This window comes from Podarcis vaucheri (genome assembly GCF_965113315.1).
Source record: "Podarcis vaucheri genome assembly, chromosome: 2".
NCBI classification, from domain to species: domain Eukaryota; kingdom Metazoa; phylum Chordata; class Lepidosauria; order Squamata; family Lacertidae; genus Podarcis; species Podarcis vaucheri.
Genome location: NC_138760.1, coordinates 36,154,512 through 36,217,762, shown reverse-complemented (window position 1 = coordinate 36,217,762; position 63,251 = coordinate 36,154,512). Strand labels below are relative to the sequence as shown.

The following is a 63,251-nucleotide window of genomic DNA, read 5'->3' as shown; positions in this document are numbered from 1 at the left end:
CCTGGATTGGTGGTACATTGAGAATCCAGATGGATACAGGTGGCAAATCTCGCCAGGCAAATAAAATATGGATCATTTTAATAATAAAATAGTATGCATTGATACTGAGAGGCCATGGGATCTACCCATTTAAATCATGACCTCTTTGCTCTCACATCGTGTTACCATGAAGCTGGGTTCCATAGAATATCCCAAGTCACAAGAATGGAAAGGAAACTATTATCACTGGGAAATCAGTTTTCCCAATCTAACATATAAAATAACACTTCTTATTCTAATATACCACTTGGAAGCCTCTTTTGGCACCAAGAAGTATATAAATAAATACATGATTATTATGTTTATTTTGGGGAATAAGCATGACCAAAAAAATGATAAATATGAGAGAAAATAAATAATGTTGCCCTGGAAATTGCTGTTTTCCTTCTTTTGGGAAATGACTCTACACCACATGAAAGAAACTAAACAGGATTACCGTATTTTTCGCCCCATAAGACGCACCGGCCCATAAGACGCACCTAGTTTTTTTGGGGGGGAAATAAAGGAAAACAATTTTATTTCCCCCCCAGGTGCGCTGCGCTAATCCGGAAGCTTGGGGCGTGCGGAGCTCAGCGCGCCCCAAGCTTCTGCGTGCCGGCAAGGTCTCCGCTAGCGTGGGAGAGCCGGGCGCCTCTCCCAGGGCTAGCGGACCCCTGCGCTACACCAGAAGCTTGGGGCGTGCTGAGCTCCGCAAACCCCAAGCTTCGGGGTGCAGGCAAGCTCTCCGCTAGCCCTGGGAGAGCTGGGTCTCCCACAGCTAGCGGATAGCTTCCTGAAGCCTGGAGAGCGAGAGGGGTCGGTGCGTACCGACCCCCCTCGCTCTCCAGGCTTCAGTGAAAGCCTGCATTCGCCCCATAAGACGCACCCACATTTCCCCTTCATTTTTGGAGGGGGAAAAGTGCGTCTTATAGGGCGAAAAATACGGTACTTTATAGAGCTCATGGGAAGCAGACATGATACTCCCCTCCCCAATTTATCCTGACAAGCCTGTGAAGTAGTTTAGGCTGTGAGACAACTAGGCAAGCTGCCCAATGAGATTCATGGCTGAGTGGGAAGTTCTGTGTGGTTCTCCTCAGTTCTGGTCCAAAACCATGCCACGCTGTTTTGAAATACTGTACAGCTTGGGGCAAGCAAGGATATAATTCACAAAGTGACCATGCTGAATAATAAAGGGATGTTAGGCTCACCTTCCTTTTCCAAGCCTAATTTCATTTTTTTGCTTCTGTGCTTCCCACAGGCCTCTGCTTGGCCACTGTGAGAAGAGACAGCAGGCCTCTTCTTAAGAAATAAGAAGTCACTTTAAGATGAAGCATTTACAAGAAGGGTAGGTGGATGTGGGTGGCTGCTTTATTGTGTTGCATTCATTATAAGGGAGTGTTACATTTCAGAGAAGCAAGTGGGAGTGGATCAGTGCGGAGTTAAGTTCAGAGCTCCCTCCATTTCTGGGAAGGAGGCGAAGGAAAGCAGGTAGCAATAGACCTCAGCGCCAGCAGAACAAGATCATACAAGTTCTCAACCCTAAAACTGAGGCGAGAAGCCTTTCTCCCCTCCAGATCCGGAGAGGCAAAGAAAAGCTCGCGATGCCTTCCGTGCGGAGAGCATTATTTGTTCCCAAACCGTAAGGAAAGCTAGTTAACTGACGCCTGGGACTGTATACTCCCGTGTAGAGAGAACATAATCCCGGGAGCCCATTTAACAGAGCCAGAGTCTGCTTTAAAGGCTGAACTGTAGTAACCGAGGAAGCTCGCACTCTTCTGAGGTGAATGACCTGAAATAAGCCACAATTCACAGGCGCTTTCTTGCATCACCATCAGCTTCATTTCCTAAACAGAGCCATCCCCTTCAATACAGTCACCACATCACCCTATCTCCTAGCAACACCCACACAGCCGCTCAGATTGGCCAGGCAACGTACACTCCTACATCCCCCTGCCCCCTGATTGGACACCTCCAATCAATGACTTTAGGCCCCTAAAGAAAGTGTGGTTCTCTTTTGTACATTGCATTTGCCGGGTTCTGTCGGGAGGGGACGGGGAAAGAACTCGGTCAGAGTGTAACGAGGCAAGCAGCGCGCCGCGATCAGCTCCCAGGGACACCAGTTGCTTCCTTTTTCCCCTGTAGGCCGCGCGCTCGGCAAAGCCAGGGAGAGATCAGCCTAATTAATTCTTCCCCTTTCGCAGCAATAGCGGGGGGGGGGGGAATGCTACGAGGTTACACCAATAACAACAATAACAAGGCGGGGGTGGGGGAATTAATTGCACTTCTCTCCCAGAAAGCCAAATCTCCTTCACGTCGAGTATTTTCAGCAGTGCGCACCAAGCACCTCGGCCCATCTGCTCCCCCGAGAGAGGCGGGCAGATTTGTTTCAATTTACTTCCCAGACGCTGAAAAAAGAGGCAGCGCCGCAAGGTTGGAGGCGCCGGCTTCCCCTAGCGGGCTGGCCGAGCAGAGGAAGCGCATCCTCTGGGGCAGAAGTGCCTGTGGGGTGGCGCTGCAGAGCCCACCATGAAGCAGGGACACGCGCAGGGCCCTTCACACATCCCAGGCCCAGACTAATTAACTCCCCCCCCCCCGCCCTCGACGGGGTGGGTGGGTGTGTTGATAAATCGGGGTGCCTAGGAATGGCTCCCACACAATCGCAGAGGGTCCTAAGGATCATCTAGTGCAACCCTCTGCAACACAGCTTGAACCTGCTGCAACCTGCGCGTTATCAGCACCGCCAGGCTCTAAGCGACTGCGCTATCCAGGCTTGACCACCCCCGGGGGGGATTCAGTTCCGTGGGGGGATCCCTACGAAACTCGAAAATAAGGTACAGACGGGGCGATCCCGCAGCTCGCGGGCAGGCCGGGTCACGCCGGTGCGCGCGGGGAGGCTTCCCCCGGGCATGTGATGCGCCACCGCGCGGGGCAGGCCGGCCGGCCGGCTGGCCCAGTTCCTGCCAGGCACCGTTGCGCTTTTGGCCAGGCGGGCTGAGTATGGGGCAGCGCGTGCTCGGCGGGCGCTGCTCTTTGGCTCGCTGCTTCCTCCTCCGCGCGGCGATGGCGAGAGGCTGCAGTGAGCCAGGGGGCTGGCATTGCCCCAGGGTCTGCGCCGGGAGGCCCAGCCCCAGCTCTCATTGGACTGCGGCGAGGAGCAAAGCTGTCAGCCCATGTGGCGTGGCCACCGGAGGTGGTGGCTGTTTAAATAGGCGCCGAGAGCTAGAGGGAGACAGTGAGAAAGGGACGCGGAGCGCAGATAGGCGGCGCGGGCAGCCTCAGTTACGCATCGGGCACCGACGAGGAGGGAGAGAGGGACTTGGCGGCCAGGGACTTGGCGGCCGGCAGCGTAGCAGCAGCAGCAGCGGGGCTTTTCAGCGCGCCTCCTTCGCCGATCACCTTCCAGCGGTGGCTGCCCGATCTCAAGGACCTGAGCAGGTAACCGGCTCGGGTTGCCGGGATGGAGGGAGAGGCAGCGCTCCTCCTCTCCGGATGGCGCTTGTATGAATGAAACGGAGCAGCCGGCTAGAGCTGCTGCGCACTTTGGGGCGCCTCTAGGGGCTGTCCTCGGCTTGATGGGGGCCCTCTGGGTGCCCTCGGTGCCTTTGCCCGCTGGGGCTGGTTTGGCCCCTTTGGAAGCAGCCATGATCTCTTCCTTCTCCTCCTCCTCTCCCGGCGTGGGGGAGGGGAACCGGCCTTGGCGGCACCAGATCTCTAAATGCGTTTTCATTTTTCCACCCTCCTTATGCAAATAGGGTTGTGTAAATCTAGGCAGACTGAAATACGTCCGTTTTGAATAGGTCGTCCGGGCCCGTCTTCGAAATCGGAGGCGACATCCATTTTCAGGTGTTGGATGAGCCTTCCCAAGTGAAATCAGCTCGGACCCGGAGGAGGCCTTGGAGGCGCAGGCGGGTGGGATCGGGTGGCTATGCGGCTTGAGCGCAACATCTTTCAGAAGTAACACCGGAGAAGCTTCCGATGCTAGCTCAGGTTTTGGTTCTCCATTTTGATAGCCAGCTCTGTGGGGAACGAACAAAAGCTGTGGCTCTGGAGATTAAAACAACAACAGTGTGTGTTTTTTAAATTTAATTTTATTATTTTTTAATTAACGACAGAATAAAATTGCAGAGGTAAATTGCTGCCTTTGAAATTTTGTGATGTAATGTGGTAGCAGTGAAGTTAATTTGAGGTATGGTTTCCCCCCGGTATTGAGGTTATGGAATAAAAAGGGGGAGGAGTGTTTGGCAATAAGGGAGATGGAGGCTAAGCCTTGCTGCATTGTAAGTGTTCTGCATCCAGCCATTTTGATACCAGGCAAGGAGGACAGTTACACTGGCACACTGAAGCCCATTATTTCAGCAGATCTAGGTAAAAACGGGGGGTTCTCTCCCCCCTTAATTTCCAGCTCTTACCTTTAATATGCAGAAGCACAGAGAAGGAGATAAGAGTTTGGAAGGTATATGACATGCACTGGATATTCTCTGCTCTATTGTGACATTAGGAAATGAGGACACCAGATAGTTTCTACTTCGTCACTTGCAACCCAAGTCTTTCACTTCTTCTCAGGTAGCTAATAAAAGTCAGCAATTTCTGCTCAGCATTGGGAAGGATTTTCTCTTTGTTTCAGGACATTCACAGAGCCTGTGATTATTCTATTGTTCCCGTAATGTAACCTTGTATTCATATTCCTCAGCTTGGCAGTATGATCCTACAGCCTTACTCTGTCCATCTCAGAGCTAAGGGATGCAGTTGTAATGCAATTCGAGCTATTTGTATTATAGCCTGTTAATTTTATTCAGACTTGCATAAAAACAGGTAAAATAAGGTAGTTCTCTTATTTCTCTGTTTTTTAAATTACTTTATACGGTAAATAGTCATGCAACATGGAGAATTTAAAGACAAAAAGTGCCGTACAGCAATTTATCTTACTAGATATTTTAAATCATAGAGGGTAACTAGTACCACGCCCCCCTTTGCTAACCCAGCTCCGTGGCAAAGTTGTCCTTGTCTGTGTTTTTTGTGTGCTTATCCTCAAAACTGTTGTCCTAAGTGTCTGAAGTAAGATTCCAAACCAAGGAAGTCAGAATATTTCCCTTTTTGTCATACGTTCTCAACCTTGCTTAGAACAATCGAAAAACAACGAACATTTATTTAATGTCTATAGGAACTGAGAAGTACTGCAACTTGCACTGGTGACAAAAGTTCCCTTTCTCCCACTGAAACAAATTGAGGCAAAGAGTTTAATCTCTCGATTTACAAGCAATTCAGTCAAGGTTGACCTTAAAAGTAAAATGGTAGAACTGCCGTTGACTTCTGTGAGACTGGTGCACTTATCCTGATGGATCTGCTTGCTGTGTTAGAGTAAACGCTTGTTGTATTGGTTTTATTTATTTAATTCTTTACATTTCATTTATGTTTGCTTAAAGTTCACATTTAAGCCCAAATGCACCCACGTTTTGTTAAACTAAGCTAGAGGAACTATTGCTATGTCCTGTCCCAAGTATTTATGTGCTAGCCCAGGAATTTGTGGTACCAAAATGAAAAATCAGGCCACAATCCTAAACACAATGATTGAATAAGCCCCATTTCACACAACGGAATTTACTTTTGTGCAAGCAAGAATCCCGAACACAGAATTACACTGTACCAGCCCAGTCCTATGCATGGTAACTCAGGAGCATATCCCTTTGAGTTTACTCTAAAAAGTCTGTTTAGGATTGGAGCAGGGTTTCCCAAACTTGGTTCTCCAGTGGTTTTTGGACTCCAACTCCCATCATCCCTAGCTAGCAGGACCAGTGGTCAAGGATGATGGGATTTTTAGTCCAAAAACAGCTGGAGGCCTAAATTTGGGAAACCCTGGATTAGAGCATTGGCTGTGAACAAGTGAAACCAGCTGAAATCATTGGGACTTCCTTCTAAGTTAACATAGCTAGGATCACACTATACATTCAAGCATTTTAATTTAACTGGAGACTTATGGGTAGGAGGAAGTGGCTTTTGTGAGCGTATTCATGGTCACTGGAGGCTGCATATAAAAGAGAACAGTGCGTAACTCTGTAGAAGAACAGAGGATATTGGCATGTATACATTGCATGACAAGTTACACCTGCTGAAACTCTCCCTTTGATGCAACTATCAGAGGTGCAGGAGCCCTGACCTCTTCGTCACCTGGCCACCCTGCATGGTCACAGGTCAGTATAAAGAGATTGGCTGCCAAAGACAACGCTCAGCTGGTGAGTCCCTTTAATAAAAACAAAGTTAGGAACCACTGATCTGACACTACAAAATAAGCACATAATTTTTCCATGCCCCCGAAGTGAACATGCTTACAACAAAGAGGTTCAAAATGTACACATAGAAGTGTGTTATCTTTAATTATTTAAAGTCCTTTGGTTTGGTTTGGTTTGGTTTGGTTTGGTTTGGTTTGGTTTAACAATCCATACCTTCATTATGTGCCATGATGGATGTCCCTTCTCAGAGGGAGCAGAATAATTTGGAAAGGACAGTGTGTGGCTGTGTTGAGATATCATAATAAAGATAAATCATGGTTTCTTAGGACCACAATGTCCTACGGTCTTCCCCTGGACTCAGGAGGTTTCCCCTGTCCCCAGTGCAACCACCAGGAGATGACTGGAAACCTTTGCTTGCATTTTTGTTTAACCACAACTTGTTGCATTGCCTAATCCCGACAAACTATGGTTAATTTTAACAATGATTTGTTTGAAACAACCTCCTTCAAGCCATAGTTTATGAAACTAGCTAAATGAAAATGGGCTAAATACTGATTAAGTGAAAGTGAACATATCTGAAATTCCCCTCACAGCAGTGCTGGAGAAGGGAGCCCGAAAGCTCAGGGGAGGTTAGGCTCATTCACAACATAATAAACCATGGTTTATAGTGATGTCAAAACACAGCCAGTCTTGAAATGATGTCAAAAACAGCCACAGTCTTGAAATGATGTCAAAACACAGCCACAGTCTTGAAATGAATTTCAGTACACATCTTTAAAATATCCTCCAGTTAAGAAAAGAAACAATGGGAGGGGGAGAGACTTAATGAATTACAAGCAACCTGTTGAAATGCACTTAAAATGGCCTTTTGTAGCACAATCACAAGAAAAGACTAAGTGCGTAGTTAATGTACGATGAGTGTACTCAAAGTGCTGTGATGAAACAAGTAGGTACTAGTGCATAATGCCAGTGAGAATGACTGGTTATTATGGATGATAAATGAGTTAGCACAGTGCCACAAGGCTGCACAAATACTGTGTAAATAAGGTACCCTCTTGCAATGGTGTGGCCTCCTTTGGATGATTTCAGATCAGAAAATGCAGAAATCCGTATTGGAGAGAGCTCTGTGTAATACTGCACTGGATATTACAGAAATCTCAACGCATGCAAAAGTAGTCCAAAGGCTGTCTAGGTGTGTTGCAAGGTCCTTTTGCATAACAGCGATCATTTAAATTTATTGACAAAGTCAATAGGAAAAGAAGAAGTGAAATTCGGCAGAAAGGCCAGTCACAAAGGAACACTATGGGAGGAAATGCTGAGGACTACTTCATAGACGCTTTCCTCTGTTCATGAAGAGTTCTCAAATGCTCATTGAATGCCTGCTCACTTTGGCAAATGTAAAATATGAACCAAGCTAGGATGGATAGTTGATCATTATGCCTCCAGTCATAAAGTGCTGCTATGACTATGAGAACTGCTTCTCACCTATATTCTGTTATCCATCTTAATGCATACCTGGGGTTGCTGTGGACTGCTTATGCAAACCTGCCCTCAGAAGCAACATAATTACTGTAATACTTATTTGTACTCACTTAAGCATATGTGTGCTTAAGCAAATGCTGTAAATTAACTGCCCATCCTCTGGTCTGTGCCCTAGGCCACAGTCACACTATAAATTTAAGGCACCGTGACGTTACTTCAAATAGTCATATTCTCTCAGAGAATCCTGGGAGCTGTAGTTTGTGAAGGGTGCTGAGAGTTGTTGGGAGACCTCTGTGTCCTTCACAATTCCTAGAGTGGTTTCACAATCCCTTTTCCCAAGGAACATTTTGCACTGTGTGTGAAGAAGAGCTTCCCTTTGTCCGTCCCGAATATTCCAATGTGCAACTTCATTGGATAATCTCTGGTTTAGCATTATGGTAGAGGGAGGAAAATGTCTCTCTATCCACTTTCTTAACACCGTGCATGATTTTATGCACCTCTGTAATGTCCTTATTCATGTCCGTCCCCCCCTAAACTAAATTGCCCCTCATCTCATCCCAGACAACATCACAGGCACTGTGTACCCAACATCTGCCTCTAACACTCTTGCCCAGTCCTACCCTGCCCCTCAACTGGTTACTTGGCTCACATGGCAGTGTTTTGGCTCAGAGGATGCCTGGGTGACTGGTGTCTGTCTGCTCTGCCATCTCTACTCTTCTCCCTCCAGCATGAGTGATGGGTGGTTTCTGCTGCACCCACTGCAGCACCCATGACACAATGCAGCATGTGATGTGTCTTGCTGTGTTGCTGGACCCCCATCAGCCAATTGTTTGCCTGGACAGTTGGCCAATGAACAGATGGACAAGCTATTCTTCTCCCGCCTTCCCATTTTGGAGAAGAGCAGAAAAGTAAGCTGAAGGGTTGCCAGGCTAACAAAGACAGACTCAACAGAGCATGTGTAGCTTGCCACACTCACTATCTGAGGAAGTGGCACTGGGCAGCAGCTGCAGCAGGAGCATCGCCGTCTATGGCAGACATCTGTGAGCTATTCACCAGCAAGTAAAACTAGGCCAAGAAGACACAGGGAAGAAATGGATGGAGAAAGTGGTGGCCAAGTGCCATTGCTCATCTGCTGCACGAGACGACAACATCATTTCACCTAATGATATAGCTGCCCTTGCTTCAAACTCACATTTCATACCTGGCCTCTGCTCCACCCTGAATATTCATATTCTCTCTCTTGCACCATTCTGATATAATTAGACTGCAATTACAACGGGACGGATACTCACGTTCACACTGTGAATAAACCTGATGTTGGATTGATAATTTTAAGCAACTCTGTAAAATCAGATTGATGAAGGAATAGGTTGCAAGCAGAAAACCAGAAAGGAACCACTTTTGAAAGGCAGGACAGTATTTATGAGTGTGAAACTACATGTGACTGAGCATGCAATGGGGTCTGGTCCTGAAACACTAAAAGCACCTAGCAAACCCACTTTCCAGACCTGACAGTGAAATGGTTGTACAGTGCCTACTTCATAGCACTTTCAGCTCTCTGAAAAAATAATTATCTGGTCTTCAGCCTGTGTTTAATTACCGTAGCTAGCATCCCACTCTCCCTCTGCCTTGTCTTTCATTGTATCACTGAGGTTGATAGAAAGATTTCTGCTTTATCTTTGTAATATCTCTTCCCCTTGGCCATCTCAGTTCATATATTCTGAGCTGATCAGTATTTCTCAGCTTTATTCTGATACATATGATCCAAAGTACAGAAACGTTGCTTCCCTCAGAGGCAAATCATTCACTTTATAGAGGGAGTTAGTACTGTGCCCTTCAGATGTTGCTGAACGACAACATATTGGCCCTGCTGCCTGGGGCTGATTAGAGCTGTATTCCTACAACATCAAGAGCAGGGGTCAGCAAATGTTTTCAGCAGGGGGCTGGTCCACTGTCCCTCAGACCTTGTGGGAGGCTGGACTATTTTTTTGGGGGGGGGGATGAACGAATTCCTATGCCTTGCAAATAACCCAGAGATGCATTTTAAATAAAAGGACATATTCTACTCATGTAAAAACATGCTGATTCCTGGGCCGGATTTAGAAGGCGATTGGGCTGAATCCAGCCCCCGGGCCTTAGTTTGCCCACCCATGATCATTATCGGGATCACTAGATCAGATTTTTGAAATGACCCAGTTGTCTGGAGCGTAGGATGTGAAAATAAAAGGCTAGGCTTTCAAAGGCACAACCAGAAGAATGGGATGTGCAGATGATCAATGGTACATCTGATTAGGAATTTACTGTGAGTAGAATCGCTTGCTGCTTTAAATTAGGATGATAGCACTTCCATTAAATAATGTACCTTCATGCTGTCTTTAAATTCTATACTGTACAACAGGGAGCTCTTCATTATTGCTCTGTTCTGCTGTCTGAATGATTTTAAATGTCTTGTGGACACCAGAGAAAGAATACTGTACCTAGGAAGATTTACTTACCACCTTTTCTCCAAGGAGCTCAAGGAGGCATGCATGGTTCTCCACCCATTTTATCCCCATGCAACCCTGTCAGGTTTGTTAGGCCGAGAGACAGTGACTGGCCCAAGGTTGAGTGCAGATTTGAATTTGGATCTTCACAGTCCAAGTCCCCACTACTGGCCATGCCAGCCAAGGCTGATGAGAATCCATAGACTCACAGAATTGTAGAGTTGTAGCTCCAACAGTATCTGGAAGTCACAGGCCTCACCCTACCCCTGGACTCTTTATTTATTGGATTTATATCCCACTCCTTTCTCTTAAGGAGCTCAAGGTGGTGTACATGGTTTTTCTCCTCATTTACCTCCAAATGAACCCCATGAAAAAGGCTAAGCTCAGAGGTAGTGAGTTGCCCCAACTCACAAGGTTCTTGTGAGGGCAAAATGGAGAAGAACCATTTATGCACCTTGAACGCCTTAGAGGAAAGGTGGGATATAATGTAGGATCAACTTAACCAACACCATTAGCTTTGTGCAAGGACTTCCATTCCCCCCCCCTTCCCTCATGTGCCCCACACCCCAAAAATGGTCTCTGGAGTGTGTCAGGGGACTCCCTGCTCCCCAAATTCAGGGGGAACAGGGGAGAAATCTGGATGTTCACTGTGTTGAATTCCACCCACTGTATCTTACAGAAGAACAGTTGACACCTGTGACTGAACAATCAATCTTTGGTCATTCAAGGTGTAATTGATGCCACTAAACAACAAGGAGTGGGGGGGGGCTATAGGGCAGCATGAGACAGCCCCCACACGCACCAGCTGTATCCTTGGCGAGCTTGGGAATCTGTGTGTACCAACATATGCATTTAAAGCTCTTTCATGTGTGAGGGGGCATCAGTGGACCAATCGGAGTCCCCTCATGTGAAGGAGATCTCTGAACATACTTCAGTGTAGGCGTGAGTCGCCTTCTTATGGGGCTGAGCAGTGACCCTGCTGTGCTGCTGGCATGATGGATGTCCATTTGAATGTCCCAAACAGGACAAGCCAGCACAGAAATAAAGCTAAATTGCTGTAGTCATACCTCAGGTTGCGAACATGATCCATGCGGGAGACATATTCTCAACCTGCAGCGCTGCGTCTGCACACGCACATGATGCGATTCAGTGCTTCTGTGCACGCGTGTGACATCATTTTGTGTTTCTGCGCATGCGCGAGCACCGAAACCCAGAGGTAACCCGTTCTGGTACTTCCGGGTTTGGCGCGGTCCGCAACCCAAAAACGCGCAACCCGCAGTGTTCGTAACCCGAGGTATGACTGTATTTAGATGCCATTGTATGAATTGAATACTTTCCTACATAGGAAAGGGAAAGGAGTTTCCTGATAGATGAATGTAAGGATATAATTGTTACTGATAATTATTGAAGACTGCAGTCCTGTTCCATTAAAATTAAGGGGGGTGTTTTTATACCAACCTCAACAGGAACAGGCTTGCAGCTTACTGATTATGATCGGAATTATAGTCTTTAGTTCAGTGGCGTAGCGTGGGGGGTGCAGGGGAGGCCGGCCGCACCGGGCGCAACATCTGGGGGCTAGGGTTAGGGGGCGCAAATCCACGGGTTAGGGGGCGCAAATTACTTGCCTTGCCCCGGGTGCTGACAACCCACGCTACGCCACTGCTTCAGTTATGCATTTCCATTGCTCTTCCATTTGGCCTTAAATGAGCTTATCTTCAAAAGACATTCTTACATATTTTACTGTACTGTTTTCATCTGGAGGGGCATTCTTGTACTATAACAACAAAAGAGGGACCCCCTCCCCAAAAAAGTGCTCAGAATATTTGTGGTATGACAGGATTTCAGCCGAAAGCTACAGGACATACAGTCATTGGAAACGAAGTGGTATGATCACCCTAGAACTTTTGCAAGCATAAGCATTATTGAAGGTGGGATTGCGTGTAACCACCTCAGTACCATCATCAGCACAAATCGTATAATGTAAGCACAATAAAAAGGACATTTGGTGGTACCCATAGAATGGCGTGAGACCTAGAAAGGCTCAGTCTCTTCATTCTCACACTGCTTCACTCTACTTCCCACTTTTAGCTCTAAGCTCAGCTCTGCCCTCCAGAGCAAATCTCTGCTCTGAATCACTACAAGCAAGGAAAGGAAGCCAAGGAATCTGGCTGCGCCTCTTTTACTTCTTTATCACTTAGCTTTCACTACAACAGTTAGTTTTGCCTTTTTATCTCTGACTATCTCTTCTAGGAAGTCCTACCTACAGTCTGGTGAAGAGTAGCAACAATAGCTTTCAATGATTTAAACTTGCTCAGAGAGATTGAAGGGAGAACTGCAATAGTTTTATAGCCGAAGGATTTATTGTCAAGCTCGTCCCCCCCCCAAAAAAAAAAGTGTTTTGGACTGGTTCCTTAGCATTCAGAACTAAATATAAACTATGTTATTCTATACTAAAATATACTACCTCACTATTTAAAAGCAAATATTTTCCCTCCATACCTTTAGGTATGTCACAGATCACCAAAATGTTATGTTGAATTTTATTATCTGGATTGTCAACCTGCTTTGTTGTTTTATTTGCTGACAACGTCTATAGCAACAGCAGCAACTAGGGGGGAAATTACAAACTGATTCATGGCTAGAGTTCATCAAAGCAGTGTACGAGATGATAAAACACAGTGCCCAGTTTCTGAAATCGTTTCTTAAAAGCTCTTAAAACATCGGGAGCACTTCAACGTTGCACTCTGACAATCGTTCCACCAGAGCAAGCATTTTGGCTTGTCAGATGGAGCACTCTCCCCTTTCGTCCCCCTGCATGCTGTTTTGGAGGTTCTCCTGACTCCCCCCCCCCATTTTTGGGGGGGGCACATGTGGGGGAAGAGAGAGGGAACCCCACTGTGCAAGCAGTTCTTGTGTGGGATTCTGTTGACAGAACTCATTTTAGTTAGATCCCATCCAAGAAAACAACATCTTACAAATGCTAGAAAACAACAAAACCATATCTGCAAGTATGCAATCGGTATTCTGTAAATTATTGGGTCATCCATCGGAGCAAGCCTTCTTGAATAAACATGCCTTCAGTAGGCACCTAAACATAAAGATGTTACTGCTCAGTGCCTGACTAGCGCTATTCAGTATATATCCATTATTCAGCAAGTGATGTGCTCAATAGTAATATTAATCCCACAACACACTAAAGCAAAAATCACTTGCTGCCCAATAATATCTCGGTCAATTCATCACTGGTAGCACAAAATTCACATACAGCCAGATGTGTGCCCCTTTGCTACATTGCTAAATTTGCAGTTATCTGACTACAGCAAACTAAAATTAATAAAATTATTTAGAAAAGGACAGTCCCTCAGGAGCACTGGTCAGGATGGAAGCCACTGCAATATGTTTGACCCTGTTACTATTGATGGAAGTATTAGACATGACAGGGTGGATTCTTGGCCAAGGTGTTGAAAGGCTTTTCCCAAGTGTTACAAGATGCCCCAAGTGGTGCCACCTACATATTGATATTGAATCATGGGTGGGGGCCCTCATGGCACAAATTTAGGCTGTGCATGGGAGGAGGAAAGGGAGAGAACGTTCAGCTGCACAGATAGAAATCATGGTACAGGTAGAAAAATTGCCGTACTACTACGTTGGGTTCCACCCATGATATGGAATTATTAGATGTTATGAATCACGAACTCCTTAAGCTAAAGCCTTCTTCTATCTCTAGTTGAATAATTTCATTCACTGTGTTGTTGCACCAGTAGCTTTCCAGAAGTTTTTGTTCCTTGCTGTTTATTGAGTTACTTTGAGTTCAGCACTAGCATCCAGGATCCCCAAGACCGCTGGTATATAAAAGACCACATCTGCTCATAAAATAGCTCTCATGTGGTCTGTTCTACAGGTATATCTTTAAAAGAATCTGATCTGCTGCTTAAAAGTACCGGTATATGAAATTAATTTGCCCGGTGTTTCCCTGGTAATTATATATTTGTTTTTTTAACAAGTGCATTGTAATTTTCTTGCGTGATTCATTATTGCTGCATAGGCCTGATTTTTCTCTTCTCCACTTGCTGTCTAGAGACGAGTTGAGAGATGGAGGAAGTGGTGGTTGCAGGCATAGCAGGGAAGCTGCCAGAATCAGAAAACTTGCAAGAGTTTTGGGAAAATTTGATCAATGGAGTGGACATGGTCACAGAAGATGACCGGAGATGGAAACCAGGTAGGTCTAGTGATCTTGATGGCCTTCTCGGTAGTGGCACTCTCCCTGTGGGATGTCCTCCCATCAGATGTTAAGGAGTATAACATCTGAAGGCAGCCCTATATGGGAAAGCTTTTTAAAGTTTAATGTTTTACTATGCTTTATATATGCTGGAAGGGACACGGGTGGCGCTGTGGTCTAAACCACTGAGCCTAGGGCTTGCCAATCAGAAGGTCAGCAGTTCGAATCCCCACGACGGGGTGAGCTCCCGTTGTTCGGTCCCTGCTGCCAACCTAGCAGTTCGAAAGCACGTCAAAGTGCAAGTAGATAAATAGATAATGCTCCGGCTGGAAGGTAAACGGCGTTTCCGTGCGCTGCTCTGGTTCGCCAGAAGCGGCTTAGTCATGCTGGCCACATGACCCGGAAGCTGTACGCCAGCTCCCTCGGCCAATAAAGCGAGATGAGCACCGCAACCCCAGAGTCGTCTGCGACTGGACTTAACGGTCAGGGGTCCCTTTACCTTTATCTATATATGCTGGAAGCCGCACAGAGTGGCTGAGGCAACCCAGTCATATGGGTGGGATACAAATATTAAGTTGTTGTTGTCAGGAGAAACAGAAACATTGGAAAGATAAACTCTAAGGGTTATTGAGTTGTATGACCTTTAAGGAACAGGAACCATTGTCAAATTCCTGTGCTCTCATCTGCATTCCTGGATGTCCTTGACTATACAGTGGTACCTCGCAAAACGAATGCCTCGCAAGACGAAAAACGCGCAAGACGAAAGAGTTTTCCGTTTTTTGAGTTGTTCCGCAAGACGAATTTCCTTATGGGCTTGCTTCGCAAGATGAAACGTCTTGCGAGTTTGTTTCCTTTTTCTTAAAGCCGCTAAACCGCTAAGCTGTTAATAGCCACTAAGCCGCTAATAGCCGTGCTTCGCAAGACGAAAAAACCGCAAGACGAAGAGACTCGCGGAATGGATTAATTTCGTCTTGCGAGGCACCACTGTATAGCTGAAAGTGACTTCAGCGGGAACTTCTGCCTCAGAGGTTGAATCCATCAAAATCCGTTGTTCCCAACATGGGGCACACGCCCCATAGGGGGGCAATTTGTTTTTTAAGGGTGGCAATTCGAGAATGAGCTACTAACAGTGAATGGCCTTTTACGCTTCCTCCATATGAATAGGAGTTCACCTTTTGAATAATAAAAATTATATGTCATGGGGTGGGGGGCAATAAGGATTTTAGAGATGCTTAGGTGGGGCATGGCCAAAAAAAGGTTGGGAACCACTGTTCTAAATTAATCCAACCAAATCTTTGTCCAGCTTTCCCCCCTGTATAAATAGAAAGCAAATAACACATACAAGCTTGGAGAATAGGAAAATAAGTTCCATGGTGTCTCCCTTTACCAAAAAAACACCTAATTAAACTATGGTGCTTTTGCAAACTCTCCAGATGATATAAGCAACTCTGCAAGAAGTTTTGCGCAATAGCAAATAGAAATAGCAGTGGCATACATAATAAGCACAACCAAGATGCAATTTCTAATCACAGAAGAAGTGATGTAGAAATAGCAGTGTTATACATAATAAACGGCCTTGGTCCTGTATACCTGAAGGAGCATCTCCACCCCCATCGTTCAGCCAGGACACTGAGATCCAGCGCCGAGGGCCTTCTGGCGGCTCCCTCATTGTGAGAAGTGAGGTTACAGGAAACCAGACAAAGGGCCTTCTCGTTAGTGGCACCCGCCCTGTGGAACATCCTCCCACCAGATGTGAAGGAAATAAGTAGCTATCTTATCTCTAAAAGACATCTGAAGGCAGCCCTGTTTAGGGACGTTTTTAATATTTAATGCTGTATTTTTTTAACATTCAATTGGAAGCTGCCCAGAGTGGCTGGGGAAACTCAGCCAGATGGGTGGGGTATAAATAATAAATTATAATTTTATTTATTTATTTATTTATTTATTTATTTATTTATTTATTTATTAGCAGCACAACCAAGATGCAATTTCTAATCACAGAAGACGTGATGTGATTTTTCTTTCTTCTTTTGAAATTTCAGGACTTTACGGACTGCCCAGGAGAAATGGGAAGCTCAAGGACATCAGCAAGTTTGATGCCTCCTTTTTTGGAGTTCACCCAAAGCAAGCTCACACGATGGACCCTCAGCTCCGACTGCTGCTGGAAGTCTCGTACGAGGCCATTTTAGATGGCGGTGAGCAAAGAGTTCTAGAATTCTGCTCCAAAAGTCCTATTAACATGCAAATCAACCGTGTACAAATTGTGTCGCTTGCACAAGATCACGTAAACTATTTACAGACCCAAAGCACACCAAACTTTGTTTTCAGGACAGCATATCTGTAGGGGGACATGGGTTGGGGCAGGGAACCGAAGCAAAAATATTCTGTACACTGCCCAGGTTTATTCTGGCTTCCAAATCTAGAAGAAATAATCTAAATATGACTTTCCCCACTCTGTGACATGAGGGTTGGCAGTTTTTAAAAACAAAAGAGACTTTTGGAGGAATTCAGTGTTGCACTCTTCTGATTGTTACCCCCCATGTGCTTTTCTGGGGTGTACATGATCCATTGGAGCAAATTAGGGGGAAGAGGGGAGGAAACCCTGTTGTGCTAGTGGGAGCCCTTGCACTGGCTTCTGCTAAGCACAGCAGTTTAGTTAAATCCAGGCCTTTGCCGAGAGATCTAGCTTCTATTGTTTGTCAGAACACCATGACCATGCATTTTGATAAACTTACCTTGGAACTAAATGATGAAACCACTGTAGTGAAGGCCTTGACATTTCTGTGTCTTTTGAAATTAGTGTCACACCTTTGCAAAGTTCCCGTTGCAACATGCTTCTTGCAATTTTGACAGTGAAAGAAAGATTATACAAAAGTATTAGCAACACTAATAACCGGTATCAGTAACGACGGGTAGCAGTGTTGAAAAGACATGTTAGGAAATGTGTCCACAGCTGACACGTCCCTCTCTGACAGAGCTCCTGGGATCTCTTGAAGACACGTTTTCCAACCTCTTTTCCTATGTCCTCCAAATGAAGCCTTCCTGCTCATTGGTGTAAAATGGAGACATTAGAGTTTCCAATAATGTGGAAAGTTTAGATAAAACTTTTTGAAATCTCATGGCTGGCAGAGACAACACTTCCATTTTTTAGGAAGCTAAGTTGAAATGCATTGGTGGGCCTATGTTCTTATTCTATGTTTTGTTAATTGTTTTGTTTTGTTTTGTTTTGTTTTGTTTTGTTTTGTTTTGTTTTGTTTTGTTTTGTTTATATCCTGCCCATATCCGGCTGGGCTTCCATATACTGTTTATATGCTGGTTCCTTTTCTTGCAAGCTTCAATGCTTCCTACAAAAAATAAAATAAGATTCAATTATCTTAAGAATTAGGTTCATTTCACACATTTTCTCCTATATGTCACAGATGGGCGTCATAATCTGCTTTAGAGAGAAAGAGGATCACGTTCGCCAACATTTTTTATAGTCAGCAGGGGCATCATGCATTGGCTTGTTGTCTTGTGCTCTTTGAACACATTTCCCATTTAACATACTCTCCACCCCCTGTTCAGCAATTCACTGCATATTTCAGGAAACAATGTGGGGTAAAGTTGTAATTTTTGCCTGTCTCTTTGCTTCAGGTCATTTCTGCCAAGAAAACTTTGTACTCAAAAGGCCGTGAGGGAAGGACCATGTTTATATAGTTGCGTTTTTTTTAAAGATTCCAAGTATTTATATACCACTTTCAATCAGAAAGACTGCAAACAGGAAAAAGAAAGTCAAAGCACCTATTTCAGTAATATAATAGACTGGTTCATATGATACACTAAACCAAACCTTGGCTTAGTGAGGACACACAAATGTTGGGCGTCCCAGAGAGGACCTTGCAGCCACTTTGCTTCTCCATGGTCTTTTTTTTTTTTTTTTTGCTTCTGGACCATTGATTTAGCTTAGCATGAGAGGTGACACAGAATGACAACACCTGTGAGCTTCTTCCCACCATCCTTGCCCACATCCTATTAGTCATGTGAGGGACGCAGGTGGCGCTGTGGGTTAAACCACAGAGCCTAGGACTTGCCGATCAGAAGGTCAGCGGTTCGAATCCCCACAACAGGGTGAGCTCCCGTTGCTCAGTCCCTGCTCCTGCCAACCTAGCAGTTCAATAGCACGTCAAACTGCAAGCAGATAAAAAGGTACCGCTCCGGCGGGAAGGTAAACGGCATTTCCGTGTGCTGCTCTGGTTCGCCAGAAGCGGCTTAGTCATGCTGGCCACATGACCTGGAAGCTGTACGCCGGCTCCCTCGGCCAATAAAGCGAGATGAGCACTGCAACCCCAGAGTCGGCCATGACTGGAACTAATGGTCTGGGGTACCTTTACCTTTAGGGATCATGTGACTGAGTTCCATGGTTGCCTCAGTTCTGTGATCATACACACTTTTCCTTACAAGCAACAATAGTTAAGATCTTTCATAAACTGCCTTTCTCCCCCTTCTTGTCCCTACTTCTGTGTCGTGGGTTGTGTTTCCTCCCCGCCCCAACCCTTTGGTTCATGGACCAAGCACTTAAGTGTCAAATGTTTCAAGTGACCTCATCCGTTCTTTGACAATTCCACACCCTGCTTTTCATTTCTCACCTCCAAATATTCAATGATATTTATTATATTTCTAATATTTTCTTTCATTTGGTGGCCTTCTCCCCTTTTAGGAATTAATCCAGCTTCCATTCGGGGCACAGACACAGGAGTGTGGATTGGTGTGAGTGGGTCAGAAGCTGGTGAAGCGTTTAGTGTAGACCCTGAACAGTTGCTGGGGTACAGTATGACTGGCTGTCAACGTGCTATGTTTGCCAACAGAATTTCATACTTCTTTGATTTCAAAGGTACGTTTGCATCTACGGAGGGCCAATGGACCGATTATCTCATGGCAGGGCAGTTATTTGGTCAGACAGGGGAAGATGCAGGAAAGTTTGTGATGTAGGTGAACAGGATCCATAACAGTGCTGCAGAAGTCTTCAGTACAAAGAGCATATATTCTTGATGGATGTTTTGCAAATTCTAATGGGTGAATTACTATGGCATTGTTGAGAATCACAGCACTTGACAAATATATTGAAACTCTTTATGAGTAGGCATGTGTGGGTCAAACCAGGGCTGGAATTAATGTGCCACCATAGTTAACTTTCCTCTCTGTAAACAGAAGCCTCTCCTGTTATCACATCTTAAAGGCTTTGTTCCCCAAGAGAACAAAAACTATGGCCTTGAGAAAGCTGAAAAGGCAAAACAACTGATGGTGGCTTGTTGTCTTCTTTCTTTCCGTTCCCAAAGGACCAAGTATGTCCATCGACACAGCGTGTTCCTCTGGCCTCGTTGCTCTGGACAATGCTTACAAAGCAATCCGCAGTGGACAATGCGAATCAGCCCTTGTAGGCGGAGTCAATCTCGTACTGAAGCCCAACACTTCTGTGCAGTTCATGAAGCTTGGCATGCTTAGTCCAGAGGGTGCTTGCAAATCCTTTGATGCTTCAGGTAAGGGGTTTGTTTTCATATTCGGCCATGTTTTGGAAGCAGTCAGCAGCACTCCCATTTTTGAGGGAGTGTAAATCTTGGTCTTCTCTTGGTAAATTAAGAAGTCCCAGCTCTTTTCAGGATAACAAATATCGGAACTGACAACAGCAGTGTTCAGTTGCATGGCTTGTTCTCCTCCAGTAGCTAAACCGTTTGGTTTTCGCTTTCTTCATTCTCTGTTTTTAAAAGCTTTCTGTTTAACTGGTCTCCAGAAAAGACAGAGAAGGCATCACTGTTCTTTCAAGCCTATTCTGCAATAATGAATTGCTTTTAATGGCTTTGTTTTGTATTTTAGAATAATAATCTGTTCTTTTCCCAAAAGATTGGCTCTTTAATAAGAAACTAGGGAGATATAAATACCGTATTTTTCGCTCTATAAGATGCACTTCCCCCTCCTAAAAAGTAAGGGGAAATGTGTGTGCATCTTATGGAGCGAATGCAGACTGCGCAGCTATCGCTGAAGCCAGAAGAGCAAGAGGGATCGGTGCGCTCTCCTGGCTTCAGGGATAGCCACGCAAAGCCTCTTGAGTGCAGCCGGAGCACTCCTGCCTCTTCGCTCAAGAGGCTTTACGTTGCTTTCTTGTTTCTTGTTTTCCTCCTCTTAAAAACAAGGTGCGTCTTATGGTCGGGTGTGTCTTATGGAGCGAAAAATATGGTAAATAACTTCTGGGAAGCTTAGAGGGTGATGTCATACAAAACACAGCAACGGGAGCTCACCCAGTCGTGGGGATTCGAACCGCCGACCTTCTGATCGGCAAGTCCTAGGCTCTGTGGTTTAACCCACAGCGCCACCTGCAATATTTTCTCTAAATCATTTAATCTGCCTGTTAGAATACTTCAGGAGCAAATACCTCAAATCCACATACTGGAATAAATATATCACCAGCTATATATATGAATAACAGAAGTACTGTTACTTTAGAAGAACTGCTAGGAAAAGTGTGAGACACAGACAGACTGTTAAAACTACCACATTTTATATGACAACAATTTGTTTAATTTGTTTTCTTCTGCTAACCTTATTGATTCAAGTAGTTCAAGTGCTCAAATTTATTTGAACAGAGCATTATAATGAGATGTAATCAGTAAAGCTGTTATGAGCCTTATAAGTAGTTCTCACAGGAGTTTTTAAAACATTAAGTGGTTTTTAAATACCTTGAAATGAAATACTTAAAAACTAAACGAACAAGATATAAGACTTCCTTCCTTCCGCTTCTTCTCTGGGCACTTCCAGTTTGTCGTCATTTTCAGGTGGAATTCAGTCACATACCGGCTAATTCAGGTTGCACAATTATATTGCACAACCTGCTTCCCCAAAAGATCAGATTTTTGTATGATAAAGAAAGTGTTCTGGAAAGTGGGGAATAACAACTCTTACTTTGATGCAACGTCATCTAACTTCCACACGGTCAAATAGGAGTGAGTGCTTATCAAATAGGCAACACTGTCTGATCTCCCTGCAAACAAATCAGGATAAACACATGTGCCTTGTGTAACTCTACTATATTCTGTGAACCGCCCTGTGATCTCATGATGAAGGGTGCTATATAAATCTAATAAAATAAAATAAAATCTGCTTTGTCTTGATGCCTTTTCTCAAAATAAGTAGGTTGGCAGGTATTTGAGTGCCCAGCCATTTTAAATATGAATAAGGGCTATTTGATGCTGGCTTTTGCGTTTCGCTTGCTCAGCAACCTTGAGAAAGTTTGGCTAGAAACCCAACTATCTAAAGCGGATTACATGTGGGGTGCTGATGGTGTTTCTCATGGCTCTGGATTTCTGCAGGGAATGGATACTGCCGATCAGAAGCTGCTGTAGTTGTTTTCCTGACCAAGAAGTCCCTAGCCAAACGGGTTTACGCTACTATAGTCAATGCTGGGTGTAATACCGATGGATTTAAGGAGCAAGGTAAGATTTTTTTAAAATTAATATCTGGAGCTTGCGACATTCTAAGATGCATCCTGGTAGATGATGGAATGTAACCCAGTGGAGTTGGGTGAGGAATAGTCTCACCTTGTTCAGTTTGGGTGTTAACTGTTCTTTGCGGTTAGGAACATAGGAAGCTGGCTTATACAAAGTCAGACCATTGGTCCATGTAGCTCAGTACTGTCAACACTGGCCAGCAGCAGCTATCTAGGGTTTCAGAAAGGGGTTTTCCCTGGAGATGCCAGGAATTGCATGCGCTCTGCCACACAGTTCTTGCCCTTCTCTAGGATCTGATGGTGCATCATGGTGCTTATCTCCTCTTCCCCCTCCCCAACAAGCCGTTTTCCATTTTAAAAAAAACTCCAACAACATCCTTTTTGAGAAGCAACAACAAAAGTTTGTGTAACTGCCCGGATATTCAGTTAAAAATATGGAAGGCTAGATAGCGTGCCTGAAGTGTGGAGGGAATGGCAAGGCTGAAGGCTGAGCAGCGTTCAGTTTGCTGGCACGCATATCTGTCCATTTCCTTGGGAAAGCCGGTCTTACTATGTGGCCAAGGCACATGCTGTGAGCTCACTTAAAATACGTCCCTCTTCATCCCATGTGGGCTTCTGTAGCAGAGTGCTTCAGCTTAGACCCAAGCAATCCATTAAAGAGACAGCGTCTCTGACTTAAAGCTGAATGAATCCATATCCTATGTTGTGAAAAACGAAGGTGCGTCCCAGTGACTGGGTCTGCCTTTCCTTAGATTTTGGAATGCGGTATAGTCATGTGTCATCTAGGGAGCACATGGAAAGCACAGCTCTCTTGGGTGTTAGCGGTGATGGGGGTGGGGAAGGTGCTTCTGAAAGTAGCCTTTGCAATTTACAGTGTTGGATGCTCAATGTGAAATTTGTGGCATCCTCCTCAAAATGCATAGCAGCTAGGTGGTGCTTTGTTCAAAGCACCTTAGGAGAGCCTTATTCCCTGATCGAACTGAAAAACCTCCTGAATCAAAGCTCACAGACAAGAGCAGTTTGCTGTGTGGGGTTCAGCCGCTAGATTGGACAGGCATAAGCCTGTTGTGCCCTTCTGATGCCCTGCTTCACAAGTCTGGAATGTGGGATCAGATTTGCAAAGCATCGCGGGACTGGCAGGGGCAGTCTGAGAAGCAAAACATGCCCTTGAAAAAACTGTGCCTGGTGAAATGGTCTTCCTCGCCCCGCCCACTAGGCCTCTGACCACTTCATTCAGCACATACTGCACTTAGAGGCAAATTCTGCCAAAGCAAGATTTAGTTCACAACATATGGATAATTTCCTTGTATGAACCCAGGAATTGACCATTCTTTTTGCTTCAGGTGTAACGTTCCCCTCTGGATGGATGCAGCAGCAGTTGGTCAGTTCCCTGTACAGGGAGTCTGGGGTTAAGCCTGAGGAAGTGGAATACATAGAAGCTCATGGCACAGGCACCAAGGTTTGCCCTCTCTCCATGTCCCCTGTTCTGTCTCTCTTTTCTTTCATTCAATGCTAGTTTCTTTTTAGTTCTATATTATTGTAGTCTGTTTGGGAGCAATTAGATTTCCCATTTGCCGCTTTGCTTTCATAGACCGGCAGTTCCCATTTGATGCTTTCCCTGGATATAATAGGTTACCTCCTCTCATCTCCACTCACTCCACGATTCCTCTCAATATATTTCAGAAACGTTGGGGTTTGCACCCCGGTTTCACAGTGTTAAATTCCTCCATGGGAACATGTGTGGGGAGACCAGGCCAAGACATTTTGGCCCCTGAGGCAAACTCCAAAATGGCGTTCACCCCTCTCATTCCAGGGAAGAAGAGATGAGTGAAGATCTAAATCAGGAACAAGGGTGGGGAGGAGACCAGCAGCACCTCCTGTTCACCAACAGGGGGTGGGGGCTGCCAAGGCGATGGCAGATCTGGACTCTAATGAGAAAGCCTCAGCCATTACTGCCACCGTAGCAACAGCAGCGGGCATTGTATTCCTTTCCCCACACTCAGTTGTACACCTGCATACACAGCTGTTCAGGAAAAAATCTGACAGAGCTCACCAGACTTGAAATCTATCCAGTAGCTCCTCCTAACTTCCTGTCTTTCTCCGTTGCTAGGTTGGAGATCCTCAGGAAGTGAACGGCATCGTCAACGTCTTTTGCCAATCAGATCGACCACCACTGTTGGTTGGATCAACTAAATCTAACATGGGTCACCCAGAACCTGCTTCTGGTCTTGCTGCTTTAGCAAAGGTAAAAAGAAAAGAGAAGTTGATGTCTATTCGTTAGTGTTGGGCAGGAGAGAGAGAGAGAGCTGTTGAATAAAAATCTGTTGGGGGACTTCAGATTTATCCGTTGTAATTAGGGCAAATCATGTGGGGGAGGGGAAAGTAAGAAGGTCACTTGGCATGGACCTCAAGTTCAAGGGGGTGGGGCTGGTCTCAGATGTAGTTAATCTTTTGGCATGATCAAATGCCAAGTTTCACAACTTGTTTTTATGGGCATCAGACCAAAATGTGACACACATTCTGAGTTGCAGATTTAAGTAAATAAGAGATGTGATTTGCTAAAAGATCTTTTTGCTGCGTAACTGATCTGGATTTTGTCATATTAAAACATTAAAATGTCTGTAAATATTAATAAAAATATTTTGGTTCTGATTAGACCGCAACAAACAAGTCCTCTTAGATCAGCTGGTTATGTAAACAAACTACTCACTCTTTGGGGGAAGGTTTGGCTGACTTATTTTGTTTCCGTTTGTCATTATTTTTAATATTTATGATGGCTAGGGGCTTCAAAGGCTAGAAGTGAGCGGGCCTTGTTGTAACCCAGGCATTCCCAAACTTGGCCCTCCAGATGTTTGGGGGCTACAACTCCCATCATCCCTGACCACTGGTCCCGTTAGCTAGGGATGATGGGAGTTGTAGTCCCAAAACAGGGCCGAGTTTGGGGATGCCTGTTGTAACCAAACCAATGCACAGAGGTAGAGCTGCGCAACTTGGTCCCTTGGGATGAAAGGAGAGTGATAAAGTGGTGAGCAGAGGGAAGAGAAGGGGGGAGGGAGGGGAAAAGACAGAAGGAAAAGATGTCTTGAAGAGTCTTTCCTTGGCTTTGTATGCTGTTTGTGGCTGTAGGGTTCAGTGCAGCTGGGACAGATATAGGAAGCAACAGCTGCAGTGAAGATTTGTGACCTCAAGAACATTTGCTTGCCTCAGCAAATAAATTGTCCGTTTTCTGTCATATTTATTCATCTGTCAAAGGAAAATGTGCCTTGGTGGTGCATTCATTGCTATGCAAAATAATGATGGCACAAATAGTGCAGTCCTCTGCTTATCTGCTTGTGAGTTCCATTGAGTACATGGGGCTTATTCCCAATTAAGTGTGCATAGCCAGTCTCTGAAGCCTAAAGCATTGACTCATTGCAGTGCAAAACCACAATGGCTTTGTTTCACAGAAGCTCTGTGGATTTTGTTTGCAGCAGCAGTTCTTTCACAATACACTTGCCCCGTGACACCCATCATTTCAGCATCCCTGATCAGCACGTTTGCTTACACCAGTGTGTACAGTTCTGAGCCAGTCAGAAAGCACACATTTTATAAGGAAGAGGAACGGAACCTGTGAAAAGTGAGAAAGAATAGCTGGATGGTGAGAAAGCCAAATGTGTGGAATGGTCATTGCAGATAAGGATCATAGTTCCAATACCTCTAATCAACCAACTATAATTAATGTGTCACAGCGTATGATACAGCAAAATTTAGGGATTAGATGAGTGGGAGCTACAATTTGAGAAACAGGTTCTGGAAAAGCATTCTGACTTGCCGCAAGGCATTTATCAAGTTACTTCACCATTCTGAGCCTTAAATTCTCACTAGAAGATAATTCTGACCTGCCAACTTCTGAAGAATTGATTAGTCTGATAATTAGATATGACACAAGAAAAGGTGCTAAGTGAGGATACATGTCCTGTTTCTATATTAGTAGATTGAACTGCAATGATTATCTTCTAATGTGAAATTTGATTCCTGAGGATCTGAGGTTTCTGTCCCAAACTATGCAAAATATGCATGACTGAAAAATGTTCTTAGCCTGCACTGTTATGTTCTCTATTTCTCAGGTGGTTCTCTCTTTAGAGCATGGTGTGTGGGCACCCAACATTCACTACAACACCCCAAATCCAGATATTCCTGCCTTACAAGATGGTCGTATACAAGTCGTTACTAAACCAACCCCCACAAAAGGCCACCTTTGTGGTATCAATTCCTTTGGCTTTGGAGGCTCAAATGCCCATGTCATTCTGAGGCCCAACGAGAAGACATCTTCCTCCCCGGAGACTCATAATTTGCCACGATTGGTGCAGTTTTGTGGAAGGACTCAAGAAGCAGTAGAAATGTTAATAGAACAGAGCAGAAATCTGCAGCAACACACAGCACTTCTGAGCATGCTCAATGATATCTCTGGGATACCAGCGTCATCCATGCCTTATAGGGGCTACACCTTGATTGGCAGCGAGAGCGATGTGAAGGAGGTTCAGAATGCTCAGTCCTCAGGGCGGCCCCTGTGGTACATCTGCTCAGGTAAATTGCATACTAATCACACACGCACTCTCCTTTTGTCTGAGCCTAGATTTCTAATTTTGCAAAGTTTTATGTCGTGCCAAATAGCCTTATGATTTATTTAATACAGTCATAAAGCTGAGTAGCTCACACCGATTATAGCAGGCACAGACACACACACATAGAAAGAGAGAGAGATTTAGGAAAGGGCCGCTGCTCAGTGGCAGAACATCTGCTTCACATGCAGAGGGTTCCAGGTTCAGATCTCCAGCATCTCCCTAGTATGGCTGTGAATGTTCCCTGTCTGAAGCTTTGTTGATGTGGACAATACTGAACTAGATAGACCAATGGCAGTAAAAGGCAGCTACACACACCGGTAGTATGAAATGATGCTTCTAGCTAGCTAGAAGCAGTGCTATTTTTCTAGAAAAAGAAGTGCTAGAACTCACCATGAACACTTCCAGTGAGCCAGTGTGGTGTAGTGGTTAAGAGCGGTGGACTTGTAATCTGGTGAACCGGCTTCGCTTCCCTGCTCCTCCACATGCAGCTGCTGGGTGACCTTGGGCCAGTCACACTTCTCTGAAGTCTCTCAGCCCCACTTACCTCACAGAGTGTTTGTTGTGGGGGAGGAAGGGAAAGGAGATTGTGAGCCGCTTTGAGACTCCTTTGGGTAGTGATAAAGCGGGATATCAAATCCAAACTCTTCTTCTTCTTCCCTTCTTCCATTGTTCTCTTATAATGGCAATGGTGCCCACCTGAGAGGTGCTGGAACTGAGTTCCAGCTGGAAAAAAACACCCTGGCTTGAAGGGTTTCATATCTTTTACATCTGAAGCACCACTCTCAATGTCAAAATAAAATGTCACATCCTCATGCTCTTCACATACCCAGCAGCACTAAAAGGTCCTCCTCTGCTTGTTCCATCCCATAGGCATGGGCACCCAGTGGAAAGGAATGGGGCTTAGCCTGATGCAGCTTGATCTCTTCCGGCAATCCATCTTGCGTTCAGATGAGGCTCTGAAAGACACGGGCCTGAAGGTGTCCGATCTACTCCAGAGCACGGATGAGAACACTTTTAACGACACTGTCAATGCTTTCGTTGGACTTGCTGCTATTCAGGTAAGAAGGAAGGTCTCCCCCTTTGCTTTGTGCCTCCCATGAAACGGGACTCTTCTGATGGCTCACTGTTTTCCTCATCAGTTCTAGTGATGTACATCATGTAGACAGTCATCTTTGCAACCCACCTTTCAGCCCAGGATCACTGGCAACTGGCTCCAGTTTCCATGCGAAAGGTTTTGCTTTTATTCTGGCACTGTGTAGGGGAAGCAAAATGGAAAGAGGAGCATTTCTGAACACTCCCATTTCTCCTTCTGAGCTGTCCTGTCCTTAGCCCTTTTAAGGTGGCCGTGTGCGGATGTGAGCCTTTACAACACCTCCATGCTGATTGCTTATACCTGCATAGGCATACCATCTGCTGCCATTATTCTGCAGGTTGGCACATAGAGACAAAGGTTTTGATGTTAGCTCAGAGTCTTGCTCTTTGTTGTTGCTCAAGAGCAGCAAGTTCTGCTAAGTGGGTGCCCAGATTTGAGTGTGACAATAGGGGGATGTTTCTGTTGAGTACATTTAGTGATGGGATCTTTGTGCACACGTAACAGCACTTTCCTAAAGAGCTAGGGAAAACAACAGATGCCTTTTTGACAGCAGGCATTCAATAAGCCGGATGGGAGGAGGAAAAATCACTAGATGTGATTTTTTAAAAAATAAAGAAATGCGAGTTAAGGGTCAATGCTATTAGGCATTTCCTGTTTCCAGGGAACAATGTTTTGTAGTGAGTAGAGTATTAGATTTGGGCCTGGAATCCTTACCCAGCCATGAAGCCCACTGGGTGATGTTGGGCTACTCATTCTCCCTCGGCCTAAGCAGGTTGTTGTGAGGATAAAATGCTAAGGGGGAGAAACACTGCAGGCCTCTAGAGTTCCTTGGAGGAAAGGTGGGGTATAAATGTAATAATTAACAAATAAAAGATTCATGTATCATGTGGCAAACTCCCCGAGGTAAGATTGCATATGCTGTTCTACATTTTGAGCCTGCTTGGCTCCCGCTAAGGAGGAAGCAGAGGGCAGCATGAGGGCAAAGAGGAGGTGAATGAGCCGTGTGTGTGGGCCTGCTAGGAGATGCAACAGAATGTGACTGTGGATTGCATAAAGCAACTGATAAGCAAGATTTCCGCAAGTGTAGGAATAGGATAAGTTATTCAGCAGACCCATAAGCATTGTGCTGTTGCGGAATGAAGAAGGCAGTAGAGGAGGAGTGAAAAGGAATTTTGTATGGCTATGGCACTGAGGGGCTTCCAGCACATGGTAAAAACCCAGGATTTCAAAGGCCATGTTTAGAGTCATTTTTTTCAGCCTGTCATCTTCCTCTCCCCCCATTTTTGTATTTTAACATTTATTGTCCTTTTTTACTGTTGCTTTTAATTGTATTAGATGAGTTCTGCAAATCACATTGCTTGTTTTTATGTAAAACCACTTTGAGACCGCTTTGACTGATAGAAAGCGGCATGCGAGAACTCCACACAAAGGCATAAATAAAAGACTGCCGCCCATTTTCTAATCCCCAGATTGCACAGATCGATCTTTTAAAGGCCATGGGTTTGCAGCCTGACGGAATTGTTGGTCACTCGGTTGGGGAGTTGGCCTGTGGCTATGCAGATAACTCCTTAAGTCACGAAGAAGCTGTTCTTGCTGCCTATTGGAGGGGCCGGTGCATCAAAGAGGCCAAGCTACCACCAGGAGGCATGGCTGCTGTTGGTAGGTAACTAGATGTGCTCTATGATTTATTTGTCAGATAATCTGTTTTGATCTTACCTTCACTTCACAGAACTGTTCTCATCTAGTTGCCTTAATGCAGTATGGGGCAGGTTTAAAGAGGCTGGATTTATTTACCCTGGGCAATATTTGATAAAATTCAGAAAAATATCAGAGTTTTTACGGATTGAGGTTTCGTTGCTGTTACATGCTGTTAATCGGTCTCCAAGTAGACATTCTGTAGACCGGTTTTGTGATGCTTAAAAGCAGGCAAGCATTCATCAGAGCATATATAATATGTATGACAATTGGTTATGTACAACTGGTTGATTATAAGTCACTTGGCTTATAAGTCAGACATTTGGTCCATCTAGCCTAGTAATGTCTATATGGACTGGCAGAAAATCTCCAAGGTTTCAGTCAGGGTTCTCTCTCATCCCTACCTGGCGATGTCTTTGATCTTCTGGAATCTTCTGCATGCAAAACAGCTGCCCTACTTCTGAGCTACTGCCAGCCCCAAAGGTCCTTTCTTTTCAGATTGGTACCTACACCTACTTACATAGTTTCTTTAGGATTAGCAAGGTGCTGTTGGTATTGCACATTGTAAAATCAGATAAGAGCATTTTTTTTACACAGGAAATTCAAGCGTCACAAAATTGTCTCGTAACAATTCATCTTCTTTATACTATCTAAATGGTAGACAATAACTATAAACCATCCTGATGCATAGTACAAGGTAGTATTACGACTCTCTAGTAAAGCTACATTTCAACAAAATGCCCTATGGAACATTTCCTTTATAAAGTATTCATTTTAAAATTGGTAAGAGATAGACCTAGAAGAGACTGTTATGAGGGCGATTGAGAGACAGGATTATATTAAATCTGCTATAGTTTAGGAAGCTCCTTAGCAAGATCTCATTGAAGCCCGCACTCAAAAGGTTTTATAAAAAGGACAATTTATGTGCATCAATCAGACCATAATCTGCATGGGTAGCCAAAATGATGCCTGCCTGATGTTGCTGGACTACAGCTCCTATCAGCCTTACCCATTAGGATAGTGGTAGCTCCATCACTGAGGAATTAGTGAGGTTCTACAGGGTAAGTGTTGATGCCTAAGCCTCAGAGGCTCAGTTACAGATAAATATTGTTACATATACAGACAGCAGTGATTGCTAGGTTGGTCAGTTTATGAGCCCTTGAGGGGATGCAGCAGGTTTTTATACTGATATTGCACATTGGTTTCAGTTTGCTTTGTGTAGCTTTGGAAATGTATTAACTGCAAGGGGAAAAGGTTTGTGACTGGACCTCCCACTGCTGTGTGTACAACCCAACATATGGTTGGTTTGATCTTTTGCTAAATTAGCTTGATTTTTAAGCATCTAACCTCTGAGTATTATTGTGCTTTATGTAACTGTAATTCTGTGCACGTTTAGTTATGACTCAGTACTTCTGAGTGAACATGCATAGCATTGCACTGCACACCTACTTGTTTATGGATTAGGATGTGAGATTTGGGCAACATTCAATCTAGCTGTCTGAAGAAACATCCTTTCATAAGAACATATGTGTGTGTTGAGATCAGCAGCTGATTCTGTCGTTGGTTGTTCCACATCTAAGTTAAATCTAGTATGTGGCAACCAGGGAGAGGACTTGTTTTGTGGTAGCACCCCAACTATGGTATTAATCTGTCCCATGTGAAATAGGATTGGTGCCAACATTTAGGCGTTTCTGGCACTTACTGAAAACCCATCAATTCAAGCAGGTCTTTATAGGGGGTGGGGTGGGTTAGCTGCCTGTTGTTGTTGTTGTTTTTAAACCATACTGGTACTGGTGTTTCTGCTGTAGTTTTTACTATATATTTTATCTGTTATGTTTTATAATTGCAATCTGTCTTTTACAGGTCTGACATGGGAGGAGTGTAAACGTAAGTGCCCTGCCGGAGTGGTCCCCGCCTGTCACAACTCTGAAGACACTGTCACTGTTTCAGGGCCTCAGGTGAGAACTTAGTATGAACCAATACTTAAATTGCTACATGTTTAGGATATCAAGTGACGTGTCCTCATCACTGGAATTTTTCCCCGGGCCAAACATCAGACGGTCAGGAGGAAGCACCTGATTAAATACTGTCAAACTGAATTGAGAATGAAAGCAAACTCACCAGAGGAAATGCTATCACTTGCATCTGAAAATGAAGGCTAGCAATAAAGTTAACGCTAGCAGCCTGAATCTAAAGATTTGGCTGGTAAATCCCAGTCAGAATGCAAAACTCACCTCCTTCCAGCTGCAGTCCATTTCTTGTGCTCGGGGCTCCACAGTGTTCAGGGGAATTTGGGTTTATATAATGGATATTATTGCATATACACTTAGGAATGTCGGATAAGCCATGTACGAGCGAATTATGGAGAATGATGGTTGCTTCACAGGCAGAGGCTTATTACAGTGTACCAGGCCCTTGTAACACCTGTTCGATGCTATTTCCCTCCTGCTTTCCTTAGGACTCTGTGGCCAAATTTGTAGCCAAGCTGAAAGCAGAAGGTGTATTTGCGAAAGAGGTGCTCAGCGCAGGAGTTGCTTTCCACTCGTACTATATGGCGTCCATCGCACCAGTGCTGCTTAGTGCCCTGAAGAAGGTAATTCTCCTAAATAGCTTCTCACTGGGGCGGAAAGGTTGCACATGCATTGTATGGTGTGATTCTTTTTTGCTTAAGTCTCCTCTCTCATTTTTCTCATTTTCTTTATTTCTAGGTTATTCCCAGTCCAAAGCCTCGTTCCTCCCGCTGGATCAGCACTTCCATCCCTGAATCTCAGTGGCAAAGCGATCTGGCTCAGAACTCTTCTGCTGAGTACCATGTGAATAACCTTGTCAGCCCAGTCTTGTTCCAGGAAGGCCTGAGACATATTCCAGAAGATGCTGTGGTCGTGGAGATTGCCCCACATGCCCTTCTGCAGGTATTACCCTTGGGGTTCACTCATGGCCTGAAGCTGGTGAGGCATGGGGACAAGATTCTCCTTTTTCTAGTGACCACAATGGTTTCCACTCTGGTTCCCACCACCTTCCCTCATCAGTTATCCTAAATTTCCATGCAGCTTTCCCTCAAGAACCTAGTAATTTAAGTGTATTCATTCACTGCTGTGTATACGCAAGAAACCAAGGAGAAGAAAACAGAATCCGGCAAATAGATGAATATAATGTGTGAGAAGAAAGTGGCAGGGAGGATAAATGAAATAACATCTTAGGTTGTGATCTTAACATTTGTTATCATTACCATTAAGATTTCTTAGTCACTTATTACCAAGGTATCCAAGCAACTTACATTGAAAGACGTAAGCAATGAATTTTTGACAAAATTAGAGGTATTTTCTGTCTTCTTGCAGGAAGTGAAAGAATTGGTGACAACAGATAGGGTCTTTTTTGTTATTGTTCCTCAGGTGTAGGACTCCTTCCCAAAAGAGATCCGTGTGGGCCTTCTGTCAAGACCCACCCTACTGTTAGGCACAGTTAGGTGGCAACCTCAGGCAGCAAAATTTGGGTGTTCATGAAAGGGCAAAATGTCTTTGTCGTTTAGTTTGTTCTTCTTGTATTTTTACTGCCAGGGAAGGGAAGATGTCTTCTTTTGGTGTTCACTTGCCAAAATAACTTGACTGGCCTTCAGTACTGTACATCTTGACTTGTGGCTGTTTGCTGCTCCACCTTGGGCAATAAAATGTTGTGAGCCTTTCTCGCCTACGTTATAGTCTTAAAGCGCCAGGTAAAGGCTGTCCTATTTACCTGAGCTTAGCATAGCTGTTACGGTAGTTCTTCTGGTTCGTTGGCAACTTGTGTTTTTTGATATGATTTCAGAGAAGAATTCTCCTTTGGTGGTTTTGTTTTCTTTTAAATAAGGGGTAGCAGGGATTTTAGTCCTGCAACATCTGCAGGGCCACAGGTTCCTCCTCCCTGCTTTTGCACAAGGAGTAGCAGTTTGTTACTGAATAGAGATGTTGGCATTGATTTGCCCAGTGCCTCTGTCTGAAAACAGCACAAGGCAGCTATATAGAACTTCATAAGAGCCTACTCCCAGCATTGCATCAAGAGCTGCCCATGTTGGTGTTGAAGGGCTGGGCTGTAGTCACTCCTTCCATTTCCTTGGGGCCACTGGAGAAAAGATGGGTAGCAAGTATCTATCATTGTGGTCCTTCTAAATACATGTCTCCCACCAGAGTCATGCCTAGGCTGTTTTATTTGTCTTCTGATTGAGATCCTTCTAGTGAAGGGAGACAATGAGGCTCACTCCCATGTAACTGAGCTTATAAATGGCAGGCTTGGAGCGCAATCCTAAGCCTTTTTTCTTGGACATTAGTTCTGCTGTCACCAATAGAACTAAATCCCATGTAAACGTAGTTTGGATCAAGGCACAAGTCTTATTTTGTGGCAGGATTGAAAAGGAAAAAAGTGTCTTGGCAAAATGTATTTGTTTGGGATGCCTCTTAAGGTTCCTTGAAGCCATAGCTCATTTATGGTGAAGATTCAGTGTACTAATGTAAATGCAAAGGTTTGGTTTGTGTAACCTAAAATTATGCAACAGTTATTAAGCTCTGTTGCTCTCTTGGCTGTTTTGCATATAACTTCTTTTCCAGTTTTTCTAGTCTAGTCTGTGGTTTTCTACTATGGATTCACAGTGTAAAGCACAGCCTGTAAAACTATGCATGTATACCAGTAGTGTTTGCTGGAGTCTAGTGTTGTTGTTGTTTTTTTAAAAAATGATTTGTGTTTTACTTTCACTGAGTGCTGGGTGTCTGTAGATTTTTCCAGGAAATGCCTAGGATTCCAAGTTCCTTGAGCCAATTCTGTTCATGGGATACTGTTGCTGGTTAAAGTGAGGTGGAAGGGAGAGGATTTCCATTGATTCCTTGTTCCCCCTATATTCCTCCAAAAACTGTTTTGGAACAGCGTGGGTGGTGGTGCCAAGGGCTGTAATTAGCAAAAATCACCACATTCAGCAGGAACCTCCATTGGAGAAGTCCCTTCCATTTGCAGAAGGCAGAATATTATTGTTATATAAAATGGTATTTCCTTCTGGGGTTGCCAACATTTTTCTCTTGTAGAGCCAGAAAAACATTTGACCACCTTGGCTAATGGTCTGTTTTAGAAGAAGGAAGCCAGTGGTTTCTTTTCTTTACTGATAACATTTTGAACTCCACCTGTCTAGGCAATTCTGAGAAGAGCTTTGAAGCCAACCTGCACCATTTTACCCTTGATGAAGAAAGAACATAAAAACAACCTGGAATTCTTCCTGACACATATTGGAAAAATCCACCTTACAGGGTAAGGAGATGAGTGAAAGCTAAGGAGAAACATAGGGCAATATCCAGCTCTGCAGCTCTTCTTGCACAGCAGACTTCTGTGAGCCCAATGGAAACTTCCTGTTCCCTCCAGCCCTTTGCACACCCTCAAACTCAAATCCAGACAAGGGTTGGGGGACCCTCTGGAAGAGAGATGAAGAGCCAATGAAATTCCCATTGTGCAAGTGGAAGTCATTTTTGGAATAGATTGAATTATACCATTAGTAGCTCCCCCCTCCCCAGCTATGTTGCTACCTTAAAGCAGGATTGAATATCATGGGGAGAAGTGCTGCAGGGCCATTTATGACACGAGCATAGTAGCAAAATGGATAGGGGTTGCTTTCATTCAGGTGAATTGAAAACCTAGTGTATTTGTTTCAAAAGCTTTGTGTAGGATCCAGCTTTTATAGCGACATCAATCTCTGTGTCTCTGAAACCAGAACTTCCATTGATGCCTGAGTTCCTTGCCATGTTCCAAAAGGCTGTTTTGCCGTTTGAAGAGAAGGGAGAAAATATTGCACATTTTTAGAAGAAACCAGGACCACAGAAAATAGTGGTTGGGGGTCCTTAGTCCCATGTTGGCTCCTAGCTATTGGTTTGCCTTCCATTTGCTACTGTTACTATACCTTCTTACTGTTGCATGCAACTTCACAAATTCAATGTTTATGTGTGTTCTTAGAATCAATGTCCTTGCGAACAATCTGTTTCCACCTGCTGAATATCCTGCACCTTTGGGGACTCCCCTTATCTCCCCTTACATTCTCTGGGACCACAGTCAGACATGGGATATCCCAAAAGCTGAAGACTTCCCAACGGGCGCTGGTGGTTCTGGATCAGCAACAGTCTACAATATTGGTGTGTACCAGCTACTTCGTTCTCCAAAAGCAGGTCATCTTAAAATGCTCAAAATGGCATTTTCAGAATTTATCTCTAGGGGAAATGTTTGAACCATCATACACCTTGTAACACTTTGGGACACAGGGATGGGCAGAGGTGCCAACTTTAATAAAATATTGAGGGGGGGGGAGTAAGTCCCACCCTGCATAATCGCTCACATTTGAATGTTGATGCCCATCAACTGGGATGGGTGGCCCCCTCAAATATTTTATTTGGGGGGGCCAAAGGAACCTCAACCCCTAGGAGCTGGCTCCTATGGGGATGGGGGACCAGTGGCCCTCCATACATTGCTGTGCTCCTAGATCTATCAGCCCCTGCCAATATGACCAATGGGTAAGGGATGGTGGAAATTGTAGTAAAACAAGCTCCTAAAGGATGCCCTTGCTTTAGCAGAATTAAATTGATGATGGGAAACTAGGGAATGGGGGAAAGAGCTGCTTTCTTTTAGATGTTTGCAGCACTGAAACTTATATAGTGGTGGGGGGGAAAGTGGGAACATTTGTGCTTGGATTTTGGCAACTTGTGGGAAACAGCTTTGGAGTCTTCTTGGGCCAGAGATGTAGGTTTGAAAAATATGCTTTGTTCATTTTTTTTTTAATCATCATTGACAGATGTGAATCCTGAATCACCTGATAATTATTTGGTGGGTCACTGCATTGATGGCAGGGTTCTGTACCCAGCCACTGGCTACTTGGTGCTGGCCTGGCGCACTCTGGCAAGATCTCTAGGGACCTCCATGGAAGAAATACCTGTCATGTTTGAAGATGTTACAATCCACCAGGCAACAATACTACCTAAGAGAGGTGAGGCTAGTCAAAGTCTCTGCAGCTTAGGCAATTAACATAGTCTGGTGAACCATGTTTCTGCAGGCTATGTTTAAACTCTAATATTCTGGCTACCTTGCAGGTGCAACACAGCTAGAGGTGAGACTCATGCCAGCTTCTCAGCGTTTTGAAGTGTCTGGGAATGGAAATCTGGCTGTGAGTGGTAAGTAATTGCTCCCACTACATGTACTCTGAAGAAATCACAGGGGTGTCGGCCTCGCCATTCACTTGCCCTTTCTTCTACATACTGTGTCTCCTAGGAAAAATCTGCCCTTTGGAAGAAACCGCTCTGAATAACTTTCGCAACCAGCAAATTGATTTGGGGATCCAGCCAAACACATGCCCAGACGTCCGTTTAACCAAGGGGGACATTTACAAAGAGCTTCGTCTGCGTGGTTACGATTACGGGCCAACATTCCAGGGACTCTTGGAATCTAGTAGTAATGGTAAGACCATGAACCTTAACTGAAAGATAGGGCTAAGGATTATTACTATTCATTTTGAATGTAGGAAGGCCCTTGTTGAATCATAGCAAGGGCTGATCTAGTTCAGCATCCTGTTCTCACAGTGGCCAACCAGTTGTTTCATAGGAAAGCTCCAAAGCCGGGAACTGAGTGCAACAGCATTCATAATGATGATGATGATGTGGGGTGTTTTTTCCATTTGTTATTACGGTATGTATTTTTGTGCTTGCATATTGTAAAGCGCCCTGTCATCTTCGGATGAAGGGCAGTATAGAAATTTTATAACTAAATAGGTAATAAAAGAATCCTTGTGATTCCCAGTAACTGGTGTTGAGAAATGTACAGCCTCCAACAGTGTAGTTAGAACATAGTCATTGTAGTCAATAGCCATCGATAGCCTTGTTCACCCTTCCATTTTTTGGAAGCTTCTTCATCTCAGTGACTGATGATGAAACGAAAGTCAATTCTAATTCATAAATGTTGATAACAGATGTTCACAATTAGGCAAGCTTTTGAGAAACTGGAGATCCGTCTAGGCATTGCTTCCCCTTAGCTAGCTTGGAAAGACCAAGGACTTGGGGGGCATAGCCAGTGCAGTTGATACAGAAGACAGAGATGCGAATAGTTTCTCACTTTGTGCTGCTGTTGTCATGCCGGTGGCTGTTGTGTGCTAATTAGATTGCTTCTTGTCCCCAGGGAATGTTGGGAAGGTGTTGTGGAGCGGGAATTGGGTGACATTCCTTGACACCCTGCTGCATTTGATCATCTTGGGGGAAACAGGAAGAAGTCTGCGCTTGCCAACCAGAATCCGCTCTGTTTGCATTGATCCAAAGTTACACCAAGAACGTGCACAGAAATACAACGATGAGATTGAAGGTAATGGGCAATCCCATTTTTTTTTTTAAATAGGGGCTCCTTTATGGACAACAAAATTCAAAAGTATTTGTGCCGACTTAAAGCAGTAAGATGGAAGGGACGCGGGTGGCGCTGTGGGTTAAACCACAGAGCCTAGGACTTGCTGATCAGAAGGTCGGCGGTTCGAATCCCCGCAACGTGGTGAGCTCCCGTTGCTCGGTCCCAGCTCCTGCCCACCTAGCAGTTTGAAAGCACGTCAATGTGCAAGTAGATAAATAGATAATGCTCTGGCGGGAAGGTAAACGGTGTTTCCGTGCGCTGCTCTGGTTCGCCAGAAGCGGCTTAGTCATGCTGGCCACATGACCAGGAAGCTGTATGCTGGCTCCCTCGGCAAATAAAGCGAGATGAGCGCCGTAACCCCAGAGTCGGCCACGACTGGACCTAATGGTCAGGGGTCCCTTTACCTTAAAGCAGTAAGATAGATTTATGGGAGTCATAAAGCTGTTAGCAGCTGGATTTTCTCTTAGACAAAATTCTGAAAGATTCTTCTCCATCTGACTGCACTGCATTTTCACTGCTTTTCCAATGCTTTCTGCTGACTCTTGCCTTGTCTTGTAGCTTTTGATGCTGTTGTGGACCGCTGCTTTGACACCATCACAGCAGGAGCTGTCCAGATCTCTGGTCTTCACGCTAGTGTGGCTCCTCGGCGCCAGCAGGAGCAGACCCCTCCCACACTTGAGAAGTTTTGCTTTGTGCCGTATGTGGAGAATGGCTGCTTGTCCTCCAATGCCCAGCTTCACTCCAGCTTTGACCATTGCAAAGGTAAAAAGATTCTTATATCACTATGCTTTCTGATGCGTCCGGTATGAAGTAGACACCCCATCTCATTTGGCAAGGAGGTATGGAGAAGCCCCTTAGGAAATGACCTTTAGGTCCGGGTAGGCCAGGGGTCTGCAACCCGCGGCTCCGGAGCCGCATGTGGCTCTTTTACACCTTTGCTGCGGCTCCGGGGCGGATACTAGCGAGGGGAGGAGGCACATTGTGCGCCCCGACACTCCCCACTGTGGCGGGCGCTGTACTGGCTGTGATGTTGCATGGGGGCGGTGCATGCGTTAGTCACGCACCGTCCCGACGTCACCTTCCCGCCCGCTGTCAGATCGCGGCTCCGGAGATATATTTGTTTTAAATGTCGCAGTGGTTTTGCGGCTCCCAGTTTTTTCCCCCTTCGGAAACGGGTCCAAGTGGCTCTTTTTGTCTTAAAGGTTGCAGACCCCTGGGGTAGGCATATGTGGAAGTCAAATGCATCCTGTGAACAATATTAGCAAAGTCAAAAGCACCAGCAACATAAATAATTTTGTTTTCCTATTCCTTCTCTACAGAGTTGATCCAGAAATTACAGAAGAAGATAGCAAAGCATGGAGTCAAGTTGGCTATTCCAGGGCTAGAGAATATAAAGACGTCTGCACAGACGGAACCTGAGCAGCAGGGCCTCCTGCACATCCTTGCTGAGATCTGTCGCCTGGAGCTGAACGGAAACCTCTACTCAGAGCTGGAACAGGTTGTGACTCGAGAGAAGCTGCATCTTCAAGAAGACCCCCTCCTCAATGGCTTGCTGGATTTTGCTGAGCTGAAGACCTGTGTGGACGTGGCCCTGGAGAACATCTCCAGCCGCAAGATGAAGATAGTCGAGGTGAGCTGGGGTGCAGCTCTGCAGAGAAGCAACACTTTTCTCCGTGAGTGTGCTTTCTCCATGTGTTAATGACACACAGTGCTTTTCATTAATGGCTCCTCTTTTTGTTTACAGGCCCTGGCAGGAGACGGGCACTTATACTCGCGCGTCACAAGTATCTTGAACACTCAACCCATGCTTCAACTGGACTACACTGCCACTGACAGAGCCCTAGAAATATTGGCATCCAATGAGAGCCGTTTGCAAGAACTTGGTGTTTCTACTCAGCAGTGGGACCCTGCAAGCCCTCCTTCTGGAAATCTGGCAAATGCTGATCTCCTCGTGTGCAACTGCGCATTGAACCCTTTCAGGAATCCAGCAGAGGTGCTCTCCAACATGGCGGCCACAGTGAAGGATGGTGGTTTTGTCTTATTGCACACTCTTCTGAAGGGAGAAACTCTGGGAGAAATTGTCAGCTTCCTCACATCTCCCGAGCTGAAGGAGAAACCTGGTCTCTTGACTCAGGTAAATTTATAAGCCCTTGTTATTTCTCTTCAATTGGCTGTAGATCATGCTTTGCTCAGAGCAATGAATTTGGAGTGGTGTTTCGTTTTTCATTTTCCTTTTAAACTATTCATTAAAAAAAACCTCCAGAAATAATCCGTAGTTTTAGGCAGATTTAGACTCTCCTCTGTTGTTTAGATTATTGGTTCCTATTCTTAGGGTTTGAAAAGGCATACTAATTGTATGGTGTGAACTGGTATCAAGTATTTTGTTTTGGGGAAGGGGGCATTTTTATGATTAGAAAAGAAAATGAATCAGTACAGTGGTACCTCAGGTTACATACGCTTGAGGTTACATACGCTTCAGGTTACACACTCCGCTAACCCAGAAATAGTGCTTCAGGTTAAGAACTTTGTTTCAGGATAAGAACAGAAATCGTGTAGCGGCGGCAGTAGGAGGCCCCATTAGCTAAAGTGGTGTTTCAGGTTAAGCACAGTTTCAGGTTAAGAACGGACCTGCAGAACAAATTAAGTACTTAACCTGAGGTACCACTGTAGAGAACTCTTGCCTTGGAAAAACAGTAAATTATTTTGTTGTTCTACTTAGGGACAATCACAATGTATTTACAATAACTAAGACTGCAATCCAAACTCCAAATCCAGCGGTTGATATTGCAGAGGACTGTCTCTCTGCTCAGCCCAAAAGAATTCCACCTACCTATCCCCTCAGAGATGCCAGGGTCACTCCTCTCAACCATAGAGTGGTGATTTCCAAAATCTTTGTTTTGTGAAGCCAGCAATTGAGACAACCGTTTGTTCAAGAATCATTTGCTTGGTCCCATCTTATACATTTAAAATTTATTGTCTTGGCAGGTAGAATGGGAGGACTTACTTAGCAAGGCTGGTCTGAATTTGGTAGCTGTAAAAAGATCTTCCTTTGGCGCATCCATCTTTTTATGCCGTCGGCCAGTTCCTGCCAAGGAGCCTGTTTTCCTGCCGGTGGATGAGACTCACTACAAATGGGTGGAACCTTTGAAGGTAATAGTTTTCGATATGGGAAATAGCTGCTTTCCATTCTTGTTCCGAGGCCTTTCATCTACTTCTCAATGAAGTTATTGGTTTTTTAAAAAGTGCACTCTCTCAGTTTGAGTGAAAGAGAGAGCTGCTTTTTTTCGTTCTGGAAATCCTTCTTTTCTGTGTTAACTAATCAGCTTGCCTGGGATCTCTCCTGCAGGAAATGCTAGCAGAACCTTCTGAACATCCTGTGTGGCTAACGGCTACCAGCTGTGGTACTTCAGGAATTGTTGGCATGGTGAATTGCCTGCGCCAAGAGCCCGGGGGCAACAGGATCAGGTACCAAAATTCAGCATCCAGTGACAGCATTCAATTTCTGTCGCTACTTATGAACATCTGATAGAAATGTACGTGAACTTACACTTCGATTAAGTGTGTGCTTTACTTCCTAGGTGCCTTTTTGTTTCCAACCTGGACTCTTCTTCTCCTAAACCCTCCACCACCCCTTCTACCAAGCAGATGCAAACGATTCTGCAGAATGACTTAGTGATGAATGTTTATCGTGATGGGAAGTGGGGCTCTTTCAGACATCTCCAGCTAAAACAAGGTGATTCTTATTGTCAGCGAGCTTGTAGCAATACAGTGGTACCTCAGATTACATACGCTTCAGGTTACATACACTTCAGGTTACAGACTCTGCTAACCCAGAAATAGTACCTCGGGTTAAGTATTTTGCTTCAGGATGAGAACAGAAATTGTGCTCCGGCGGCGCGGCAGCAGCAGGAGGCCCCATTAGCTAAAGTGGTGCTTCTGGTTAAGAACAGTTTCAGGTTAAGTACAGACCTCTGGAACAAATTAAATACTTAACTTGAGGTACCACTGTATTTATTTCCCCAACACCATAGGTAGCCAACACGATGCCTTCCAGATGTTGTTGGACTGCAACTTCCATCAGCCTGAGCCAAAGCGGCTGATGGCCAGGAATGATGGGAGCTGCAGTCTTCCAGTCTGCAGATCACCATGCTTGCTACTCCTGCCATAAGGTCTGGAAAACAAAAAGTAAGAAGACACTCCTTGGCCCAGTCTCTTTCCTCAATAATTGTTCTTTTGGGACATGATCATCCTGACTCTGTGAAATAACACATGCCCTCTTGAACATTTGGCATCTGTTCAGCAAATGGTATGAGTTCTTTTCCAACTGTGATTACAGCACATGGCCGATGACACGAGACGCTATTGTTAAAACATCTGCACTGACTGCCCATCTACTACCAAACCAGGTTCAAGGTCCTTGTATTAATTTACAAAGCCCTGAACAATTTAGGCTGGGAGTACCTTGGGGACTGCGTAAATCCTTATATGCCAGCTTAGTCACTGAGATCATCTGTAGGAGTGTAATTAGTTGTCTCCTGCATATTTGACACCAACACAAAGTAGAGCTTTTAGTGTCATAGGTTCAGTTCTGTTGAAAGCTCTGCCAGCAGAGATTCAGCGGGGACCTTCTTTTTCAACCTTCAAATGTCTGCTGAAAACTTTTCTATACCACCAGGCTTGTGCCGGCAATTAAAAATACGCCTTTCCATAATGGTTAGTGGGTCGTCTCTGATATTAAATGTTTGTGTGTTTGTCTTATATGTAGATATTGTAAGCTGCTTTGATATTTTTCATGATATAGTGGTATATAAAGATTATTACAAATTAACAAGCAAACACACTTTTATTTGTAACAATGGAAGAATGCTGACTGCTCTGTCTCCTGTTCTGCCACAGCTCAACCTCAAGAGCTGACTGAATATGCATTTGTGAATGTATTGACACGTGGAGATCTTTCCTCGCTCCGTTGGATCGCTTCTCCGCTTCGCCACTTCCACACAACCAATCCCAATGTCCAGCTCTGCAAAGTCTATTATGCATCTCTCAATTTCCGCGACATTATGTTGGCTACAGGAAAACTCTCCCCAGATGCCATTCCAGGTGAGCTGGGAGGGATTTTTCTTTCAAGAGAGACCTCGCGATATTTTGACATTGTGAGTGACACACGGTCTGTAAGCCATTCTGGGGGCTTCATGCAAGTGTGTTATCAAAAAATAAGGGGCACCATGTCTAAAACCAGGCATAAATACACGGGGGAGGGCTCAGAGTTCCGCGGTCATGATTTGCATGCAGAAAGTCTGGGGTTCAATCCCCCAGCTTCTTCGCCCAGTTAAAGAATCTCAAGTAGCGGTTGTTAGGAAAAATCTTCTGCCTAAGACAAAGAGCATTCCCAGTTATACTCAGTACAGGGCTAAATGCTCCGATGGCCTGACTTAAAGCAGAGTCACATGGCAAACATCTCCTGATACTGATTTCCCTGTGCACATTGAACTCCTGTGCCCTAAGCCAAATGGCCTTTCCTCACTTCAATTGTGTTTTTGTCATTCATAGCACTGGATTAACTCTTGCCTCACTTAGTATAATTAATTTAATGTAACACCTAAGGAAAGCTCCTTGAGCAATATATATATATATATATATATATATATATATATATATATATATATATGCGCAGAGCTTATTTATATTAGCAAGTTCTTATTCTTGCTTTTTGAGGGACGTGGGTGGCACTGTGGGTTAAACCACAGAGCCTAGGACTTGCCGATCGGAAGGTCGGCGGTTCAAATCCTCGTGACGGGGTGAACTCCCGTTGCTCGGTCCCAGCTCCTGCCAACCTAGCAGTTCGAAAGCATGTCAAAATGCAAGTAGATAAATACCGCTCCAGCGGGAAGGTAAACGGTGTTTCCGTGCGCTGCTCTGGTTCGCCAGAAGCAGCTTAGTCATGCTGGCCAAATGACCCGGAAGCTGTACGCTGGCTCCCTTGGCCAATAAAGCGAGATGAGCACCACAACCCCAGAATCGACCATGACTGGACCTAATGGTCAGGGGTCCCTTTACCTATTCTTGCTTTTGAGAGTAAATCAAGAAATGTAACATCATTGGTTACTGATTTGGAGAAGGAAGGGGCAAAGATGTTAAAAGCATCTGGTTGCTGCCACGTTCCAAACTTTTAGACATCAGACGTTACCTTTTCCCACGCGTTACACTTTATTGGAGTAGCTTCATGGGATCATTCCATTCTTTTTCAGGAAACTGGACATTGCAGCAATGCATGTTGGGAATGGAATTCTCAGGACTTGACCCTGCAGGGAAAAAAGTGATGGGATTGCTACCAGCTAAAGGACTGGCTACAGTGGTCGACTCTGACAAGAGGTTTCTGTGGGAGGTTCCACAAAACTGGTAGGCTACTTTACATTTTCTTTCTTGTGGGGGCTAGGTTACATACACTCTGTCTGATCTGAAGACCTTTTAAAAGCAAATTGGGATTTGGTGTAAATAATGCCTTGTTGGCAACAGAACTATCTTGTGGCGGTTGGGTTTTTTCCAGTAGTATAACTGTTTTGAATTCATTGGCTAATACTCTATGACAGAGATGCTGTTGGACTCCAACTCCCATTAGTCTCAGCCAGCATAACCCAGTGGTCAAGGATGATGCAAAATATAGTGCAGCTTCCCCATTTATTCCCTAGGATCTTGCGTGTTCACCATCCCTCTTCCCTCTGTAAAAAAGAGTTGCGAGAGATGATAACTGGCTCAGAAAATATCTGTTGATACCTGAGAAAGGCCTCTTTCCTTTTCTTCAGGACTCTAGAAGAGGCAGCCTCTGTTCCTGTGGTATACGCTACTGCTTACTATTCCTTGGTGGTTCGGGGCGGCATGAAGAAGGGCGAGACTGTGCTCATTCATTCTGGCTCAGGTGGTGTGGGCCAAGCAGCCATTGCTATTGCCCTCAGCATGGGCTGCCGTGTCTTTACTACTGTGGGTAAGTAGAGACACTCTTTTTCTAGTCACCCTATTGTCCTTGTTTTGTGCCCTTACTGATCATTCTGACACTCAATTGGAACAAGGCATTCATGTTCGGAGGTAGTTTATTTTTTATTTTTTGAAGCAGTATTTTAAGAGTGTATGCATCACAAGTATGCCTATGTTTTATTCCACAGAGATAAACATGGAGGGAGTGATTAAGAAAAAATTTCCTGGTTATTTCATTCTTTTTTGTGGGGGGCAGTGAATTCTTGAATCTCTTCAGGAAGCATTAAACAATCAGCTCTATTCCTCTTTAGTGTTGGCCTCTACAGAAGAAAGTTGCCTGCAAGGGACTGGAGCTTACTAAAACAAAATGCTTATTGTCTGATTTCAGGCTCTAAAGAGAAACGTGAATATCTCCAAAAAAGATTCCCACAACTTGATGCGAATAGCTTTGCCAGCTCTAGAAATACCTCATTCGAGCAACATGTCCTGAAAACTACCAATGGTAGAGGTAATAAAGCCTTTTCCAGGGCTTAAGATTTAATTAGAAGTTGTGTGTGTGTCCATAAATGTGGATTGCTTAGTAGGAAGACAGGGCAGCATGAATCCTGTGCAGTGCTGGAATGTTATATTGTTCCTATTTGCAGGTGTCGACTTGGTATTGAACTCCTTATCAGAAGAGAAGCTTCAGGCCAGTCTGCGTTGCCTTGCTCAACATGGACGCTTCTTGGAAATAGGCAAATATGACCTGTCCAACAACACACCGCTTGGTAAGATTTCACTCAGATTTTTATTTTTATTTTGTGAGTATGGTCATTCAGAGAAACAAAACCACGCTACCCTTCAGTGGCCCCCAAACCACTTCCTGAGCTAGCTTTCTCCCTAAACATCTTGTTGCTAGCATCATAATAACATGATGCTTGTCTCTAATACATTTTGCAAGGAATCTGTGTGAGTGGTGTTTCTGTGGAACTGGTCTCTCTTAAGCCTTGCTCATGTAATTCAGGAGTTATTACTCTCAAAAATAGCAGTTTCGTTTCAGAGGCTTCTGTTTCTGCCTGTGCCACTGGTATGTGAATTGCTTTTAATATTCAAAGGGAATTTGCTGGTTGTGAAGACCATAATAGAGTGTAAAGCCCGTAAACCTGTGTTGCTCCCCGTAGGAATGGCCCTTTTCTTGAAGAACGTGGCTTTCCATGGGATCCTTTTAGATGCCATTTTTGAGGAGGGAAACCAAGACTGGGAAATAGTGTCCGACTTGCTGACGAAGGGCATAAGAGACGGTGTGGTGAAACCTCTACGGACCACTGCCTTCAACAGAGAAGAGGTAGAAGCTGCCTTCAGATACATGGCACAAGGAAAACACATTGGAAAAGTTGTGATCAAGGTATGGTTGGTAGATCTAAAGACTGCGTTTGTGACCCAAGTGTGTGCAAACTGTGCTGATCAGCTATGAGTGGTGATAGTAAGGCCTAGGAGTGAGAGAGGGAAATTCACTGAGAAGTGGCGTTAACACTATTTATTATTATTTTTTATTAAATTTGTATACCACCCTATATTCACAGGTCTCAGGGTGGTTACAACATAAAATTAAAATATAAAGAGACAAAATACATAACAACAACCCAGTAATACACACACCCTCCTCCCCAGCATATTTTAAAAAGGGCATTGTATGTTAATCAGTCAAAGGCCTGGTTAAAGAGGGAATGTTTTTGCCTGGCGCCTAAAGGTGTTTAATGAAGGCTTTTTTTCACGGGTTTTTAAACAACTAGTATTTTTTATGTGCTACATTTAAACCCCACTTTTCCACTTTTTCTGGAGGCAGCTAATAATTTTTGAAAATCCACAGCAATAACCAAACAAGATAACAAAAGATTGAGTTAAAACTCCAGAGAGAAATAAGATTTTAAAAAAGACATGTAAATGAAATTTAAAATGCAGATTAAAACACAGAGCAGTTGAAAACAAATTGGCTCAGAAGGCCAAAGGCCTGTTTAAATGAAGAATCTTTTTCCTGCCAGTGGAAGGCCATTAACTAGTGAGCTGGTTGATCCTTACTACCAGGGCACCTCAAAAGTGTGGATTAAGTTTATTCTGATTTAGCTGGAGCTGCATCTGTTGGCGCCTTTACTGACGATATATGGGAATCAGTATAGGACCCACTGTGGGGAATGTGTGAGCAGTTCTAACCCCAACACTTTGAAGAGGGATTGTTTGTTGTTCTCACTGAAACACAGTGCTTTTTTTTCTAAAGAAAATGTTTAGGGTTATTCCCATTTTCCTACTCATATTGAAATACTGGCCCTCAATGAGGCTAAACATAGATTCACAAAATGTTTAGGGGTATGCATACCCCTGCGTCCTCTCAGTTAAAAAAAACAACACTGCTGAAACTTAACAAGATGTGGGGAGGGGACAGAAATCTGAGGATGTCCCTGCTTTTCACTAGACAGAGCTATTCAGCCCTTGCCTTTTCCCACCTTCTGCTTGGCCCAAAGGGGATTGCATGACTAGCTAAACCCAGGGGTCAGCAAACTTTTTCAGCAGGGGGCCAGTCCACTGTCCCTCAGACCTTGTGGGGGGCCGGACTATATTTTGAAAAAAATGTGAACGAATTCCTATGCGCCACAAATAACCCAGACATGCATTTTAAATAAAAGGACACATTCTACTCATATAAAAACACGCTGATTCCTGGACCATCCATGGGCCAGATTTAGAAGGCGATTGGGCCGGATCCGGCCCCCAGGCCTTAGTTTGCCTACCCATGAGCTAAAGCATTTAGCACCTGCTTCCACTTTATTTATCATTTGCTTTTTGCATGGGATACCCTTTGCCAGCAGAGCATAAACCAAGGCTATAAAAACAAAGAGCATGCTTCAGTTTTTCTGTAGATTATTGTTTTTCATGAACTGTCTGCGCTATCATTTGCAGGTCCACGAAGAAGAGAAATCTTCCACAAAGGAAGCTAAGCAAACCCAGCTCTCTGCCATATCCAGGACTTCTTGCCCACCAAATAAGACGTACATTATCACAGGAGGCCTTGGGGGATTTGGGCTGGAGTTGGCTCAGTGGCTGATTGAAAGAGGAGCAAAGAAGCTTGTGCTAACATCTCGTTCCGGCATCCGAACTGGTGAGTTGATAATGAAAAGCATTTGAAAAGAAAGATTTGAGTTTGCGAGCAGTAGTCAAGAAATTGGGTCAGTTCATGATGTTGAAGAACAATGGTTGCAGGCTTTTTTTTATTAAAAAGGTGGGGAAATTATGTGGGGCGAGGTTGGGGAGAGAACCTGAAATGGAGTTGTGAAGCATCTAGGTTTAGCATAAGAAATTCACAATATATATAGGAGCAAAGGCACTTGATCATCTTTAAACAAAAGACAACGATTAGTCCCATTATTAAGAAAGAAGGGGAAAATACTGACCAGAAAGTGAAGCAATGCGAGACTTCTGAGAAGAATAATTGCAATGAGAAGTATATCCAGTGCCCTGTGATTCTCATTTCTAGATTTTCACGATTTGCAGGTTATCAGGCTAAGCGTGTCCAAGAATGGAAACAGTTGGGGGTCCAAGTTCTCGTGTCAACCAGTGATGTCGGGACTCTTGAAGGGGCACAACACTTAATACAAGAAGCTTCTCAGCTTGGACCAGTTGGGGGCATCTTCAACTTGGCTATGGTGAGTGGCTCAAGATCAACATGGCTGTGATAGCTTCTTATCTGCTGTTTGCTTTGGCTGGGCCACGTTAACAGGCAACAATTCTGATTAGCTTTCTTCTGCAGTGTGTTCCGGAAAGATCTAGACTCTAGAACAACCTTCCTGGTGGTCTAAAGATATCATTGTACTCCAGCTCCCATTAAGCCCAGCCAGCATAGCCTGTGGTTAGGGCTGTTATAGTCTAAAACACCAGGTTGGGGAAGGCTGGTCATGAAGACAGAAAACTATCGCTCTATTGCTCCACGTTTGTTGTCATTTAGTCAAAAGAGGAAAGTCATACTGAGGTGCTAGGGTTATGCTTATGATATAGGAGAAGCAGCAGCCACCAAATGGAATCTTACCCTTCATTTTGTAGTCAGCAGAAAAACTTGATGGGCAGGGGTGAGGTTTCCTAGTAAATTCGAGGGGGGGCATGTTCTATTAGTTGTTAATGTTGTACATGTGTAAAAGAAGCAATGCATGAGAACTTATCTGACCCTCATCAGGAAGAATCACTAATTTATATTTCAAAAATATCTTAGCTAGATTTCTTAGGACCAAACTAGACTTGACTTTAAATGTATGCTTGTATTTTTTTAAAAAAAATATAAAGAGCACACACTGGAGGGCAAATGTTGTGTGAGAGTTTAACCATACCATCCCTAGCTTCAGAACTACCGATTATCATTCCCCTCCTTCTGCAACGGCTACCATTTGCGTTTTTAGACATGCAATTTAAATTTACAACAGTACATCCAGGTTGGCCCTTTGTCCAGAATTTGCTATTCTGTTTCCATATTTGTTTTGAAAAGGAAAGTGTGATTTGTATCTTGACTTGACTGAGTGGGGGACAAATGTGACAAACACTAATTCCTGGTTTCCTATAGGTCTTGAAAGATGCTATGCTGGAAAATCAGACACCAGAACTTTTCCAGGAAGTCAACAAACCCAAATATTCAGGGACACTTAACCTGGACCAGTAAGTATCATGTGAAGACTGAATATGAATAACTGTTCTACTTGATGATACTTAAGATGAGGGAGAGAGGAGTCTTCATGAAAATGAGTAACAAATCATCTTCCCTGTGATGTTTCCCCCCCTAGAGTAACCCGTCACAAGTGCCCAGAGCTGGACCATTTTGTCGTTTTCTCTTCGGTAAGCTGTGGAAGAGGAAATGCCGGGCAGAGCAATTATGGTTTTGCCAACTCCACCATGGAGCGCATCTGTGAACAGAGACGGCATGATGGGCTTCCAGGTAACAGCACAGTCCCTCCAGCCCCGAGGAATTTCTTTTTGAAAGTAAAAGGCAAAAAACGATTTTCACAGAACTAGGCATATGCCACCTGATGCCTTTTGTGCACCACCAAGTCTGTTTCTGTCTGCTTGCTCTATTTTGTTTTGTCATATGCTCTATAAACACCACCATGCGTTCTGTCTTCTTTTCCAGCCCTGGCAGTACAGTGGGGCGCTATTGGTGACGTGGGGGTCGTCTTGGAGACAATGGGCACCAATGATACTGTGGTTGGAGGGACTCTGCCACAGAGGCTCAGCTCATGCTTGGAAGTTCTGGATCACTTCCTCAACCAGCCTCAGCCTGTCATGTCCAGTTTCGTCCTGGCAGAAAAAGTGTTGGCAAAAAGTGACGGGGCCAGCCAGAAAGACCTCGTGGATGCTGTTGCTCACATTCTCGGTAAATATCACTCTGGATATGGGCGGCAATTCTGTGATGTTGTCTTCATTGAAAATCTCCAGTGGTTAGCATAAAACAGCTATCCTGGTGTGAAATGAATTAACAGCATGAGCTAGCTATGGTGCTTGTAATGAATCTGCCCAGGAAATTTGCTACACTGTGTAGCTGTCAGGATTTTTACAGTATTTTATTATAGTTCATGGTAGGGCTGCCATATGTCCGTGTTTTCCCTGACATACCCTGGATTTGTCTATCGGAAATTACAGGAAATCACGAAAATGTCCAAGAAAACACGGATGTGTGGCAACCCATGTAGGAACTATCAATTTTTTGGGGATAAATTCAACAACTTTGCCAAAAAAGCTGAACGGCTTTTGTGTCCGAATTTCCACTTTCTGGAATATGGCAACTCTAGGTTCACGGCCACAGTTTTATAATGGTGGCCCCATACACCCTTTGTGTAGATATGCAGGAATTGTGTGTGTGAGAGAGAGAGGGAGAGGGGGGGCACACCAAAACAGCAGAAGCATCAGTTAAGGCCTTTTCTTCCCCTCAGAGCTGCTGAAATAGTTGCAAGAGTACGAACCATTTTGAAATCTGATTAACATGCAGATTAAAAGTTGCCCTCTTTACAACTCCTGTGGTTTATTTATATCCACTGTTTCTCACACAATCCATTGCTGTTACTTCAGGATTGTATTGTGCTACTTGCACTGCATCATCTCTCCTGGCCTGATTATTGCCTGCTATGCTTTTTCATACTAGAAGACAATCAGCCCTATTGTTCCCTGGGGATGATTTCACAGAACTGGGTTGCTCTTGAAAAGTTGTGCCATGCCTAGTCTTTCGTAGGGGGAAAACAGTGTGTTGCAAGTGGATGCAAGGAAGATTAGGTGTGGGAGGAAAAATGGCCAGAGATTTGCACAGGAGTGGGTTTTAAAGGTGTGGACCTGTCACCTCCCTCATTTTTGAAACTTGGAAGAGAGAGAGAACATAACAGAGAACAAAGTGGGACAAGGCACAGACTTGGGAGAGCACAAGTGAGACAATTATAGAGTGGGGACCAGAATATGGAAATGCTTAGCAGGAACTTAAATGTGAAAAAAGGGACGCGAGTGGCGCTGTGGGTTAAACCACAGAGCCTAGGACTTGCCGATCAGAAGGTCGGCGGTTCAAATCCCCGCAACGGGGTGAGCTCCCATTGCTCGGTCCCTGCTCCTACCAACCTAGCAGTTCAAAAGCACGTCAAAGTGCAAGTAGATAAATAGGTACCACTCCAGCGGGAAGGTAAATGGTGTTTCCGTGCGCTGCTCTGGTTCGCCAGAAGCGGCTTAGTCATGCTGGCCACATGACCCAGAAGCTGCACGCTGGCTCCCTCAGCCAATAAAGCGAGATGAGCGCCGCAACTCCAGAGTTGGCCATGACAGGACCTAATGGTCAGGGGTCCCTTTACCTTTACCTTTACATGTGAAAAAAAAGGAATAGTTTCCAGTTCAATTTTCAGTGTTAAGGCTGTCAATGCCACTGTTTATGTGACCTCATCCATGTGCAAGCGGGTGGCCTCAACAGGCTTGGGGAACCCCAAGGTTTGCAGAAGTACAAAAAATATTTGCAGGGGAGGAGGGCTTCTAACTTGTCACCTAATGAGGACAAAGTGGCCAAGGGATACCGACTGATTGTAGGAGAGGAATTGTGGAAAACAGGGAGGTGGGCTGGAACAAAGCGCCTGCTCCACCCAGCAGTATTCTGTTGCTGGTCACATTTGTAAGAGCAATCATATCACCTGCAAATTCAGCATATTCAAGCATGTTAAACTGCCACTCTTCCTTAGTGGGCACCCTACTCGAGCTCCACCTTTGTGCCAATAAGATTCTAGCCACAGTGGTGGCATATAATAATAAATTCTCTTTTTTGGGGAGCGTGAGGACTTCTGTTGTTACCATTCCCAAGAGGCTTTTTGGGGAATTTTCTTTTTTAATTCATTGTAAATTACTTCCCAGAATTCCCAGATCACTTTACAGGACCACCACATGTGGAGAAAAGGTCCCTCTACATTTCCAACATTTTCCTTTTTCCCTTTTTCTTTATTTCTTTAATTGTCCATTAAGAACTGTTAGAAATAGAATGTTTATTTTTCTTCCATAGTGGTAATTTTTCTTCAGTGACAATGTTTGTTTTTTGGCCATAAAAAATGTTACTTGACAAAACCTTTAAAAAGCAAACAAATAAAACCGGACAACTAAATATCTTAGCACAGTTAAAAAATAGCAACAACTTTCCCCCCAAAATAGTTGTTCTCTCATTTCTCCTTCTTCCACACCCCTTATATAAAGGACATTATTGCACCTTATCAGAACTACCTTTTTTCCTTTTTAAACATTTTTGCTAGTTTGGCAAGTCTTAAGTACCTTCTGTGGGTCATTTTCGTCATATTTTCTTTTAATGCTTAACATGCCGTAAAATTCATATTTACCGTCCATAAATTCTCCCATAGTTCATAATTAATATTATGACCCACATCCTGGGCCCACTAAATCATACTTGATTTCACAAATTCCTCTTTTGTTTACCACTTTAGCAGCAGTTTGTACATTTTTGATAATACTTTTACTTTTGTATCTGATAAATCCTTAAATAGGGATTTTTGTTCTGCAAATCCGATTTTTTAACAACCTTACACAAGACAGTGGGTTATTATGGGGAAGCATTTACAACCCTCCTGTTTCCCCCCACTTTCTCTTCCACTATGCTCCAATCCTCTCTTTGAAATAAAGACCTCCACCCAGTGGCAGAGAAAGTGGGGGGTGTCATCACTGGGGGGGGGGTGTCAAAATCCCCCCTGGGTGGATCGCCGCTGCACTGATAGGGACAGGGTGCGTCGCAAGGCCTCAGCAGCGGACAGGCCGTCCCTATGGGCGCCACTTGCCCCGCCGTTTGCCCCACCCCTGGGCGCACCACCCCAGGTGCCCGTGAGGTTTCCTCCACCGCTGCCTCCTCCCCCCGCTTCTCTTGTCCAAAGTCTTATATCTTTTTGGTTCCAGCTGACTAACTATTCAGAATACTGCCCACTTCTTCCTACCCTCTTCCAACACTGGCTGCGTTTGCACGTAATGCTAAACGAAATTCAGACAAACCGCCATTAACCTTAACCGTGCTTTCATGAAAAGGTGCTGAGTCATTTAAATGTTGGGAGATGAAATCAGCCAGCTTCAAAATGTTATATATGAAAGTGGCTGATTTTCAACAAACCGTAGTTAATATTAACTGCAGTTTCAAGTTCAGATCTATTGCTAACTATAGTTAATCTAAAACAAAAGTAGAACTTCCAGCCTTGTAGTCATGCCAAGAGAGGGTGGTTTAAACTTTGCAATTAAAGAATATTCTGCTCACCAAAGTGGCCAGCAGACTTCAAACACTGATTTCTAAACCACTGGAACATAAGATTTCAAGATAATGCTCAGCCATTTGTATATTTCACTTACATAAATACTGGCTATATAGTGTGGGAGTGTTATACAACAAATACAGATTCTCTCCCTCTGCTTTGACCTAATGTTATTGTTCACTTTTTCATATTATACAGTGGTGCCTCGCAAGACGAAAAGAATCCGTTCTGTGATTCTCTTCGTCTAGTGGTTTTTTTGTCTTGCGAAGCAAGCCCATTGACGGATTAGCGCTATTAGCGGCTTTTAGCGGCTTATCTGCTTAGAAAAAGGGGGGGAAACCCGCAGGAACTCGCAAGACATTTTCGTCTTCCGAAGCAAGCCCATAGGAGATTCGTTTTGCGAAGCACCTCCAAAACGGAAAACTCTTTCGTCTAGCGAGTTTTCCGTCTTGTGAGGCATTCGTCTTGCGGGGCACCACTGTATTCTAAATAATTTGTATATAACAAATTATGTAGTGTGAATTATTCTTTTTACCACAGGCGTATTGAATATAGCCTTTAATGTATGTTGATTGTTTCTAATTTAGAAAAACACAGGTCGAATGTTCTGATGATCATTTGTTTATTCTTATCATCATTTGATGATCTCATTCTAAAATTGCTAGTTTGCTCACTTTCCCTCTTTCAACACCATCATTATCATTCCTTCCTAACACACCAGTAATGTGGACATATATTTGAGCTCTTGCTTTCTCTTGCATTGCACAAATCATTTCCCAACATTTAAATGACTCAGAACCTTCTGGATCTGCTTATTTTCTTCTTAGATAACGTAGTAAAGGCCTCATTACATCCTACTTTAATTTCCCAAAATATTCTTCTTCCATATCTGCAATACAACCATTTATTCCCTGTAGTGAATGCAAAATATACTCCCAGTGGCGTAGCGTGGGTTGTCAGCACCCGGGGCAAGGCAAGTAATTTGCGCCCCCTAACCCGTGGATTTGCGCCCCCTAACCTGTGGATTTGCGCCCCCTAACCCTAACCCCCAGATGTTGCGCCCGGTGCGGCCGGCCCCCCCTGCACCCCCCACGCTACGCCACTGTATACTCCTTATAGTTTTCTAGTTTTATACTGCTGCTTAAATAACTTGTGTATCCAACATCAGGCATACTCAGTGTAGTACCATTAAAATTAATGGATGTGACTTAGGTCCACTATTTTCAGTGACTCTGAGTAGAAATGTTGGCTACCTTTTGCCACCAGTTTTAAAAGGCAAGCATTTAAAAACCAGCATCTGTCCCTTCCTCCTTTGGTGACATCCTGCTCCTCTGTCTATGCCAGGCATGGCCAAACCTGGCCCTCGAAATGTTTTGGAACTACAATTCCCATCATCCCTGACCATTGGTCATGTTAGCTAGGGATCATGGGAGTTGTAGTCCCAAAACATCTGGAGGGCCAAGTTTGGCCATGCCTGGTCTATGCCCATGCAGTCACATACTTAGCCACAGGAACTCGACTCATACACAAGGCAAGAGTGCCCTGTGAATACTTCAGGATGAATTCAGCAGACATTTATTCATTTAGCTCCCGTAACATTCGTCCATGTTCCCCGTCATTTATATTTCAGCCTCCTTGGGGCAAAGAGCATCTACCAGTTTGTAAAGCTACCATTGCTTTAAAGTTTAAACAAATATATCAGATAAAACATTGAGGAAGAGTTTGGGAACTTAGCTGAAGGTGTTGATCTAATTATTATACAGTTTGAAATAGTGCATCAAATGTGGTTAATGAAAGGGAGGAAAATCATATAAAACTGAATGCCATGAGAACACAGTACGGTATCTGAATGGAAAAATACATGGCCCTCTCTTTGCTGACCTGTTATAGGATCTTAAAGACTTATTTATTCCAGTCAGCATTTTGTTAATTTTAGGTTACTGTTTTATCTGCTACTACTATCTTGTTTACTATTTTAATGATTAATGTACTGAAAATTTGGTTTTTCTTTTCTTTTTTACTGCTCGCTTATTTACTTATGTATTTTAAAGTGTAGCAATCATCTTGGTGAGGGGTTTTATGCTAGAGTGGTGAGGGTTTTTACGCTAGAGTGGGCTAAAAACCATAGCTGTCAACTTTTTCCTTTTCTTGCAAGGAATCCTATTCAGAATAAGGGAATTTCCCTTTTTTAAAAAAAGGGAAACGTTGACAGCTATGCTAAAAACCCATTTAAATAAATACATAGCAATGTTGTGTCAGCGAGGAAAAGAGATCTGTGAAGAAATTATTGACAGTTTGGAGGGGCTTGAGCAGCAGTAAAAAAAATAAATACTTGTATTTCTTTCTCATAGGTGTCCGTGACGTAAGCAGCCTAAATGCTGACACCTCCCTGGCTGATCTGGGCCTGGATTCTTTGATGGGTGTAGAAGTTCGGCAAACCCTGGAGAGGGACTATGACATTGTCATGTCAATGAGAGATGTCAGGTTGCTTACCATTAACAAACTACGAGAATTTTCTTCAAAACCAGGGACCACAGACAGTAAGTATGTCTGGTGGGTTATAATCTGTCCTACTTTGGGTTTGTGACACTTAAGGAAGGGGTGATGTAGGTAGGAGCTCCCTACCTACCCAGAGAAAGGGTTTTCTAGTTTCCAGGGCCAGCCTTGACATGACATGGGTGAGCCACGATTCAGAGCTCCCAAAGCAGCTAAATGGGACTGCCACTTGAATTGGGCCTAAGGAGTCTTTCACCATTTCCTCTTATGCTGTTTGCCCAATCAATACCCACCCAAAAACTGCTATTAGCTACCTGGGAGCAGGGAAGATAGATGCAATAACACCAGTGTGGTGTAGCGGTTAAGAGCGGTAGTCTCGTAATCTGGGGAACCGGGTTCGCTTCCCCGCTCCTGCACATGCAGCTGCTGGGTGACCTTAGGCCAGTCACACTTCTCTGAAGTCTCTCAGCCCCACTCACCTCACAGAGTGTTTGTTGTGGGGGAGGAAGGGAAAGGAGAATGTTCGCCACTTTGAGACTCCTTCAGGTAGTGATAAAGTGGGATATCAAATCCAAACTCTTCTTCTCTTCTTCTTTATTTTATTGCAGAAGCAACAGAGAATGAGTACTTTTTTCATTTTCTATGTAGTCAACATATAGTCTAGAACTATTGTGTATTGTTTTCTCTGAGGATAACTTTTTTTTGGTTTAATTCCAAAAAATAAAAGCTCATTGCACAATTGATTCTGCATTTGAAATCAGATATAAGCAGTCCTGGTAATGGGGGGTTTACCCACACCTGCCCAATGATATTCTGGGTATGCCAAGTGATACTAGTCCCAAAACCAACTTTCAATCTGCTCTTATATTATCTTATGAGACTGAATGTGGCATTAACTGGTTCATAATCTGTTTCTGTAACTTGCTTTTTTTTTTTAAGCATCATCCCATGAGACAAAAGGCAGTCAAGCAGAGCAACCCAGATTGGACTTTAACAACCTGCTGGTTAATCCAGATGGACCAACTGTCTTGCAACTGAATGAGGTGAAAAGCACAGAGCCGCCTCTCTTCTTCATTCACCCTATTGAGGGATCTCTCTCAGTTTTCAACAACCTTGCCTCTAAACTACGTATACAAGCCTATGGACTTCAGTGCACAAAAGGTAGTTCTGTGATGCTTATTGATTGTCTAATCCAGAGGTCATCCTTGTCAATGTACCTGGGATCAATTTACATCTTTCACAAACATTCCAATTTGCTGAATACAAGCATATTTTGTCCATGTGTGTGTCTACATGGGGAAGTCTCCATGCCATAAGAGAGGTATATGGTGATAATTTACCACTGGAATAAGGACTCCTTTGGGACAAAACACTTATTCCTTTAATTTGGGGAGGGGAGCACCAAGTCAAAATGGTATATTTTAAAGCGGTCCTTCCCCAGCTTGGTGTCCTCCATATGGTTTTAACCACAACTCCCATTAGAGCCAGCCAGCAGGACAAATGGTTAGGGATGATGGGATTTGTAGTCCAAAATATCTGGAAGGTGCCAGGTTGACGAAGTCTGCTTTAAAACATAGAAAGGGTTCCAGAAAGAGTGGAGGCTGAAATTAGCCATGATGGTTGATTATGAGTCTGTTCCTCAATCATGTAGGCAGAATCCAGATGTTTTCATTGCATTTAGCATGTAGTAAATTACAGAATTAAGATTTCTGCAACTATATAGAGTAGGTTTTCCCCCTAAACCTTGAGGTTAACTTTCACTTGAAAAAAATGCATGCAAATACAAGCACAAGTATATATATTATAAGGCTCGTAATAGAAAAAATGTTACAAAAAGTAAGCATTTGCTGCCAGAGGCTCAGAGGTTCAGTCCAGACTAAACATCTCTGCTGTTCATGACAAAAATTATCCATATTCTAAAAAAGTAACAATTTTGAAACGGTAGAAACTTGTCTAATTTATTTCAGTTCCACAGTCTGGAATTTTGGCTCTTTACAGCAACGTTCTAAAGATTGTGACCGTGATCATCCATAGCCTGATTCTTCTCCTCATTTTACCTCTTCTCACTACTAGCTGCTCCTGTGGACAGTATACAGAGCCTGGCATCCTATTACATTGACTGCATTAAAAAAGTGCAGCCGGAAGGCCCCTATCGGATTTCTGGATATTCCTTTGGTGCCTGTGTTGCTTTTGAAATGTGTCGTCAGCTGGAAGCTCAGCAGAATCCCTCCCATTTACCCAACAGCCTGTTCCTGCTTGATGGTTCTCACTCCTATGTAGCAGCACATACTCAGGTAAGAGACCAATCCAGCTACAAGAGCCACTTGGAAAAGATTACACTTCCATGTAGGAATAGCACACAACCATGTATTTTATTGCATGTGCACATATGTGAATTGCCTCCCATTTCCTGCTGAATCAATTTCTGCAAGGCAAGCTGGAGACCAAACTGAGATCCCACTGGATATTAGTGGGAGAAAGAGGGAGCTCCACACTGGTGTCGCTCAGCAAGCAGAGGCTGGTGGAAGCAGGCAGGGCTGGGAAGATCCAACCCTCCTCCTCCGAGCCTGGCACAAAGGGGTTTGGGCTTGTGCCTTTGCTAAAATTCAGTTCTTTGTCTAAGATTAACATGAATTTTCTGGTGCTCCGTTCTCTCCCGCCAGAGCTACAGAGCCAAGCTAACTCCAGGAAACGAGGCTGAAGCAGAAACCGAAGCATTGTGTGCCTTTGTTCAGCAGTTCACTGGCATGGAATACAATAAGGTAATGCTCTTTGGCACCGTTCACAGCTGGGGTTGGGGGAGCACATTTTGCTCACAACAGTTCCACTCTAGAAACTGCACCTTGTGGTAAAGCTTTCCTGTTTGTACCCTTTGCAGTTGCTGGAGATTCTTCTACCCCTACCAGATCTGGAAGCTCGTATAAACGCGTCTGTTGATCTGATAACTCAAAATCACAGAGACCTCAGCCACGAGGCCCTTGCCTTTGCTGCTGCTTCCTTTTACAAGAAACTGAAGGCAGGAGACAAGTATGTGCCTCAGAGCAAGTATCATGGCAATGTGATGCTACTGAAAGCAAAGACCCACAATGAGTACGGAGAAGGTCTTGGAGGAGACTACAAGCTCTCAGAGGTTAGTAACATTAACAGAAGAAACTGGAAGGTTTTTTGTGGATTTTCACCCACCACAGCCCTTAAAGTAACATAGGTTGCAGTCCATCATCTAGTTATGTGTGCTTTTAAGTCCCATTGAAATCAACAAAACTAGCTTGCTTGATGGTTTGTAGCCATCTTCTAAACATCTTTGCCCCTCACTGAAAACTGAAGTGCTCCAAAAGTCGAAGCTTAACAGCACATGATGTAGAGCTCAAATGCTTGATGCAACTCCTTATCTTTACTTTCTGCAAGTATTTTTCTGGCCTATGAAGCAGCAGCAGCAGCTGAATATTTAGTTTGCGAGGTTATGGAATGATTAACCTAAAAGAAAAAGGTCTTAGGCCTTGCTTGACATGTCTTTGGCTGTGATTGATTTAAAGAAGATGAAGAAAATGTGGAAAGTAGTGAAAAGAAGAAAAGGGTCATTAGGAGTTCCTTCTCATTCTCCTGAATGGAAAGGCAGAAGGTGTATGAAAGTAAAAAAGTGTGTGTGTGTGATGTTCTCTTTTATATCTTTGTGCCCTGTGCAGGTCTGTGACGGGAAAGTGTTTGTCCACATTGTTGAAGGGGACCATCGCACGATCCTGGAAGGAGATGGTGTCGAGTCAATTACTGGGATCATCCATAGCTCGTTGGCAGAACCTCGGGACAGTGTTCGAGAAGGCTAGATACTTGAGAAACTTTACTGTCATTGCTAGAGAGAATTCAAAGCTAACCCTTAGGACAACCCCAAGGAACTCTTCCTGTAATCCATCATGTCATCTGCTCCGCAGCCAAGTCTAGGATGTCCAAATGGCCAGAGTCCCCCCTCCCCTCTCTCTCCAGTGCAGTGACATTATTTTTGCACTGTTGCAAGGACCTGTATCGAGGGCAACATTTTACACCATTTGCAGTACACACACAAAAAAAGAATTAGCAGACTGTGTGTGTGTATTTTGTGCTTTGTATTGTATTGTATTGTATTGTTGTCTAGAAGTATTCCAAAGGATGAGTGAAACTGACCAAGCCTAGGGAGTAAGGAGGGAAGCTGCAACTGATTTTGGAGGCGCATTTGTCTGTGAAGGAATCAGTTCTGTAGCAGTATCAGTAAGTTAATTCCATTGAGGCTTTTTTGTAACTATTATTTCTAATCTGAAATATTCTAGGTATTTATTTTATTGTTACTTTATTAGAGGCTCACTGTTTTAATTTGTGATTGGCTAAATGATAAGGACAAAATATTTGATTGTGGAGTATTTCTTCCCCCTGCGGCTGTTTGGTTGCCTCGTTTTTACAAAATTAAAACCAAAATTCATCTTTAGAACAATGTGGTCATTTGGAATGGAAGATAGATTCCTATGATAAGCACCACCTTTCTCCACAGAGAGCTGAAGCTGCTTCTGCTATGTTGCTGGTCCCATATTCAGTCTCTGATGGAAGGGAATCCAAGCTTGGAGCATGTATAGCGTCTTTTCCTTAGCAGAGGTTGGGGGCAACTTTAAGATAATTCCTGCATTCATCTGGAAAATGCATGGATCAGATGTATACAACTTTCTGCACCCAGTGTGGTAATTTCCCCCAAATACTTTCAATCTAGCTTCTTAATTCCCCCCGCCCCATTTGCTGCTTCAAGGGTTGCTCAGACTTCATATGAGTTCTTGTTGACAAGAACCTGATTTAACCCTCCCACAGCTGAACCATCTCCCCGTCTCATCCATCCAAAAAAAGAAGTCTGTAGTAGTTATGAATATTTGCCTAAAACCCCTTTGGAAAAACAAAAACTGGAAGCAGTAAGCCTTTTCTTGCCTCATCTATGTTGGATATGCTTGTAGAAGAATCGGAACATCTTTGCTGCAACAATGATACAGAGGAGACACATGGAGCAGTCAGTATCCAGCAGGATTGTTGTGCCTCCCCAAACTGCTTTAGAATCCAGGTTCTCTGCTGGGTTATTTTAATTAGTGCTGGGGCATAGAGATTGCACACAAGTTCCATACCTGCTGGGAGCTGGTTGGCTAGGTGATCCTCTGTGGACAGGCAGCTTAGTGGCTGGTTTTAGTTTTTAATTTTAAGGAAAAATTCCTTGGAAATCTGAAATGTAAAATGAATACGTTTTCAGATCAGACCTGTTCTGTTTTGTGTGTGTGTGTGTTTTCATTTTCATTTTTACATTCCTTTGGTGAAAAAGCTCTGGAGCCCCCTTTCTTTTGTGGCTCTCCTGGAATTAAAGGTGACTTAAACTCTGCCATGGCTTTCCTTGACTCTTATTTCTATACTCTGTGCTTATTAATGTTTACTTGCATTTTCTATTCCTTTCTGGAAGCAGGGGTCGGGGTGGGGAGAGATACGCCCCCAGTTTCTTCAGGTACTATAGCTTGGTGGCTGCAAAAACCTTATCCAAGTTCATTGGGCAGTGGCTTCCTCTTGCTTTGATGCCTCATGCATGTATAATCAAATAACCATGCTACATGACTAGAAATCATGTAGTCTCAAATGTTCCTCTTAGTTCTTTCTTCTTTTGTGGTTTTAGAAGCTCATCAACTTAACTGCCTTCATTTCCCCATCAGTGGAACAGGGCTAACCACCATGCCAGCTGCTTTGAGAACTGCTGTTAAAAGTGCTAGTATTTACAGGAAAAATTCATCCAGGGGACACATTTGAGTAGGTTTACAGTGCAATCCTATACATTTCTATTCAGAAGTAAGTCCCACTGAGTTTAACAGGGCTTCTTCCAAAATGTTTTTTGGGATTGCAGTCTTAATAAGTCAGCATACCTGAAGTGAAGGGGGTACGAGGGCTGTTTAAACCAACTTACTTGCAGGAGCTAATCTGTGTGCCATAGGCAGGTGATCTGTAATAAACCTAAAAACTAGAGTGGAATCTTTCCAGTAGCGAGGCTAGTTCTGAATTGTTTTTACTCTGAAATCCGAAAATGTGGAATTCTCTTAGGCTGCTCTCAAAATCTTTAGGCATTACATATAAAATTACCACTGTAATCCTTTATATGTGTATGCTGAAGTAAGCTCCATTAAGTTCAATGGAGATTTACTCTCAGGTAACTTTTTCTAGAACTGTGGCCTAAACAGCACATTTGAGCATCAAGCATTGTTTGCACTGTTCATGTTAATTCAGGGTTTCCCCAACCTTGGATCTCCAGCAGTTTTTGGACTATAATCCCCATCCCTGACCACTGGTCCTGCTAGCTAGGGATGACAAGAGTTTTAGTCCAACAATGGCTGGAGAGCTAATTTGCCCTCAATCCCAAATTTGGCAAGGGAGCTCCTACCCATGTAAGCACTGCTCTAACCTTCAAAAGAAAGGAATGAACACACATTAGGTGTGGTACTTGCCATTTTGACACCACCCCCGAGTCTAAGATGTCTCTCTTCTAAAGAGAAATGTCTATTGATAGAAATGAAATATATACTTCTGAATTAAGGCTAGGGCATGTTTTCAAGGGCTTAGGTTTGGAGTGTCCTAATTGGTTATTTAAGCATTTCTATACTGCTTTTCAGAACAACAAAAAGTTCTCCCAAGCACTATAAAAACATTGTTTTTATTTTTTAAAATATTCAAGGTAAAAGTCAAGAAAGCATGCTTAAAGGGACAGATTTAGTTATGTGTGCAATGGGAAGGACTGGGGGAAAGAGTGTGATTTTACAGCTTGCTCCAGATTCCCTAGTGGTGGATTCCAACACATCTAATTTATACTGCACTGAGTTCATGAGGATTTGCTCCCAGGTTGCTGTATAAGATTGCAGCCTAAGCCTACTTAATAGCTGAGGCAGCCTTGAATCCACACTGATCATTAGTCATTATATAAAGGAGCCAATTTGCAGTAATTAAACCAGAAGTACGGTATAGTGTTTTTATTATTAGAGAGCACTACTTATGGCAATGCTTAAGCAAATGTCCAGGCTGCTAGTTGTAACATTGGGATACAGAATGCATACTTGCACTGAGATGTTTGGGGGAGAGAAAGATAAAAGTTCTTGCATTATTTATTTCAAAATGAAAGCTATTAGTTCAGGAATGTCTAAGCTTTACCATGTCCTATGTAAACTTTTCAGTTGTCCCACGTTGAGTGGAGTCTGCTTAAATAAACAACTTACCAGAGTCTGTATTGCATCTTAGCTCCCATTAGTTTACTGTGATTAACATATCTGATCATATCTAGCTGTGCCAACAGCTAGCATT

General features: G+C 43.9%; 1 protein-coding gene across 1 annotated transcript; it reads left to right on the top strand.

Annotated features, from left to right (window-relative positions):
* The first annotated feature begins 3,243 nt into the window (after nt 1–3,243).
* FASN (fatty acid synthase) lies at nt 3,244–61,299 on the top strand. The gene is made up of 43 exons (XM_082211003.1): nt 3,244–3,453; nt 14,289–14,429; nt 16,472–16,624; nt 19,126–19,299; nt 19,745–19,945; nt 21,770–21,892; nt 23,250–23,365; nt 24,017–24,151; nt 26,013–26,472; nt 27,381–27,568; nt 29,073–29,262; nt 31,162–31,256; nt 31,757–31,891; nt 32,007–32,210; nt 34,451–34,566; nt 35,263–35,438; nt 36,092–36,283; nt 36,387–36,467; nt 36,565–36,750; nt 37,465–37,644; nt 38,242–38,445; nt 39,003–39,313; nt 39,428–39,817; nt 40,669–40,833; nt 41,030–41,148; nt 41,262–41,416; nt 42,580–42,783; nt 43,932–44,082; nt 44,487–44,665; nt 45,044–45,163; nt 45,300–45,422; nt 45,816–46,039; nt 47,590–47,788; nt 48,181–48,332; nt 49,238–49,329; nt 49,455–49,606; nt 49,799–50,041; nt 55,778–55,966; nt 56,862–57,083; nt 57,996–58,216; nt 58,586–58,684; nt 58,801–59,052; nt 59,606–61,299. Exons 2-43 carry the CDS (start codon nt 14,303–14,305, stop codon nt 59,741–59,743), a joined length of 7,536 nt encoding a protein of 2,511 aa, XP_082067129.1. The 5' UTR covers nt 3,244–3,453; nt 14,289–14,302; the 3' UTR covers nt 59,744–61,299.
* The last annotated feature ends 1,952 nt before the right edge of the window (nt 61,300–63,251 follow it).

Bases quoted from the DNA above. Each gene is read 5' to 3' on its own strand.
- FASN (XM_082211003.1), top strand. From the start codon at position 14,303: ATGGAGGAAGTGGTGGTTGCAGGCATAGCAGGGAAGCTGCCAGAATCA. The intron at 31,257-31,756 runs GTGAGAACTTAG...TGCTTTCCTTAG, and splicing joins TCACTGTTTCAGGGCCTCAG to GACTCTGTGGCCAAATTTGT. The intron at 49,330-49,454 runs GTAAGTATCATG...TTCCCCCCCTAG, and splicing joins GGGACACTTAACCTGGACCA to AGTAACCCGTCACAAGTGCC.